The sequence below is a fragment of the Tenrec ecaudatus genome, chromosome 6 (assembly GCF_050624435.1).
Source record: "Tenrec ecaudatus isolate mTenEca1 chromosome 6, mTenEca1.hap1, whole genome shotgun sequence".
Lineage (NCBI taxonomy): Eukaryota > Metazoa > Chordata > Mammalia > Afrosoricida > Tenrecidae > Tenrec > Tenrec ecaudatus.
In genome coordinates this window covers 13,961,183-14,029,940 of record NC_134535.1, presented here as the reverse complement: position 1 = coordinate 14,029,940, position 68,758 = coordinate 13,961,183, and the positions used below count along the sequence as shown (strand labels likewise).

Sequence of the window (68,758 nt, the reverse complement as noted above, 5' to 3'; positions counted from 1 at the left end):
TCTCCAGCCTGGTTCCGCCACTACAGCGCCCGCAAAGAAGGGTGGGTGAGAAGGGCTACTGGGTCACCAACGCAGTCGTGACCAGAGAGGACACCATCCACATGCACGTTGGTGGGCACTCATGAGATTCGGAAGTTTGTCGCGAAGGAGACAGGGACACCAGATGTAGAATTCACACCAGCCGTCTCCACAAAGCCAGCTGGCTGCGCCAACGGGATCAGGAGCGTCCCAGACCACATCCGTGTGCGGTTGTCCAGGAAACGCAACGAGGATGGAGATTCCCAAAGAACCGCTGTACACGGTGACATGCCTGTCACCACTTTCAAAATCCTACAATGAATCAACGTGGATGAAAACCAGTGGCTGATGATCTAATAAAGGCTCTGAAGCTGCCTTCATGTGATTCAAGGTTCCCTTAAATACAAGCAGTGGGGCAGGAAGTAAGAAAAGACGCTGTCGTGGCTACTGCTCACGGAGCTGAGGGGGTTGGCATCGCCCCAAATACTTCTCACTCAGTCAGAGGACCAAGGCCGAGTGCCGGCTCCACCACCAGGTGGTGAGGGGCGCGGTGAAGTGGGGGCTGCCGTCCCTGCAGGGAGCTATGTTGGTGACTGAAGACTTCCTGAGAATGGCGACTTTTCATGGTGTACTCACTTTGATACCCAAGAGCGGCTGGGGAAGGCTGAGCCTTCAGGCGGATGGAGCAGGAGGAAGGAGCAGGATCCGCCCCTTCCAAGAAACGATTAACAGGTTGGACACACCTGCCTCCGTCCAGGGGACTTCTCGCCCCTCCTGGGGAGAGGTAGGGAGAAATGGGGATGGTGGGGGGGGGGTAGGGAGTGGGGATGGGGACGGGAGAATCTGAGGGTAGGCAGAGGCTCGAGACCTAGTGTGTGGTGTGGGAGACAGGAGGGTTTGGGGGGAGTGTAAGTTAAAGCCATTCCTTTACCAAGACCCCCACCATTCGGAGACTGACGAGGGCCGCACTCAGGTCCTGGAGGAAACATTGTCAGGGGAGCAGGTGGGAAGGAAGGAGAAGGGCAGGGTATGGGCTGGTGCTGCATCCCTGCCTGTCCTCACCACTCCCGGCCCGTAGCCAGTCATGCCATGGAGGCCCCATTGCCCAGCCCTTGGCTCACACCACCTGCAGACCCTCAGGTTGGCATGGGACCTGCAAAGGGTTGACCAAGTCCGCCCTTTCCCAAAGGGTCGGTCAGGGAGAGCTTTGAAAAGCAGTCACTCACTGGCCCAGGAGGCCTCAGTATGCCCCCTGGGCAGACAGGGTTCCCAGCACTGGCTGCCTAATGGCTCTGCTTGCCTGAAGCATTCCTGGAGCTGGGAGGTCTGAGACGCTGCCTGTCCTTTGGGTGGTGGCATCCCTGCCTCCTTCCCACCCTGATGCCTGCTGGGGGAATTGGGTGGCGGCCAGGCCTCCATTGTGTGCTGGTCTTCCGAGCCTGGACTCCAAGCCCAGAGAAGGAACAAGAGCCCTCTTGGGGAGGCCAGCTCAGCCGACTCGAATCAGGGCTACCTCCAGTCGGGAGACCCCCGAGACTACACTGGCCAAAAGAAGAGACGGCAAGCAGAAAGGACCCCTGCAGACACTACCTAAGCCTCTGGAGCCAGCTGGTTCTGAAAGCCAGGGACTCCCCTCTGCATGGGCCTCGGGAACCTTGGAGGGCATGTCCTGGAGACTGCTTGTGCCCATCTCTTTCAGGCCCTGGTGATTGGCTTGTGCTGTCCGTCCACCCTGAGGGCCACCAGGGTCCCTGGTGAGCGGGAGCTCAGCTGTCAGTGCCCACCAGTGAAGACTCACGTGGCCAGAACCAGATGTTTGAGACCAGACGTCTGGACTTGGGACGAGATCCTCTGAGTTTTAAGTATGGCTTCTGACTGAGTTGTAAAAACAGTGATCAGTCGTGCCCATGAGGCCAGCCTGGCCCTGCGGCCAAGGCTGCTTTTCCGGGGCCTCTGCCTGCATTTGTTGGTCCTTCTCTGGGGCGGCCCGCTGCAGCCAGCTTTTCCCCCTCTAACTGCAAGGGCCTCCAAGACCACGAGATCTCCCACAGGGTCTCCCAAGCCCTACCCTGCCTCCAGAGCGCTCTGCACCCGGGCCAGGGAACTCGCGATCCGCCGGGCCTTTGCACCTCAACTCTCTTCAACTGGCTCCCTCACGCCTTCCTGCCCTCCCACCTTCAGATTCCAGGCGCCCAGCTTCCCAGCCAGCCCTGCCCTTACAGCAGTGGTTCCCAGCCTTCCTCAGGCCGCGACCCTCTCATAGAGCTGTTCATGTGGTGGTGACCCCCAACCATAACATTATTTTCGTTGCTACCTCACAACTAATTTTGCTGCTGTAATGAATTGTCATGTAAATATCTGAAATGCGGGACGTATTTTCATTGTTACAAGTTGAACATAAATAAAACATAATGATTAATCACAAAATACGTAATTACATATTGTGAAATATCTGTGTTTTCTGATGGTCTTAAGCGACCCCTGTGAAAGGGTCATTTGACTCCTAAAGGGCTCTCAAGCCACAGGTTGAGAAACGCTTTCTTACAAAGAAAGTCCCTGCCTCCATGCTGCCCCAAAGGGGTGCTCTCCGAAGCCTCTTCAGGGCACAAATGGGGGCCAGCGGCCCAAAGTCAGGCCCTACCCTCTCTCCGTTAGTCCACAACGGTGTTGAGGGTTTGCCCACACCCCTTAACTCTCAGAGCATCTCTGGTCCCGGGGCTGCGGAGAGACACAAGCTCCCTGCCATTGAGGTGATTCAACCCCATAGGGCAGTCTCTGTCTCACTCACTTGGGACACGCTGTCAGCAAAGAGCAGTGCCTGGAGGACATTCTGCCTGGTGACGTGGAGGGGCAGCGAAGGGAAGGCCCTCCGGGAGATGGACTGACACAGCAGCTGCAGCACAGGACTCGAGCATAAGACCAAGTGCGGGGACAGTGCCGGGCCGGGGTTGACACTTCACTGCACTGTGAATAAGGTCGCTGTGAGTCAGTACTGAATCAATGGTACCTAACAGCAGCAGCAGCAACCTTCACCTTGACGGGGCAGAGCACCTCCCCTTTCTCCCTCGGTGCCCACACCATCTATCCTCTGGTCTCCGAGGGAGAAAGGGGCCCTGTCTCACTTAACCCTGGCGTGCAGGCCCCAGGGGGCAGGGCCGTCTGCTTTGCTCACCACATGGCCCAGAGGAGCCTGGGTAAAGCGCTGCAATGCCAATAAGAGGGCCAAGGGGTCAAACCCACCAACTGTTGTGCAAGGGTGAGCGGGGGACTGAGTCTCAGAACCACCACGGATCTCTCCACACTGCCCACTGGAGCGGGGCGGGGGTTTCTGGTAAGCCTGGGGTCATGCATCAAGGGGACTCCCAGCAAGTGCTGGCTACATGCCTGCTCCAAGCCGCCTGCAGACCACCGGCCCGGACTTTCTGCTCTACTTGGAGGGCCTTTGCACCCACTCCACCGCACCCAACAACGAGACCCACTGTCTACCTGTTGAGAGCCCACTGTATTCAGTCAGGACCATGGAAGTAAGGTGGGTCCCAGGGTCCCAAGACTCGGGGGACTGCTGCCATGGGCCACACACGTTAAAGAGTAGCCCAGCCCAGCCCTTTAACCTAACCGTTCACGAAAACAGAGCTTCGCCGTAGACAGGCAACCCTGGGACTGGCTGAATGGTGGGATACGTCCCAGTGGCCCACACGACGCAGACTCGAGTCAGAAGTAGCCAATCCGAGCCACCGCCCAAGTGACAGGCAGTTGTTCTGACCTTCCCCTTTGGCGACAGCCCTGGCAGTCCAAACGCACAGGAGCCTAACGACATGGTTGAGGGACAGGCTCATTTCCTGGGGGAAGGGACCTCCCTGCTCATGAAGTCTGCTCTGTACAGTCAAGCCTCTGCACTCTGACTGACAGCCTGATTGACCAGTGTCTCTTCTGTTCCCTATAGCATGTGGGGAAGAGGGACAGGACCCCCACTCCAGCTGGCCTGTAGTCCCAAGATGCCCTTCCTCCTGACTGCTCCGTGGCGACCCCATTCATACCTCATATTCAATGGCAAGGTCTGTGTGGTCATCGATGTCCACCTTGGCCATCAGGACCTTCCCATGCTGCTTTGCCACCGCCTTCTCCAGCCTCGGGCCCAGGATCTTGCAGGGGCCACACCACCTGGGGGGGAGGGGAGAGCGTGTCTGCCTCGAGCACCCCACCCCCATCTGCTGCCCCTCTGCCCTTCCCCAACTCAGCTGCCTCTTTTTCTCAGTCCAGTGTTGAAACACTGACCTGCAGGGCCTACCAACCAACTGCTTGTGCCAGGGACCGAGAAGCACGGGATCTGACAGGAAAGGGCAGAGTTCAAGGTGAGGCTCTTCTCCAGCCAGCTGCCTGTCCGGGCCACGTGTGCTCATGGGAAGGGGTGCCATGCAGCATGGGCTAAGGCAACTCAAGCCTCTGTGCTTCATACACTGTTATTTCAGGTGCCACTAGGACTGGGGACAGGGGAAGGGGCCCTAGGCCCAGGAGTGGCTAGAATGTTCGGCCTTCCCAGCAGAGCCTCAGCCCCGACTGCGACAACTATGGTGGCAACAAAACCTTATGGAGCACGGGTGGCGAAACGGTGAAGAGCCACTCCCACCAGCACCACCTGAGAAGACTCCCCATGTCCAAGTGTTCCCTCCCGTGCAGACTGTGGCCTGGGGAACCCACAGAGGCAGTTCTGCTCTGTCTTCAGAAGTGACTGGGACTCGGGGGTGCCAACAAGATCAAACCACTTGGTGTTTCGGAATTCTTCATGTGTGCCATTCAGCCACCAACCGCGCTCATTGCAATCAGCACCCTCCCCCCAACACCACCCCCCGGCCTTTTCCAACACCCTGAGCAGCAGCTCAGCGGCTCCTCAGCAGCAAGTTCCCTTATGGGTCCTCCCCCAACACCCCAGTAGCTCCCATCACCCCCCCCCCACCAGGTCTGTAAACACCTGCCTGCTCGCTCACCACTGGCGAGTCCATTCCTACTCACAGTGACCCTACAGGACAGAGCAGAACTGTCTCTGTGGGTTTCTGGGGCTGTCCATCCTTTAGAGGAGTAGAAAGCCTCACTTTTCACTCACGAGCCAGCTGGTGGTTTCGAACTGCTGACCTGTGGTTAGCACCCCCATTATGCTACCAGGGCTCCTTCTGCCTCTCCCAGCTTTCTCCTCTAAGTGGAACCATCCAATACTGTGTCAGCCCTCGAGCCTGCGTGGAAGAGAAAGGCTACTCTGCAAAGCCCAAGTCCACACAAGTTTCAAAACAGGTCCAAGGTCAGAGCTGGTGAGCAGCCTGGCTGGGATTGTGACCCGAGGTTGTATTCAAAGTCGGTCCCTTCAGCCCTTGGGCCATTCAGACCCCACATCCTGAATTCAGACCCCAGGACCTGTCCAGCTGCCCCTGGTGGGAAGCTCCTCAGGAGAGGCACTCCATTGTCATCTGTCCGCCCGTGGCACCAAAGATAGTGCCCGGTCCCAGACGAGCCAACCCACACTTGTGAGAGCCCTCATGTGGGAAGCCTGCCATACCCCAAGGACCCTGAGCACTGTCAACAACTAACCACTCATCACTGAAAAATCCCGCCTGCAAGACCTTGCCTGCCATTCCAGGGGGAAGGGGGGAGGTTCAAGGCCAACTGGCCTGCCCAAGGCAGTGGGGGAGGCAGAGAAGCTGCCCAGGATGAGCCCAGATCTGCCTGTGTCTGAGGCAGGTTCATTTCTCCAGCCGGGCCTTGGAGGTCTCTAGATGAAGGCCGGTCTATAAATCCTCAGGTCACAGGTGTTCAACCTGCTGCTGTCCAGTTGACTCAGATTCAGCGACTCTGCAGGAGAGCCCCATAGGGTTTCCAAAGGCCACCTTCTTGAAGGCAACAGAGTCATCTCTCCCTCCCGGGCTGGGTTTGAACTGCTGACCTTGACAGACAACTCAACCACTGCCTCCACAGGCATTTCAATACCCATAAAACACATGAACAAAGGAGCCCTGGTGGTAGTGGTTACGTGTTGGACTGCTGCCAGGTTAGCAGTTTGAAACCACCAGCTGCACCGAGGAAGAAAGACAAGGCTTTCTAATTCTGTCCAGAGTGAACAGTCTCACAAACTCACATGGGCAACCCTACTCTGTCCTATGGGGTCGCTATGAGTCAGAACTGACTTGATGCCAGTGAGCTCAGTTTTGAAAACATATAAATGTAGCATTGACTAGAAACACCTGCCCAACCCTGAGCTAGGACACTCCTGTGGTGTCAGGATAACTTTGTGGCAGTTTTGTCGACAAGATGTTACAATGAAACAACTTATTTAAAGGGCCAGGAACTGGCCTATGCACCTCTAGGCCAGACACTGCCCTAGTCCTCTCTTGCCGGTTTTGGGCAGGGCTGAAGAGGCCTCTAAGCCATTGGGACAGTGACACGCAAAATATCAGTCTGTCCCAGCAGGAACATCCAACCATGAACCTCACGGTTTTTACCAGTTGGCTCCCTGGGGGCAGACTTCTCATCTTCCAGCTGGAAGAACTGGCCACTGCAGCCCATACACAGCCACCTCCCACTGGCCAGCAGAGGCTGGCAGGCTGCAGGACAGGTTTCAGAGGATCTTCCAGACTAAGACGGAGTAGAAAGCAAGGCTTGGCAATCTACACCCAAAAAACGATCCCCCGAAAGAGCCCTACGGATCAGAATGGGACATCACGCTTTGCTCACTGGTAAATGGGGCTACCCTGATTAGGGGCCACCCAGACGGCCTGCTTCCTACCGGCCTGCATGTTCCCCGAGAACAGGACAATGTCTTTCCAGAAGGTCAAGGCTGGTCCTAGGACACCGGGTGTCCAGGAAACCTCTGACCAAGTGAGAGACCGGTCTTCCACGCACCGCCCCCCAGACTCACTGTGCGTGGAAATCCACCACCACGGGGGTTTCACTGTTGACGACTCGGTCTTGGAAATCAGGCCCATCCTGGACATTAAAAGTGGTGGCGCAGGCTCTGGAGGCGTGGATCGTCCGGACAGGGCTGCGTGATGCTGCTGCTGCCAGGCCACCAGGAGGGCCCTGTGCGATCTGGAGGGCCCTGGAGGTGAGAGGTGCCCACCGACCCTGAGGGGGCTTCCTGGGGATGACGGAGGCCAGGAACCTCCTCAAGAGAAGTCGCTGTGCCATCTGTGAGAGGAAGAGGATGGGAGAGCTGGGACAGTCCTCGACACAAAAAGCAAGTGGTTGGGGAAGACTGGGTCTCAGAGTCCTGCAGGGAAACACTACTGAGGAGAAGGCAGGCAGTTTCTGGAAAGGGCGGGGAGGGCTGAGAAACAAAGGCAAGGAGGGGCAAGCCAGGAAGAAAAACTGGGCTGACAATGGGGCAAAATGAGGATATAAGCACAATTACAAGAATAGGAAGGAGGGAGGAGACAGTATTAATCGGCAATTAGAACCCCCCCAGTCAAAGAAGATGCCAGAGGTCTTGCCTAGGCTTCGCAGCTTCTAACTCACACCGCACTAGCTCACCTTACGCCCTCCACTTGGACAAGCTGCGATCCTGCCCGCATCACAAATAAGGAATTCTAGGCCGGGGGGAGGTTAAGTGGCATGCCCAAAGCAACCCAACTATGAAATGACGGCTAACAGGGGAACTCAAGGCTGCTTACAAAGTCATCCTGTCGACTGTTTATTACAACGTATTTGTAACGGGACCATCTAAAGACCGGGAAAGGGAACCCGCAGCGTTTCAAGGGGGAACGAAAAGGCACAACAACGGGAGCGCGGAGGGGAACTAATTGGGTAGGGACATGTGCATGGAGGGAACAGGGTGTAAGACGCCACCTGGGATCCCACCTGGCCGTAAGGTCAGGTCCCCCACCGCCACCGCACCCGGGGCCCCTGCCCACTCGGCCGCCAGTCCGCGCAGCGGCGTGCCCGCAGCGTGCTCAGGCGCGACACCAGCCGGGCCACCCCGCCACGGGCCGCCTACCTCCCAGCAGCGCGAGCGGAGGGACGCACAGCCGGGCCCTCCCCGTGCGTCAAGGGCACTCCCGCCGTCACTTCCTCAGGGGCGGGCCTTTTGCGTCATTTCCGGGAGCGGCACGTCTCTCCGCGCCCCGAGGGACGGCCCGGATTTCCTGCTGATGGGGACGGTGGGAGAAAGTTTTGAGAGACTCAAGAGGGGCGGGTCTTTGGGGTGAGACCACAAGAGGTGAGCGGACCCGAGGGGAGAAACCGGAAGTATGGGCGGATTCAAGAGGAAGGGCCGGAAGAGGTGGACGGGCCCAAGAGGAGGGACCGGAAGTGTGGGCGGATTCAAGTGGAAGAACCGGAAGAGGTGGGCGGGTCCAAGAGGAAGAACCGGAAGAGGCTGTGAAGGAGGCGGGGCAGAGGGGAAATGTCTGTAAAAGGAGCTGGGGGTGGGCGCGTAGCGTTTCTATGGTCCGCGAGTTAGTGTGGGGGTTGAGTTCATTTTGATGGTCAGCAAGCTCCGCCCAGTTCCTCGGCCTTCTTATCTCCCAGTGACTTCTGGAAACAACCAGTTTTTTTTCCTCTCTTTTGCAAAGGAAGTTAGACGCTTCCGAATGCGCCTTAGCGAGAAAAGGAGTTTGAGTGAGGGTCAGAGGTCTGTTTGTGATCATCTTGTGTCACTCGCTTTGATGACCTTGTTTCGCTCTGCCCCTCGTGGCGCGGTGTCCCAACAAGTGACACGCATGGCTGGGCTTGTCATGCCTCGTTGGGGTTGTTGGGGTGCTGCGACCCGACAAGGCATATGGTGATGGCAAGTGAATGAGGGTGCACTGTCATGGTGATATGTTGGGCACTTGCTTTTGAGGCCCCAAGAAAGGAGTAGTCGGCTGTGAATCTGCATTGGCCATGCGCCTCCGCCCACCCCACCCCCTCTTTTTCACGTCCATTATCAGTTGTACAAAATTGTTAGGGCGGACTTTATTTGAAAAGGATTACACGGAAGGGAGGGAAAGGACGGCGAGAAGTAAGGGGAGCCAGTAGAGGAACATTGCCATAGTAGAGAAGGGGGCTGTCAGTGGGAGAGAGACCAGCTTCTTCGTGGAAACTGCATTGAGAGTCTTTTACAGCAGAGGTAGAGGGAGGGATTTCTTTTAACAAAGGACCGGAGTAAAATGCAACTCTGCCATGCTGTCACAGATGGCAAGGGATTTAAAAAAATATTTTATTGGGGGCTCTTACAGATCTTATGACAATCTATAATTCAATTGTGCCATCATCATTTCCAAAACATTTTCTTTCTACTTGAGCCTTTGGTATCAGTTCCTCGTTCCCTCTGCCTTCCCCACCCTACAGGTTGGATTTTTAACAAACTAAATTTTAAGTCATGTTATCTTTCTAGTATTTTGACTAACACAAGGGTAACTTTCATCCCTTCTCATCAGAATCTGTTTCCAATTTATCAACATATGTTGCTCCCCTGGTGCCTCCTTTCCCCAGCTTGGCCAGAGGATGCTCAAAAGAGCAAAGCAAGCCAAGCCCAGTACTATGGTTCTCTCTCCAGAAATGCCCCATGGAGCTTCTGAGCTGTTAGCTTCGCAGGAGCTGATCACCAGGGTGCTTTCTCAGAGAAGGGCTAGTAGACTCAAATCACTAACCTTTCTGTTAGCAGGTGAGGTGTAACCATTGCACTAGCAGGGCTCACTGAGATGGCTCTGATGCATGGGACCAGTGCACAACAGGATGAAACACTGCCTGGCCCTGTGCCATCCTCACTACTGCTCCGGTGCTGGGGCCATTGATGCTCAGAAAACCTAAGATCTTTCTTTGGGTGTTTAATGGAGTGGTTTGCAGTTGAGAGATCATAAGACTTGCCTGAGGTCATGAAGCAGGGGAGTGGCAGAGCTGGATTTCCATCTTCATTTCAGCCCCTGGAGCCACAGATCCAGAGATGGCTCATCCCTGCATTTTGTGGCTGCTGCTTCGTGTGACATGAAGGCTCTCCCCTCCACTCTCCATCTGGGAAAATACTGCCAGTCCTTAGATAACAGCTAGGGCATCCTCTTGGGAGATCCCTCCAGGCCTCCCGGAGAGGGGAAGATAGGCCCCTCTGCACATTTACCAATCAGCCTCCTGCATTTGAGGTGCCCGTTTCTTCCCCACGCCTCACTGTACTGAGAGATCCTGGAGGCCCTGCCTGTCTCTCCACTGCTTTCCGCAGGGCTTGGAGCACCCCAGAGGTGCTCAGTGATGAATGCGTGAATGAACAAGAGAGCAGAGAGCTCAGATAGAATCTTCAGACCCTGACCCAGCACATGACATGGCCCTATTGTCCCTCCCAAAATCACTGCCCTCATCTTGGCCACCTCATGCTATTATGTGTCCTTTTTTCAGCTTGGCAGGAACCCTTCTCTCAGGGGTGAGGAAATCCTTGGAACAGGGCCACAACCCCTGGCCACCAGCACCCGTGTCAGCCTTCTACTCAGTAAATACACCCTTGTCCATTGGCTTTCCCACCCTGCCTAACCCCTTTGCTTCAGCCCCTAGCCTGGTAGGACTGGAGCCAACAATAGCGATCCACGCAAGCTGCTGGCTGCTCCCCAGCCCCCCTGAGGTCAGCATGGCTCTGTGCAGCTGTCGCTGCTCATGCCAACCGCCATCTGGCAGGGGCACTTTTACGCTGTTCATTTTCTTGTCTGTTTTTCTGCGTCTTCAGCATTTTCTCTCCCAGAACCGCCTATTAATCCTATTCAGCGTTCCCACAGCAATTTCTGGAGAGGCAATTTCTCTGCTTACTTCAGCTCCTAAGTTACAAAGGATGGCCAGTCCTGTTTGTTCCGCAACCGTAGTTGCTTTGTGCCTGTTGGCCTCTGACATCTCATCTGAGAAATGGGGAGAAGGGTTGCCTCCTCACAGAGGGACTGTGGGGGTGAGGGTTGGCATGCCCTCTGATGAACGGACGTGTCTCCTCCTCTGCAATGAGAGAACTTGAGAGACACACAGAGAGGGCTGAGCCCAGGGCAGACTACCCAGCGGCCCCTGGGCCTGCCCAGCCACAGCTGACCTGAACTAGGGCACAGGAGCACAGAGGTGAGGAAGCTGGATGGGCAGCGTGGAATCCTGTCAAAGTTGCTGCTGCTTGTGACTGATGACTCGTTCTGAGGCCAGTGGAGCCTGAAATCAATTTAGTGGCTTGTGATTAGCTTCAGACCAACATGAGAACATTTTAGACAAGGATGTTGAAATCACCAAATGCACTAAGCCCATTTCATGACTTTGCAAGCAGTGCATGCCCACATCATACCTGTAGGAGGCCTGGTGGCCACAGCAGTGGCTCCCTGTTTGAAACCACCAGCTGCTCTGAGGGAAAAAAGCCAGGCTTTCTGCTCCCATAAAGAGCTAGCAGTCTAAGAAACCCACAGGGACAGTTCTGCCCTGTCCTGTGGCTTTGCTGTGATCGGCCTTGGCTCATGGCAGTGAAGGTTTATCTATCTATTTATTTATTTCAGGTCAGCATTGCCTCTGGAGTACATATCATATAATTCCCCAGAAACCCTAACAAAAGAAATCAAGTGAGTTTTCCTACTGTACCAATTCCTTTCTGCGGGAAGCAGAGACATTTTTTCCAAGTGGTCTCCCCCAACTATATGCCAAACTTAGCTGCTTACTGCACAAGGTAAATGACTATGCACTTGGAGGTCAGAGGTTATTCTCCCTAAGGGTCATCAGCCATCTAGAGCAAGCAGACTGTGTAGTCTGTCCCGCCCTAAGTAGGGCCCACTCCCTTCTGATAGGATAGTAGTAGATTGTTTCCCCGAAGGAGAGCCCAGGGAGGTGAAGCCCACTCAAGGTGACCAACGTTAGGCCGCCATCATGAATCTAGGGTCCACCCATCTTGTCACATATATACCCCTAGCCCCTCCCCTTCCTATCATGTGTACACCCCTAGCTCATCCCCTTCCTGTTACACTTGTGCCCATTGTATATCACCCTCCTACTGTTTGTATTGCCTATTGTACAACCCCTTCCTGTGACGTATTTCATTGCCTGTAATTAGGGTAAGGTGACCAGACGTCCCACTTTTGGTGGGACAGTCCCAATTTGTCCCACGTCCTGCAGCATTTTTAAAAAGTCCCGAATTTTGGAAAGAATGCACGACAAGCTAGGGAAAGGCGGGCGAACAGGAAGGGAATATACATAACACATAACGCCATTCAAACAGCTGCTGATTTGTTGCCTGTGGATGTGGAAAAGATTGTTATTAAAATATATTCTTATTTCTATATATACATTGTGCATGTTGAATGCTTAAAGAATTTTGTGAGACTGCGGAAGTCGAATATCAGAAACTACTTGGCTACAGTAAACCGCGCTGGTTAGCTCTTTTGCCAGCTGTTGAAGGAATTTTGAAAATATACGAGCCTTTGAAATCCTACTTTCTATCACAGGATAAATGTCCTAGAATTTTAGAAGAGTTTTTTTAAAAAGAATCTTCAAAAATTTGGCTAGAGTTTGTACACAATCAAGCAGCTCTTTTTCAAAATGCTCTAAAACTTATTGAAGGTGACAAAATTTCGGTAATCGAGGTAGCAAATGAAGTTAATCATTTAAAATTTCAGTGTCAAGAGCGGTTAGAAAATAATTTTCTTCCGTTAACTATCCATAATAGTCTAAGCCAGCTAGAAGAACAAGGTGCAATAAATCGTGCAGATATCATGAATCATGTTAAAAAGCTCTATAGTAACTGCATAGATTATTTAGAAGAGGACAGTACATTGCAATGATATTGCACATTTTCATTGGGTTACATTAAAACAAGAACTTAATTGGAATGATGTGAAAAATAATTTGATCATATTACTCAAAATTTCCCATATAGTAATATTTCTGAAAATGATCTTTTAAATGAGGTATCAATATTAAAATATATATTGATAAGGAAAATATATATTGATCAGCAAAAATCACAATAGAGAACAAATGGTTAGAAATAGTTCATCATTTTGAAACAAACCATGTTCCATCAATAATGCACTAAAAATTGTGGAATACACGCTGTTCTTACCAGGAACTAATGCTGTGACTGAATGCGTTTTTTCTACGGTAAAGTGTGGACATCAGAAAAATCACAATTAAATGCTGAGACTTTGAAAGCCATTTCATGTGTGAAATATAATTTAACAATTCTTGTGAAAAATTTCATGACCTTTTAAACGACAGCGATCTACTAAAATAATCACTCAAATGAGAAATATGCCAAAGAATAAAATAATACTATATAAAATTTTAATGTCTTATATTTGTAAATTGTACTTATGTTGAAATTTAAAATATATATTACAATACTATTTTTGCGTTCTATGACAATTTTTGTTGCTCCATATAGACCAAACTTTTAATCAAGAACACCCCCCGACCCCCTGTCAATGGTGTCACACTTTACCAATGTTAAAATCTGGTCACCTTACATTAGGGGGCATGCACGTCCCCAAAGATATATAAGTCTGGGTTAGCAATAAATCACTCTCTCCCCTCCCTTCTGCCTGCGCAGTGCGTGAACCTGGCTGTTGAGATCATGGTCATCCGGGAGGTGAGCATGCTATCACGAAATGTGTCTGACTTCTTTATTTTACTCTCTCCATCTCTCCCTATTCTCTATGACTTTATTATAATCTTTCTATATCTGAACCATACAATTGAGCCTACCAAACCCGTGATTAGTTGTGGGGGGGCTGGCTTCCCCCACACCTTTCCCTTGTTATTCTACTTCCACGAAGGAATGCTGTTCCGCAGTCTCTGAATCCAGGCAACTATCCTTTTGGGTTGGGGAAGGTGGAGATCAACGACGGAACTTAAAAAAACCCACAGGAAGCCGTCCTTATCATTTTACAATGATGACTGCTTTATCAATGCCTGCATTTGCTCTCAGCACACTGCCCCCCCCCCCCCAAACACATAGATATTGCCAACTAGACCGTGAGAGTAAACTGACAGCAACTCACGAGGAGAAGTGTGAGTGGCAGTGAGTTTGAGCCAACGGAGGGGGCAACCATTGGAGGAGGAGGGGGAGAGGAGGAGGGGGAGGAGGAGGGGGAGAGGAGGAGGGGAGGAGAGGAAGGAGGGAAAGAGGAGGGGAGGAGGGGGAGGAGGAGGAGGGGGAGGGCGAGGATGATGGTGGAACAGTGTGAAGAAGGCCTATGTGTGGAGAGTGTTGAAATGACATAAGGCTGCGTGCCTTCACCCAAAAGAAAAACAAACCACCACCATCACCACTGAAAATAATCAGTGTATTGCATGTCATGAAGAGCAAGCCATGTTTTGTGGAACATTTATTGTTGCTACATAGAGGCAGGAGGGGACTTCAAAAAGTTCATGGGAAAATTCCGTGATCTCTTCTGTTTTCCCACAGACATTTTAAAAAATCACTTTATTGGGGTCTCATACAACTCTTATCACAATCCATACATCAATTGTGTGAAGCACATTTGTATATTCTTTGCCCTCATCATTCTCAAAACATTTGTTCTCCACTTAAGCCCTTGGCATCAGCTCCTCACTTTCCCCCTTCCTCCCAACTCCTCCCTCATGAGTCCTTGATAATTTATAATTTTGTTATGTCTTACACTGTCCGATGAAAATTTATAATTTTGTTATGTCTTACACTGTCCGATGTCTCCCTTCACCCACTTTTCTGTTGTCTGTCCCCCAGGGAGGAGGTCACATGTAGATCCTTGTAATCGGTTCCCCCTCTCTACCCACCCTCCCCCCACCCTCCCAGTATCACCACTCTTGGCACTGGTCCTGAAGGGATCATGTGTTCTGTATTCCCTGTGTTTCCAGTTCCTATCTGTACCAGTGTACATCCTCTGGTCTATCCAGATTTGTAAGGTAGAATTGGGATCATGATAGTGGGGGGAGGAGAAAGCATTTAGGAACTAGAGGAAAGTTGTATGTTTCATCATTGCTACACTGGCTTGTTTCCTCCCGTGACCCTTCTGTAAGAGGATGTCCAGTTGCCTACAGATGGGTCTTGGGTCTCCAATCTGCACTCGCCCTCATTCCCAATGATTTGATTTTTTGTTCTTTGATGCCTGATAACTGATCACACAGGCTGGTGTGCTTCTTCCGTGTGGGCTTTGTTTCTTCTGAGCTACATGGCTGCTTGTTTATCTTCAAGCCTTTAAGTCCCCAGATGCTATATTTTTTGATAGCCGGGCACCAACAGCTTTCTTCACCACGTTTGCTTATGCACCGTCTTTGTCTTCAGCAATCGTGTTGGGAAGGTGAGTATCATGGAATGCCAGTTTAATAGAACCAACTGTTCTTTCATTAGGGATCCACGGGTGTTTTGAAGCACCCTGGTATGTGTCTGCACGCCCTCTGCTGTGATATAAAATGTATCTCTTACCGGGGACCCTGGTGGTGTAGGGATTGTGTTGGGTTTTGATCTGAAAGGCTGGCAGTTCAAAACCACCGGCCGCTCCAAGGGAGAAAGAGGGCGATCTCTTCCGGGAACAATTACAGCCTTGGAAGCTCACTGGGGCAGTTCTACCCAGTCCTGTAGGGTTGATAGGAGTTGCCTCTGCTGGATGGCAGTGAGGGCTGAGGTTACTAGGGGCATTGGGCAAGGAGTCTGAAGCCTACCAGCCCCCTGGCTCGGTTCTACCCCCCTAAGTGTATTACCATCCCTTTTCATCTTCATTGTGAGGCGGACACTGGTTACACCAGTACCAGCTGCTGGAAGGGGACCCCGTGGGTGCTATGGTAGACCTGGGCTCCCATAAGATTTTCAGTGGCTGGTTTCTCTGAAATAGATCGCCAGATCTTTCTTCCCAGGCACCTCCGAGTGGGCTCAACCTTTCACAGGGGAGGAAATGGAGGCACAGAGAGGCGAAATCCAGTGTCCAGTGCCACTCAGAGAGCCGAAGGTGGCGTTGGGCCAAAGACTCCGGAGCTGAAGGTGCTGCACCGCCCCTAGCCCAGGATCTTACCTGGCTGACCATGACTGTGTCTCTTCCCAGGCACTGGGAGAGGGCGGCCTCGGCTCAGCAGCTGCGAAGATGAGGACGAGCAGAGGCGCTGCATGAGGGTGGTGGGTGCCACCCCCGCAGCGGCTCAGCGAGAGGCAGGGGGTGGGCGCAGCACCCAGGCGGGGTGGGATCGACTCACTAGCCAGGTACCCGAGGCCCAGTGTGCTGTGCACGGTGTCTCCTGCGCCCCACCCGCCACAGGCAAGGTGTGGGGAAGCCCGTGGGGGGAGGGGGGAGCACTGCTGGGCACAGCTTAGCAAGTGAACACGTGATGCCCACCCACCCTCCCACGCTCACTGGGCTGATCGCAAGCAGGTGCTTTAAGTGTTTGCTGGTCACGGCGCCCTGGGGCGAAGAGCGTGTCTGAAGACCACGCTGGGAGGGGGAGGGGACGCCAAGCAAACCAATCAGGAAGACAAACAGGCCCAGAGGGGAGGGGACAGGGCAGGGCCCCCAGCCAAGCTGATGGCGCTCCTGGCAGGTCGCATCCATTTCATGACTTATTTTCCTCCACTGTGGCAGAACAATTATTTCTGCTTCACAATTGAGAAGTTGGCTTTGCGTTGGGCTGTGATTCAGGTTCTGTCCAGTATTCAGCAGCCAAGCAAGGTCTCCTCACCCCTCCTTAGGGATGTGCACAGCAGGTCCAGACCAGGGCAGGAGCCAGAGCTGCCCACTTGGACTCACTGATTCCTCCTGGGGCAGTGGGTCTGGGGGTCCTGGCTGTGACAGGGAGACACGTGCCACCAGCCTGCCTTACCCCTCGGAACTGGGCAGACACAGGCTGGGCAGCAGGGCAACTGCTGGACGGCCCACTGGTGGGGCGAGGGGACCAGATGGGACCTTCCTTCTGGCCGTTCTCTTTGCTTCCCTCCCCCTTGGGCACAGGAGGCAGCTGTGGGTAGAGAATGGAGCCCTGGGCTCAGAATGGGAACCAGTTCCTCTCCAGGCTCCCACCTGACCCCCTGGGTGACCTTGGGCAAGACGCTCGGGACATTGTTGGTGCCCGTCCCCTGACTTGCACCAAGGAACAAAACGCCACCCGGTCTCGTACCAGCCCCGGCATGGGCTGCGATCCATAAGGTTTGTGTCACTGGCAGATTTTTAGAAGTAGATCCCCAGGCCTTTTTTCCTAGCCTGTCACCGTCTAGAAGCTCTGATAAAACCCGTTCAGCATCACGGCCATTTCAAGACCTCCAGGGACTGGCGGGAGCTAGCCGCACATGGCGGGCATTGGCTAGGGACTGGGCCCAGGTCTCCTGCATGCGTTTGTTGGGGTGAGGTGTCATTGCATTGAAGTACTGGAGCAAGATCAAACAGCACCACTTTAAAAAAATTTAATCATTAGGCGCTCATACAACTCTTACCACAATCCATACATGCATCAATTGTGTAAAGCTCATTTGCACATTCATTGCCCTCATCGTTCTCAAAACATTTGCTCTCCACCTAAGCCCCTGGCACCAGCTCCTCATTTCCCTTTCTCCCTCCCTGCTCCCCACTCCCTCATAAACCCTTTGATAATTTATAAATTATTATTTTGTCATATCTTGTACCGTCTGACGTCTCCCCTCACCCACTCTTCCGTTGTCTGTCCCCCAGGGAGGAGGTTATATGTAGATCTTGTAATCAGTTCCCCCTTTCCAACCCACCCGCCCTCCACCCTCCCAGTATCGCCACTCACACCACTGGTCCTGAAGGGATCATCTGCCCTGGATTCCCACACCACTTTGAATAAAGTAAAAAGTCCTCTTTCTTACAGCTGGGCCGAGAGGTGACTAGCATCCGATTTCCTCTTGACTTTGAGCACGGGCCGCTAGGCAAGTTTTAAACTATAGTTAAAAGAGAGGGGTTGAACAACCAAACCAAAACAAAAACCAGAGAGGCTAGATTGGGAGGGGACATCTGGAGGGATCAGGAGAACCTCTGAAGGTAAATAAATCGGAGTCTGGCAGGATAGACTGCATTCCTTGCTTACCAGGGCAGACAGGACATCGGGAGGGGGAAGGGGAAGCTAGGTGCTGGCAGGATTGAAGTTAACCAAAATGGCATTTCTATCAAAATGGAGTCCTTGAAGCTAAGCTGGGTTGGAGCAACCCGATGCACAACAGAACAAAACCGCACCAGTCCTGCGTCCTCCTGGTAACCGTTCCTGTGCCTGGGCCACTGCTGCAGTCACGGTGTCCACCCATCCAGTCGAGGGCCTTCCTCTTCTGTTGCCGCCCCTCCAACTTTATTAAGCGTGATGTCCTTCTCCAGGAACTGGTCTCTCCTGACAACACGTCCGAAGTACGTGAGATGAAGTCTTGCCATCCATGCCTCTAAGGAGCAGTCAGTCGGGCCTTATTCTTCCCAGGCGGGTCTGTTTGTCCGTCAGCCGTCCATGGTACTTTCAATAGTCTCCCCAGCACCACATTCAATTACATCCATTCTTCTGCTGCCTTCCTTATGCAACGTCCACTTTCACCTGCGTGTGAGGCGATGGGGAATACCATGGCCTGGGTCAGGGGCACCTTCGTCCTCAAAGGAACATCCTTGCTTCTCAAAATTGAACAGATGCCCTGTGCAGCCGATTTACCCACTGCAGTGCCTTGCTTAATTTAATCTCGCGACTGCTGCTTCTCTGAGCACTGACTGTGGATCCGAGCTGGACAAAACCCTGGACAACTCCAATCTCTTCTCCATTGGTCACGATGTTACCTATGGGTCCCGTCGTGAGGATTTTGGTCTTCTTTACAGGTAGGTCAAGGACTCCTGCACCATCGCTGCCCTCACGGTCCCAACTTTAGGGTTGCGGTTTTCTCCTTGAGTTCACTTTCTCGGTTTATTCTCAACCAACAGCCCAAGCAACCATGCGCGGGAAGCATGTGGCTCTATGCCATCATGGAGCAGAGACCCCACGGGGGGACCAGAAGAGGATGGGGAGCACCCAGGGAACCGACTCTGTGCACATGCGTTCGAGTCAGGCAGCCTCAAGGCACATCCCAGTTCACCGGATGGGTCGTGTGACTTTGGGCCAATGCCTTTAGCTTCCCGAGTGTTCCCCTCTGTACAACAGAACAAACCCCCCCCTTGGTTCAGCACTTCCTCACAAATGTTGTCACGTCCCAGCCCACTGGGGCAGCCACTGTGTCAGTGTGTCTCATTGAGGCTCCTCCTCTGTTTTGGCTGAGTACAATTGGGCGAAGAATCATAGTTCCCAAGGGCCAAGGGTTCTTGTGCAGGATTAGATGGGATAAGACAACCTCAGTCTTGCACAGTCCTGGGCTCGTAATGAACCATGGTCTGTGAATCTGCCAAGTGCCCCCCGCAAAGAGTATCTATTCTACAGTTTGGCGTGGCAAGCTCCCGAAGTGGCCATTAGGTCATGGTGTTTGAGAGTATTATTTAGACTCTGTCTGTAATGACTCCCCCAAACCCCCTTTTTGGTCTCTCTGATCAGTTGCTGAGAGAAGCTGTGCTTGTGGCTGGATCTATTTCTCCTTTTGAGTCTGTCCTTTTTTGTCTCATTTATTTGGAAGCTCTGTTAGGCTCCTATGCATTTAGGATTGCTATGCCTTCCTGCTGCTCGGAAGGAGGTTTCATTCTGGTGTGCCCCCCTCCCCCCCCCTCTCTCTCTCTGTCTGTGTGCAGAGTGCCTCTGTCTATCTCTGGTAGTGCTCTTTTTCTTGAAGTCTACTTTACCTGACATTTAGAGAGCCACTCCAACCTTATGCCTACCATTTGTTCAATATATCTAGTTTCTGACCAGAGTCTTATCTGTGTCTTGTATGTAACTGCACTTCTTGCAGACAGCGCATAGTTGAGTCACGTTTTTTCATACCTTTGACCAGTCCTGCCTTTTTAATTGGAGTGCCTTGTCTACCAACCATTAACATAATGATTGATATGTTTTGATTTAAGGTTATCACTTTTCTTTTTCATTTCTTTTTGTTCCATGTTTGGTTCCTCTGTTTTTCCTGTCTGGCCTTTTTAGGGGGGACGAGTATTTGTTTCAGATTGAGTTTACATTTATCTATTTTAAATTTATCTGTTTTCTTGTTTTGCTGATGTTTTTGTTTTTGTCAGTGATGAGAGCCAATGTTTACTTATGGAGGTGGGGGGCGATGAAAATGTGACCCTAGCTCCCATTCCAGTTTTGTGGTTTCCCTGGACTCTCTTCTCTGGTTCTTCCATCCCACAGGACTGTGGTTGTCTAACTGTGTATGAGGGAGCCTATTAGCACAATGGTTAAGTGCCCAGCTGCCAGTGGAGAGGCCAGAGGTTCAACTCCTTCAGCTACCCTGCAGGGGAAAGAAGTGGGGGTCCACTGCTGGCAAGATTAACCTCCCATCCTGACTCACAATCACATGTAGTCTTGCCTTTCCCTTTCCCCTGGGAGCGTCTAGTGGGTTTGCACCGCAGACTGTGTGGTGAGCAGCCCAACAGGGGCAAGGAAGCCCACTGGGGGCAGCTCTATGCCATCCTATAGGACCTCGATGAATTTAGATTTGACGGCCATGGCGTTTGTGATTGGGGCACGACCCACAACTGACCACGGGGACGGTGCAGAACAGAGCGGCGTTTGATTCTGTTATTCCCTGGGATGCTGTGAGTCAGGCAGGCAGGCCAGAAGTAACATCTGAGACCTCACTGCCCTGTGTCCAGTGTCCATCCCATGGGAAACCTTCAGATACTACTGTCACCTGATACTACTGTCATCTAGTTTCTGCCTGTTTTCGGTCACTTTCCTGCATCTTCAGGTCATTAAAACACACATGTTGTCTCCCAAGTTGTTCTCTAGGGCTGGTCCGATGGGCCCTTGTGGCAGTTCCATAATCTCCTGCCAACTTGAGTGAAAGGGTGGAGCCTGTCAATCAGGTCATAGCCAGTGGTGCCTCTGTGTGGGCGTGGCTTTCTCCTGAGGATTCTAGGAATACGGTCTTCCTCCCTGGAGGTGGGACACACAAACTCTCTGCTTCACATTCCTGTTGACAAGTCACATGGAGACACGCTGATGGCAGCCAGAGCCCTGGAGCTGGAGGAGCCACATGGAGACCCATGCCAGCGCTGAGATGCTTCCACCACTACTGAATCCACTAGACTTTCTATCCACTGGCCTGTGATCTTCCTGCATTCGGCACCATCGCATGTGTTGCATAAGTCTGAAGAAGAATTTATAGACTGGTATTGGACATATGGGCTAATATCGGACTTATGGACTTGATCTGGACTGGGCCAGGATGTTTTCTCAATACACAATTACTGTATATAAAAAGCTCTTTTGTATACACATACGAGTGTCTATGAATTTGTTTCTCTAGTCTACCTAGACTAACACAGGCCTTGTCCACGTCCTTGGACCTGGAAGCAAAAGGGCTTTCAAAGGCTGCCATGATTGTGGGTGTTATTGTGAACTGCTGTCCACTCTGCCCACAGCCCATGGTGACCAACACACAATGCAACAGAATGCCGCCCAGTCCGATGCCATCCCTCGACCAGGTGAGCCCTGGAATCGACCCATCGGGTTTCCATTGGCTGATTTCCAGAAGTAACCATCCAAGCGTTCCTTCCTGGCCTGTCTTAGTCTGGAGGCTCAGCATCCTAGAAACACCCAAGCTTCCACCAAGAGGCAGGTGGTTAGCAGTGCCTGAGGTGTGCTCACCAGGATTCGAACCTGGGTCTCGTTCATGGAAGGCAAGAATTCTCCATCTGACGGCCCCGCTACCTGGAGTGTGGACTCAGCCACTGCAGGAGACCCCAATGCCCTGCTTGCTGCCTGCTGCCGGCTGGGAACGGGTGCCACGCCCATTTCTCACTTCCCGCTCTGCTTGCTCGTGACCTCTGTAACCTAGGCCCTGCCTTTCCTGAAACTCACAATCCTTCAAGCCCAGGTGGTTTCTCTCCTGGGGCTCCGCGAATGGTTTCCATATTTGGAAAAACAGTGCTTAGAGAGAAACGTTTAAAATAGCTTTTCTCTCAGGCTTTCCATCTGGATCTGGGCTGAAGCCAGTCTCTCTGCTGATCCCAAGCTGACAGACTGGTAAGGGAAGGAACAGCTTGCTGGGCACATAGTAGGCCCTTAGTAAATGGGCATCCCAGCGATCAGTAGCAGAAGACCTAAGGGAAGCACTTACAGATTAGTGGTTTATTATTTTAAATATCAATCGGGCTGATGGTAGAGAGTTTCAGGGCGACTGATTCAGAGTTTAGTGAAGTTTGGGCTCGAGGGCATATCTTTTGCCACTTTCTTGCCCTAATGCCCTGGCTCTGAGATGGTTGCCATGGCTACATGCATGCTATCCTCCCATCCAGCCTTCCCAAAGAAGAGTAAGTTTCTCCTCCCACATTGATTTGTCCCCCACCTTATTTCATTTTAATCAGGCCCTGGTGGTTTGAGCCCCCAGGCTGCGGTGTAGAAGAAAGGCCTGGTGATCTACTTCTACAAAGATGGTGGTGGTTGCTGTTGGTTGCCACCAGGTCGGCTCTGTGCACAACAGAATGAGACACTGCGCGGTCCTGCCCCGACCTCACAATTGTTCTTATGTCAGAGCCCATCGATGCAGCCACTGTGTCCGTCCACCTGGTCCAAGGCCTTCCTCTTTTTACTGAGCATGACGTCCTTTTCCAGGGACCGGTCTCTCCCGACAGCCTGTTCAAAGCTTGTGAGACAGAGTCTCGCCGTCATCGCCTCTAAGGAATATTCTGGCTGTACTTCTCAGACAGATCTGTTTGTTCTTTGGGCAGTCCATGGCACTTTCAATATTCTTCTCCAGCACCGTCATTCAGATGCATGAATTCTCCTTTGGTCTCCCTTATTCAGTGTCCGACTTCCGCAGGCAGAGGAGGCGATAGAAAATACCATGGTTGGGAACAGGGGCACCTCAGTCCTCAAAGTAACCACCTGCCTTTGTAACCCTTGAAAGACTGCGGCCAAGAAGACCCCGTGGAGCCACTTGGCTCTGTCACATCCTGGGGTTGCGGGAGCCAGGATGGATCTGAAGGTGGGGAGTTCAGAGCCGTGGTCATCTCTAACCTCACACTAGGCTAATGGGGACAGGTGGGGCCACTTAAGAGTTTATTGCTGAGAGTGGGTCTGCCTGCTGGAGCGCTTCCTGCCTGACAGTCACTAAACAAGCAGGCAAGGACAAGTGGGGGCCTGGCTGCTGGAAGGCGGTGGCTGCTGCTGCTGCTGTAACGTTTCCAAGCCCGAGTCACTCCTCTGTTTGCCGTGTCGCTACTTGATCAGTTGAGATCTGGCCAACCTGGGAGCCTTCAGTGCTGGAGGTGGGTCCTCTGCTCAAGAGAAGCAGCTGGGGGTCCAGGCGAGCATCCCTTGAGAGCGGGCGGTTTGGCCTGGGTGCATGGGCCTGTGGCGTTCCTGGAGGGAAGATAGAAACCCCCTCCCTCCGAGTTTCCAGTAGGTGTTTTCAAGCAGCCAGGTGACAGGTGCCAATGGCACCTGCAGGCCTGTGTGCTCTTGCTTTGTTTAACTTGCTCACCATCCTTTTGCTTTTAAAGGATTCTCATAGTGACCCTAGAGGACAGGGTAGAATTTCCCCTGCTTTCCAGGGCAGCAGAAAGCCTCATCTTTCTCCAGGGGAGTGGCCGGGGGCTTTGAACTGCTCTCCTCAGGGTTAGCAGCCCAACATGGAGCCCACTCTGACACCAGGGCTTGGTGCAATCCAACCAACCAAGTCGCTGCTACCTCGTGGATTCCGAGGATGTCCAGTTTTACAGGAGCAAACGGCCTCCACTTTATCTGGAGGAGTGGGTGGTGGGCATGAACTGCCGACCTTGCAGCTAGTGTCTGATGCTTACCACACAGCGCCACCAGGGTTCCTTAGGCAGTGCAATCCCGTAGCTATGTGGACGCAGTGCTCCTTGATGGGTGAACCCAGAGATGACCTTGAGACCGGGTCTCATCGGTAAGTAACAATGGCCTGTGGAAGTATCAGGCCCGTCCTGACACGTTGACCTTCACTGGGAAAACCAGTTGCTTTGGAGTTGACGCCAGCCATGTGGAGAGCAGAACTGAACCCCACGGGCTTTTCAAGGTCAAGACCTTCATTATTTTCTCCCCTCCTTGGGATCCGATCACCAGGCTTTTCTTCTGAGGCAGCGCCGGGCAGCCTTGAGCCTCCAACCTTCTGGTTAGTAGCCGAGCATGTTAATGGTTGTGCTCCGTAGGGCCTCGCCCGCTTCATGTGTGTCCCCCGGCCCCCAAGACCTGTCCCAATTACCTCCTTTATGCCTCCCACGTGTCACACAACTTTAGGGCTCAGGTATTTCAGGAAGAGTTGTGCAGTCGTCACCACCATCAATTGAAGAACACTCTCTTTTTGTGAACTCCTTATTAGCGCCCCACTTCCCTCCAACCTCCCCTGACGTACCGTCAAGGAACCGCCACTCCACCAATCTCTACCGATGGACCTAACCTGGATTTCATGAGCAGCAAGTCATGCAACACAAAAATGCGGATCGAGCAAACAAACAACAAAAGCAATGACAAGGACGGGACCATACACAGAGAAACCTCAAACCCCAAAGAGAAGCGGCGACTATGAAAAAGGGAAACAGCACTTCCTGAGTCCAGAGCGAGATCAAGAGATACGGTGTTAGGCTTTAACTGATGCCATCTCCCACAACCCCCGGCACGACGCACGTGCGAAACAAACCCACACCTCCAACCCAACCTGCTGGGCTCAGCACGCCCCTTGCCCCCGAGTCTGAGGAGACCCACTGGCTGGGAACAGCAAGGGTGGGCTCATCTCGGCTCCGCCTGCTGTCCACTCTTGGCTGGACACCGCACTTCCAAGATGGCACATGGACCTGACCGGCAAGTACTGAGCACTCAGCCGGGCACCTCAGGGCCTCTCCATGTGGGGCTCTGAGCTGAGGAGCCCCCTCTCAGGGCAGCTGGCTGGGCTTTAAGGGGCAGGGTTCCCAGAGGGGCGGTGGAAGCTGTCAGTCTCTTCAGGCCTGTGCCCCAAGACAGGCCCTGCTCCCCTCTGTCATGTTCTTTTGATCCAAACAATCCCAGAAGCCAACTGGATTTGAGGGAAAGGGCCGTAGCCCCACGTCTCGACAGAGATCGCCATAGAATGTGTGTGTGTGTGTGTGGGGGGGGGGGGGCGTCTTTCCTCTGCCGGGTGACCTCTGGTTCGTGACCTTGGCACCTCCTCTTTTCCTGATAGGCTGATTTATTTAAAACCAAAAACAGACCTGGTTCTCCGGGGGCCATTTTCCCTGCCTTTTGTAACTTTGTATCTTCAATGGCCATGGCGGGCTCTTACCTGAGCTATTCCACACGCCACCGTGTGTTTCTGTGCCTGGCACCCCTGTGCCCCCAGCTGGCTTCTCAGGACTCCCCAGACATCCGTGGGAAAACTCCCAAAGTTCGTGCAGAAGCCTGAAGGAGTTAGGAAGGAATGGTCGCTATTGCTAACGCCACCTTGTACAACGGGGACACCAAATGGGGAGTCCAGCAGGAGGAGGAGGAGGAGGGAAGGATGAACATCAGGCCTGCGCAGGTACTGGCCGCCTGTGCTAACCACCGCCCCTCGACTGCCCCCTAGGTTTCCCAGACCCCCGAACAAGGCACCCAGTGCCATGTGTGCCAGTGGCAAGGTCACTGGGCAAGGAATTGTCCTAAGCAGCGTAGGCCTCCCCATGGGCCATGCCACCGCCACAAACAAACTGGCCACTGGGCAGCACCCTGTCCTACGGGAAACAACCAGGAGGGGAGGCGCCCACAGGCTAGGGCGCAGCTGCTGAGGATTGGCCTGGCCTGGCCCTGCCAGGAAGGCTTTGGGACAGTGGCCTGAGCGGGTCCCGTCTCAAAGAGGAGGAGAAAGCAGTTGACAGACATTGGAAACTCTCACGCCGCCTCCGCGTCCTAAATCCTGGCTTGCTCCCGAAGGGCAGGCCAATCGGTCCCATTTACGGAGCACCTTGCAGGGAGCGAGACAGGATCTCCCGTTGTTTCCCTCCCTGGTTAAACCCATTTGCCACGGACTGTTGCGGATTTCAGGCCGGCTGGATGGGTCACGCCATGTGCTTGGCTTCAGTGCCCGGGCAGAGGCATCAACTTCACTTGTGGCAGACTCACATTCGGTCTGTACGCCAGATTGAGTGAGATGCGTTCACGAAGCCTGTGTGATCTGACAGACAGCCCGCCAGAACCTCCACCTCCAGCCTGAAACTCAGGAGCATGTGCAAGGCGAGGGTACAGCTGATGGTCCTTTTAAAGGAGGGACCCAGTCCTACCGTCGCTGAAGAGGGGAGGTCTCTGACTACGGCTGGCGCCTGAGACTAGATACACCCCAGGCTTCCTGGCTCCCACTGAGCCCTCCTGCCCTGCCCTGCCTGTCCCCCCGGATGCCTGGGGTGACGGCGTGAGCCCACCCACTTCTCCAGACCCCCTTCGTCATCAGCCTTTCATTCCAACAACTTCCCTGCCCTCCTCGGGAACCGCACACGTTCCTAAATTTGGGGCTGGCGTGGTCTCCTCAAGGGGCTCTAGTGACGCCGTGGTGATGTGTTAGGTAGAGATCCACACGGTCAGAAGTTCTGAACCGTCAGTGGCTCCGAAGGAGAAAGGTGAGGTTTCTTGCTCCCGTAAAGAGCTGCAGTCTCAGGAAGCCACAGAGGCGGTTCTCCCAGCCGCTCGGGTCGCCAGGCGTTGGCATCGGCTTGAAGGCAGGAAGCGAGGGTTGTGGGGAGAGTGGGATTAGTGTCGGTCACTTCTTCACCGTGTCTTACTTAGCTCTCTGTGGCTTTCTAACAAGTCACCCCCCAAAGGTGGCAGCTTAACTGCAAGGTCGACAGTTTGGACCCCCGAGGTCCTCCATGGGAGAAAGACAAGACTTTCTACTCCTGTAAAGAGTGACAGTCTCAGAAACTCACAGGGCCAGTTCTACCCTGCCCTCCAGGTGCGGTAGTTACATCATCTGGTGTCAGTTTGGGGCCTGAGAGGATGAAGACTGAAGGGGGAGGGAGTCTACTCTGTCAATCGGGTCATAGCCAACGAGGCCCCTGTGTGGGCATGGCCTTCTCCTGAGGATTCTGGTTAACTCTGGGGTCTCCTCCCAGGAGGCGGGAGACACTCTCTCTCTGCCCACTCACTTGGAGACGCACTATTGACAAGCCCCCTGGCGCTATGCTGATAGACCCCGTGGTCTGGGAACTGGAGGAGCCACATGGAGACCCCTGCCATCGCTGAGATGCTTACAACGTCACTGGATCTAAAGACTTGCTCCCCACTGGCCTGTAATCGTCCTGCATTTGGTGTCATTGCATGTTCGGTGAGAGAAGAGGACTTTATAGATTAGCATCGGATATATGGGCTGACATTGGACTTATGGGCTTGGACTGGACTGGGCTGGGATGCTTTCTATATGTACAATGACCCTCTCTTATATACATATGTGTTTCTATGGATCTGTTTCTCTAGTCTACCCGGAAGACTAACACACTAGGGTTCTCATGAGTTGGCATCAACTCGATGGCAGGGAGTAGTTGTGAGGAAAACGGTCAACACTGTGACACCCTCCACCCCCATTTCTGTGGGCAGGAAGCGGGGAGTGGCTCTGGTGGCTGCTTGTGGCTCAGGAGAGTTGGCTGGGGCTTCAGTCACCTGCAGGCTGGCCTGGCGTGGGATCTGCTCCCTCATCCCTCGGCCACATGCGGCTGCTGCCAGGTTTCAGCTGCTCACTTTCCCTTTGGGGAGAAGTCTCGAAGAATCTGTGGGCGTTGGTGTTCCAACCACTGAAGCACAGTTCTGGGCACACAGTAAAACCCACACCAAAGCAGCTGTCGGGGACCCAGGGGGACCCAAGTGGGTCCGAGCAGCACAGTGTCCCATAGGGTGGTCCACAGCTGGTGTTCTGGACAGACAGACAGTTGGTCAGCCCTTCCTGCCCAGGGACCTCTGGGCGGACTCATTTGGTAGCCGTGCATGTTAACCCTTTGCACTGCCCAGGGGCTTTGGGATGCAGGACTTCCTCGCAGCCATGGAGTCGCTTCCGCCTCGCAGCGGCCCTACAGGTCAGGGCGGAACTGCCCTGTGGGCTCCCCAGGCTGGAGCTCTTTACGGGCGGCGGGAGTAGAAGCCCGTCTTCCTCCCGTGGACCACGCTCGCCCGAGGTGCTCCGTGGAGGATTAGGTGCTAAGGGCCTGTTGGCTTAGCTGGCTAATCCACTTCTTTCTTCCCTCTTGTGGTTTGGGTGAAAGTTTACACAGCAACTAAGTGTCCCGTCCAACCGCCCAGACACATTTGGTTTCGGAACACGGGTTGCAGTTTCTTCAGCTTGGCAGGCTCTTCCTACTCCCCCCCCTCCCCCAACCGGTGTCTCTCTGTCCTCCCCACCCGTCCACCCCTTCTGGTCTCCTGAGCGTTGTCTGTTTCGGGGCGGATGCTGTTGTGAGTACCCTAGACTCACCGTGTGTTCAGAGAAACCCCCTTTTACGAGGCTAGCGCAAGGTTGGATTCTGCAATGGCGTGGCAATGACACACAGAAGACTCCCACCCAAGGAGGCGCTCTCGTGGGTCACCTCTTTGGAGGCAGGGTTCGTCCAGAGACCCGCTCAGGGGCCCTGGGGACTGCCCCACACCCCGTCTGAGCTGTACAGAGGCTGCTGGGAAGCCCCTTCCCGGGTCAGAGCATCGTCTGCCCTGACACCTGGGTGTTTCTTCTCATGGGGGGAGGGCGTGGTTCCAAAGGGACAGTGCCTGGTGGCACCTGGGCCACGTCAGCCATCAGATAGTGTCTTTGGAGCAACCTCAGCTCTGTTCATGCCAGCAGTGGCCCCCTCCCACCCCGCGTGGCGTTGGTTGTTGCTGAGAATAGACACAGCCTCACATAGAGCTGTCCAGGGATTGCTTCTTCTTTTAACTTAATTTTTGTTTATTAAATCAGCACCAGCAATCAACCAACAATCTGTTGTTGTTGCTGTCAGGGCCACTGGGTGGGTGCCAACCCATGGAACCCTTACACACAGCAGGACGCTGCCTGCTCCTGAGCTAGCCTCCCAGTGGTCCCTGGGCTAGAGCCTGTGGTTGTGGCCGCGGTGTCAATCCAGCTCCTTGACGGCCTTCCTGTTTCACGTGGCCCCTCTACTTTGCCAAGCACACGTCCTTCTCCAGGGACTGGTCTCTCCTGACTGTGCACCGGGAAGAGAGGGTATGCGGACAAATTCTTTATTCCCACAGTTAAGAAGTCTGAGAGGCCGGGGATCTGGGTGGAGGGAGGCCTTCACACTTGTGAGTTAGAGATGAGTCCCAGACACGTTCTTACAAGCAAGCTGAATCCCCACAATTTCCTCCCATAATAGTGCTACCTTAAAGCTACCTCTTAGAAGCACATGGCTGGTTGCTATCTGCCTGCAGCTTTATCTATAGAAGCAGACCTGTTGCAATGGCTCTCCCTGCTCGGCGGACATTCACTCCCCTTACCTGCGCCCGGCACTGGTGTGAGGTTATGCCCTCGGTGAATTCAGGGACCTCTCGGGTCAAGGTTAGCCCACTTTGTTACGTATGTGGTTATCTGTAATTACAGGGGCTTGCACGCCCGAGACTCTGTAAGTTGATGTAAGATTACATCTTCTCTCTCTCCAGGACCTGGTTCCTGATACCATGGAGGTGAACACCCTCAAACTTTTGTCTGTCTCTTAATTTCTTCCCTTAGGACCCATCCAGGATGGGCTGCATCCCACACCTGGCAACAGGTCCCAAGTATGTGAGACAAAGTCTGGCCATCCTTGCCTCTAAGGAGCACTCTGTCCGTACTTCTTCCCAGACAGATCTGTTTGTCATTTTGGCTGTCCATGGTACTTTCAACCTTTTTACCAGCACCATAATTCAAAGGCATTAATTTGTCGGCCTTCCTTGTTCAATATCCAACTTTCACAGGCATCTGAGGCAACTTAAAACACCATGGCTTGGGTCGGGGACACCTTAGTCCTCCAAGTAACGATTCCTGCAGGGCAGTTTGGTGGCAGTGTTCACATCTTGAGTTGTGCCACCACCCTCGCTTCCTTTCCTGAGTGGAGCTTGCTCCAGTATCAGCCTCATGGCTCCCTAAGGTTCCTGTCCCATCTTTGATTTGCTGTTGTCCCTTTGGTCTCTTCTGGGTAGTTCTTAAGGGACCACAATGTGGGTGCCGGGTGGGAGGGGATAAATGAGGAGCTGGTACCAAGGGCTCAAGTAGAGAGCAAATGTTATTGAGAATGACGATGGCAACAAATGGGCAAATGTGCTTGACAAAAAAAAAAAAAGAACATAATGGTCAAGGAAGAGGCATTTTGTTGTTGTTTTTTAAACTAGTCGTGCCAAACCATTGTTTGGTTTTAAGAAGCCAGTATCAAGGCGTAGTTTTGGTTTCAGAGCATAGCGTCGGGTGTTCATCAACCCTTCCTGGCTCCCTGGATTACATTTTCTCCCCTTTTGATCAGGATTCTTCTGCAGAATCTCTGATCAGAATATTCAATAATGGCAGCTGTCCCCCAGCAGTTTTCAGTGTCAAACACAGGTGGTTATTTGCATAAAATAAATGCATTTATTTCTCTAGAGGATCTAGACCAGTGGTTCTCAACCTTCCTAATGCTGTGACCCTTTAATACAGTTCCTCAGTTCCCCCAACCACAAAATTATTTTTGTTGCTACTTAAGTGTAATTTTGCCACTGTTATGGATCGGGCGACCCCTGTGAAAGGGTCTTTCGACCCCTCCCCCCCGGTTGAGAAACACTGAGCTAGACAAAGGGGGAGGGGGGAGGAAAGGCCACAGTAGCAGCCAAGCCCACACCCTTGGTTCAACCACTGCTGACACTGAGCGACACTTCCCCATTTCCCTGTTCTGTTCACGGTTCTCTTTTCTGACTCTCTATGAACATCATGACAGACGTATTTGCACTGCACGGTCCTCTCCCCACCAGTTACCAGCGCTGCCCTGTATTCCAAGAGGCGAATGGACCAAAGCCTATTGAACTCTTCCTCAGCTGTCACTGTGTTTCCTGCGAAGGTGTCATCTTTCTTTTTAGTAACCAAATTCCCTTTCATGAGCAGATTCAGGAGAACATCATCCAAATCCTTGCTCAGGAATTTAACTGAGGTCCTACAATTTCCCCCTTTTATTTGACTTGATTCTTTATGTCATAAAGATATCAACTCCGTGCATTGTTTGTTGTAGTTACTGGACTGGGCTCTGGTTCTTCTGCCTTCAATCTCAAGCACACACCTCAGTCACATTCTTCACATCGATCAGGGGGATCACTGGTGTGTACCTGGACGTGGTCACACTGTCCCTCCGGGGGGAAAGGCTCAATTACTTCCACACTTGGAAGGCCCTTCTTTTTCTCCTGGGGCCTCTTCTCCCTTCTGGTGTCTATGACTTTTTAAAAACCCACTTGGGATTGCTTTTGAAGAATGGTATGAAACTCCACAAATCCACTGCCATGCAGTCCATGCAGACTCATGGAGACCCTTGGAAGTCTGGGAAGAGGATTCTGTTCCACAATTAATAGTGACAGGCCCATAAGCGGGTGACACAGTGGGTAAGCATACGGCTGCTCACCAGGAGGACAGCGGTTCAAGCCCACCAGCTGCTCAATGGGAGAAAGATGAGGCTGTCTGCTTCAGTAAAGGTGATCGCCTAGCCCGCCCCATGGGGGCAGCTCTACTCTGTCCTTCAAGCTCCCTAAGGAATTGACTCTATGGCAGCTGGCTCTCGGCCCGACCTGATCTGGCCGGCTGCCGTTTTTTCCATGGTTTGTGATTCCTTTTAAAACCACCTCCTTTTTCGGTGGAACAGGCCTGCTGCAGGCTTCCTGCCTCGGGGCTGGCTGTGTCAAGTCAGAGGAGCCCCGGGGTGTCGTAGTTAAGCAGTGGCTGCTGGCTGGGAAGTCCGGGGTTGCGTCCCCCCCCCCCCACAGTGGTGCTGAGGGGTCCAGCCAAACAATCTGGAGCTTGGCAAACTATGAAGGAGTTACTGCCAGTTGGAATAGACTCAAGGGCACCCAGTCACTTTATGTCAGAAATGCAGGGAATCTTGAGGTCGGTCCTCGGCGAGAGGAGGAACTCAGTCCAGCTGCAAACGATGAGAACGGCCACGGCCGGACATCACAAAAGGAACTCGGCCTCGGAGCAGAAACCGTGACTCGCTACAACCCAGTTGGCAGAGGGCGCCTCACTCCCAGGGACTGGTGTGTGTGTGGAGAGGAGGGCAGTGTGCCAGGGGCAGCTCAGTAGGAAGGCCGGCAGAGGCAGCAAGGGGCCTCCAGAGAGAAAAAGGCTGGAAGCCTGCTGTGTGGTGACCAAACAAAACTGGACCACCCGGCAACCCCCAGAAAAGACATCTCTAAGCAGCCGGCCCCAAACGAAGTCAAGTCTCCTTAAGGAGAACCAAGGCAGGCTGGCACCTTGATTGAAGCAATTGTTCGGCAGATGCCACATATTTAGGCGTCAGCAAGCTCACGGGAACAAGGGACGGAGCCAGTCTTCCATGATGGCGTCGGCGGGCTGTGGGGAACAGGGCCGAGCAGTATGGGCACAAGCCGGATGAAAACATTTTATTTTAAAACGAAGACTTTGGCGAAAGGAGTGAGTGAATGAGTGAGTGAGTGAGTGAGTGAGTGAGTGAGTGAGTGAGTGTGAGTGTGTGTGTGTGTGTGTGTGTGTCGAGGGCAGTGGGGATGGATATGGTTTGGGTTTGCCTGTCATCGGTCGGAGACACTGAATCCAAAGTCCCGGGACCTTGGAGTTTCAACTTTGCAAACGGTCTCAAGCACAGTGGCGCCTTCCCGACGGGGTAAGGGCAGTGGGTCTCCCTGGGGATGCACTGTAGTGCCCAGGAGGCCAGCTGTGGTGAAGAGCTTAGGGCCTAGCCCAGACGGGACAGGGAGCCATGTCCCCAGGAAAGAACTGGTTTGGAGAGTCAGCTCATCGGGGGCCTCCTCGGTGGTGCAAAGACTAAGCGCTTGCCTGGCGGCCGAAAGGCTGGAGGTTCGAATCCAGACGCCCTGGCCCTCTGAGAGGTCACTGTCTGGAGACCCTCTGGAGCAGCTGTGCCCCGCACACGTGGAGGGACTCCCACAGGCAGAAGGCACTGAGCGCAGCATGGCCGGCTCTGGACAGACCCAGAGCTTGCTTTCTGCACACACGGTTTCCAATGGCTTTCTGGTCACGAGGCTGAAACCCTGAGGGGGAGGGTGTTGAGGGCTGACGACCAGGGCCGTAAGTGGCTGAGCAGGCACTGGTGGCTTGCCCATGGAGTGTGTCCGGGTGGGCTGGGGGCAGGTGGGAGGCGAGGGGCAGAGAGGAGAATGGAGGTTGGTCAGCAGCTGAGGGGAGCAGCTGCTCAGGTGAGCTGGGTTTGCCCAGAGCAGGCCTCCTGGACCACAGACCCCTCCCTGGTCTCAGTCTTGCTGGCCCCCAGGGGTCCCAGAGCCCAGTCGGATGCTGCTGTTCACAGCAGGAGGGGTGAGGGGCATCGTGGACCCCTCTGGTGTCTTCACTCGCAGACCACAACCCCTTCCACTTCCCCCCAAGGCTGTGGAGAAAACCTCGGGCCAGGAGGTGCTGTGCTGGGTGCTGAGATGGGGTGCCCCGCTGGGTGCTGAGATGGCCTCAGAGTGTGGCGGGTGAGCCACCAGCTGTGAGGGGCCCCTGCCCTGGCCCTACGCCTGACACCCCGGCTCTGACCCAGCAGGCGGCATGGCTGCACCTCAGCCCTGCACGGCCTGGGCTCACTTGGGGATGGTCTGCATGTCTTTGGTGATCTCACCCCGAGGGGAGTGAGGGGTGGGGAGAGAGGGTCCCTGACTGGGGCTGCATGGGGGGGCACTCAGAGCTCCAGCTTCTTGCTGTCAAGAGGGTGGACTGCAGGCCCGGCAAGCGGGGGCTGCCTGGCTGGGCCCTGGGGGTTGGGGGGCTGGCCTGTGGCCGCGTAGTCCCGCAGGAGCCCGCTCTCCACGCCCTGCCTCCGGAGGTGCTCGGTCCCCAGGAGTCCCCGCTGTCTCAGGTAGCCCTGCTGGCAGGAGGGTGGCAGCTTCTGGCGCGTCAGGGCGAACCGGAAACAGGACTCTGCACAAAGACCACAGCGCGGACAGTGAGCAGACGGCCAGGGGCCCTGGCTGGTATTCTCGGGCTTCCCCCGAGGTGCCAAGATCAGGCGGCTGCTTGGGCATTCTGGAAGAACAAGGCCTCGGAAGGTGAGGAGCCACAGATTGACTCAGAGAGCCGGGTTGGGGTGAAGGGACCCTCAGCCCGCCCACCTGTGGCTGGGACCCAGCAGAGAGTCCGAGCGTGTCTGCCGGGACCCGGCAGTGCTCTGAGCGAGGGGGGGTCGGGCGTGTGTCTCCATCACAGCAACATTATACAACATGTACAGTATAGCACCCCGACAGATGGGCGGGAGTGTGTGTGCTCCTGACACCTGGAGAACAGCGAGGCTTCCGTAGGGAGGGGCTCTAATGTCCCATCCCGGTGTATATGACAGCAGGGATGGTCTGGAGAACCCTCGGAGTCTGCAGTTGCTCAGCTCGGGCTCGACGTACAAATGAACGCAGAGCATGCACGGATCGTGATGGATTCCTTTAGAGGACTGTCTGCAGCGGTCTCCCGGCGGAGCCCCTTCTAGCAACTCCTTTGGAGCACGTTTTTCTTCCTATCGCACCCACTGGGGTCCGGGCTTTATTTGAGGGTCTCTGCACAGACCTCCTCACCTCCCTGCCATCGAGTGGACGCCAACTTAGAGAGACCCCCTGAGACAGGTAGCACGGCCCCTGTGGGTTCTGAGACGGTCACTCTTTACAGGAGTAGAGGCCTCCTCTTTCTCCTGGGCAGTGGCTGGTGGGTTTGAACTTCTGCGGTCCCTAGCCTCACTCGTACCACCACGGCATCAGGGCCTTCGGGCTCAGCCTCCGGACACGGCATCAGGAAAGGCCAGCCCCTGGAGAAGGACACTATGCTTGGCAAAGTGGAGGAAGGCCCTGGAGATGGACGGACCCAGAGGCTGCAGTAGTGGGCTCAACTGCCCCTGGGAGCGGGGAGAGGGCTGGGTGGTGTTCCGTTCTGTTGCACCTGGGTCGACCCGGCAGCACCTGAACACCACGACAACCAGCTCTCCCCCTGAGCTCCGGCCTCAGCATCCTGCCGGCCCCAGCACTGGTCTGTCAGGACCTCGCTCAAGCCCCTGACGGCCAGCAGACAGGGGAGGCCCAGGAGTTGGGCTTGTTCCCTCACAACACGGGGCCTGCCTACCACCCTGCAGCAGACAGCAGCCCCGGGTTTGCGTCTCTCCCTGGGGTCCCAAGAGCCCCTGTGTGCCCGGGCACTCCTGTGATGTTACCTGCGTAGAAGTGGCGTAGGTCGGTGGCCAGGCAGTTCTCCAGGAAGCGCCTCAGGGGCAGGATGTGTCCGACTGGGGCGGTCCAGTCTGTCAGGAAGTCCTCCACGACGTGGTGGATGGCGTCGGGCCGTGGCAGCAGCCAGTCTGCAGGGCGGAACCTCACCTCCTGCTCTGTGAGGCACAAGGAGAGTCATGTTGGGGTGGGAGGCTGGGGAGCCCACCCTAAGTGACCCCTTGTTCGTGCTTGGCTTTCCTGATCCACTTCGGTACAGCCCCCGCGGGCTTGTTCCACGGCTGTCTGCAGAGATTTAGAAGATCGATCCGCTGAAGAGGACAAAACTGTTCCCTGGCAAGTGTCGGCGATCTGACCTCTGCAGTCAGAGACCTGACCCCTGAAGTCAGAGACCCGTCCCCTGCAGTCAGAGACCTGTCCCCTGCACTCAGAGACCTGTCCCGGCAGTCAGAGACCTGTCCCGGCAGCCAGAGACCTGTCCTGTGCAGTCAGAGACCTGTCCCCTACAGTCAGAGACCCGTCCCCCTGCACTCAGAGACCTGTCCCCTGTAGTCAGAGACCTGTCCGCTGCACTCAGAGACCTGTCCTCTGCAGTCAGAGACCCGTCCCCTGCACTCAGAGACCCGTCCCCTGTAGTCAGAGACCTGTCCCCCTGCAGTCAGAGACCTGTCCCCCTGCAGTCAGAGACCTGTCCCCCTGTAGTCAGAGATCTGTCCCCTGCAGCCAGAGACTTGACCCCTGTAGTCAGAGACCTGACCCCTGCAGTCAGAGATCTGTCCTGGCAGTCAGAGACCTCACCCCTGCAGTGAGAGGGTGGAACACAGGGCGATGACTTGGTCCTTTGTAAAGACTCACGTGAACTGAAGGCCCGTGTGGATGCTTTAGCGCTGCGCTGGCTGGGTAGCTCAGAGGCCCTGCACTGCAGTAAGGACCTTGTAGTCAGCTGCCCACCTGGTGTGGGAGCTACAACTCGACCATCTTGGGCTGGGGAACCAGCAGGCAAGCCACCCCGCCGTGGGGCTCTTCTACCGGGCTCCTCACACTGGACATAGCCTTCCCTGCCCATTAGAACACTCATCTGTGGGTCCCCTGCCCCCCACGTCAGCAGTCACGAAGCCGGAGCTCAGTCAGTGGGAGCTTCTCTGGGCTGGGCGCCACACTGTCGGCCCTACCAGGTGGGCCTATCGTTGTCCTGTTTGATAGATAAGGCTCAGGGAGGGGACAGTCCCAGGGGACATAGTGAGGAAAGGCCGGAGCCAAACTCACTGTCAACTCACAGCGCCCCTACAGGACAGGGTGGAACTGCCCCTGTGGGTTTCGGAGACTGTAGCTCTTTGTGGGAGTAGAAAGTCCTGTCTTTCTCCTGTAGAGGGGCTGGTGGTTTTGAACTGCTGACCTCACAGCTAGCATCCCAGTCCCAAAGCATCACCAGGGGCAAGGCATGGACAGACCGGATGTTTGCCCAGGCTTTGCTGCACTCCAGCTTTGAAAGCCCTGTTCCTGGTCCTCTCTCCACTTTTTCTAACACTCAGCCTCCAGAGTCCACTCCGCCTCGCCCCCTCCCCGCCACCCCAAGGGCAGTCTCCTTTGAATCCACTCAGATTAGAAACCAAACTCCCTGCCTGCAAACGACTTCCAGCAGAACTGCCCAGAGGACCGTGCCCCAAACTGTGACTCTTTCCGGGAGCAGACAGCCTCATCTTTGTCCTGCGGAACTGCTGACCTTGTGCTTAGCATTAGCAGCCCCGTGTGTAACCACTATGCCACCAGGGCTCCTTGCACAGCACCACAAAGCCCCTCTTACTGGGGGGAACATGGGGGAGGCGATGCACTCCTGGAGTGGCCTTCTGGGGCCACGGGATGTTCCAGAAGATGGGGAACATCAAAGAATGTCCTCTGACCTTCTTGTTGTATGAGGGCCTGATGGGGCCCCCTGGGGACCTGGGGTCTGAAGGCTGGCTCACCGGTGGGGAGGTGTCTGTAGTAGTAGACGACGGGGTGGAGGAAGTTGGACTGCCAGGCGTCTCTCATGTGTCCCACTGAGCGGTCGTGGAAGAAGACGTCCTTGTCGGGGCCTGAGAAGTTCTTGCCGTACTCCAGGTTGATGACGAAGAGCCCATGCCTCGCCTGCCGCCCTGTGAGGGTCTCCAGCTGGGCCAGCATCTGCATGGGGAACTCCTCCAGGTACTCGAAGGACGTGGCATTCCTGGGCACACGGGAGCCAAGACCCTTAGTCCTGGGGCGGAGGGAGGGGGGGTCCGAGGGCAGGCGCATCTCCCCTGAGCCAGCAGAGCTGGCTGCACGTGCCTCACCGTACCACACCGCTGTGACAGCCGAGTGCTGATTTCCACAGAAGCCAGAAACCCCGGGGACCCTGAAAGGCAGCTGGGTCAGTGAGAACCAGGCGAGCCAGGCTGGAGGACTCAAGGCCAGGGAGCGGCCGAGGATGGACGGAGCGAACCAGGATGGAGCAGGGGTGGGCCAGGTCATGGGGGCTCTAGGTGATGCTGGAGATATTAGGGTGCCTGGCATGCTCCAGGGCGCCCTTGGCTGTTCTGTGCAGCGCAGACTGTGAGGCAAAGGGGAAGCCTGGACAGGTGGGAGTGGCAGTGGTTGGGTCTAGGTCCCATCTGAAGGCAGGGCAGGCAGGGCTCGCCTTGCTCTGATTTCGGGGCGTGTGAATGTGTGTGTGTGGACTACTCACTCCTTCAGCAGGATGATGTCAGCCAACACACTGAACATCTGGTAGAGCCCAGAGGCCTCGTTCACACGCCGGAGGATGGAGTTGGTCAACTGGGTGATGGGGAACTCGGTGAAGGGCCAGGCGACGCCGTGGTGGCGCTGTTCCAGGAGCCGGTGGACAGCACGTACTGACACGCATGGAGAGAGAGGGACAGGTAGCTTTCCAGATCTTATCTCTTGACCCCAGGAGGGAAGGGGGATCTGAGCCACATCTGTGAACTCAGGGCTTGGTACAAATGTGTGGGTGGTGAGAAAGTAGGAGGGAGAGGCAGAAGAGGGCCAGTGACTGTGGTCTTGGGGGGGTGGATGGGGAGCACAGCACGTCTGCTGCAGCTGTTGGACTTTGGCCTTGACTTGAGACAGCAGCCAGTGGGGTTCGGCAGCATCATCTCTGCTACTTCACATGGGACATCAGACCAGACACAGGGACATGGAGAAGCACGTCAAGTGGTGTGTGTGTGTGTGTGTGTTTCTGAGCTGATACCAAGGGCTCAAGTAGAAAGAAAATGTTTTGAAAATGATGATGGCAACATAAGTACAAATGTACTTGACACAATGGGTGGATGAATGGATGGTGATAAGAGCTAATAAGAGCCCCAAATAAAATGTTTGTTTAAAAAAGAGAGAGAGCGAGCGAGAGAGAGAGAGTGAGCAGTCCCAGGAAAAGGACATGTGCTTGGTCAAACAGACAGCCAGGAGAAAGAGGGAGACCCAGCACCCCGACATCATGCATTTGAATTAAGCTGCTGGCAGGGAATAGCAACAGGCCCGTGGACCGCCAAAAGGACAAACAAGCCCGTCTTGGAGGAAGTACAGCCAGAGCGCTCCTCAGAGGCAAGGGTGGCTAGATGAGCCTCACACACTTCAGACAGGGTGTCAGGAAGAGGCCAGGCCCTGGAGAAGGCCAGCGTGCTTGGGAAAGTGGAGGGGCTGTGAACAAGAGGAAGGCCCTTAGTGAGATGGACGGACACGGCGGCTGCCACACTGGGCTGGGACCTCACAACTGTGAGTGAGGAGGAGGGTGCAGGGCCGTGCGGCGTTTCCTTCTGTTGTCCAGGCCCCGTGGGAGTCAGAGCCGACTGGACAGCAGGTAACAACCACCGAATCCGGGTCGCCATCCTAACGGCTCCGCCTGTGGCGATCACCCCGAGTGGGCTGTCTGTGACGTGAACGAGGCGGGCTGGGGCCAGGGTGTGTCTGGAGCCCAGCTCTTCTGAGACAGAAAAGAGATGGGAGCAGCCAAAGAGCAAAGGTGGTGGCGGTGGGCGGGGGGTAACACCAAGGCCCCTGGAGTTCTCCAAGGATCCTTCAGGAGGGCATGCGTGGGGCAGGGCCATGTCCTAAGAACTGAACATTCTTAGATTGGAGCTAGAATTAAGTGCGAGCCAAAACCCATTCCCAAAACTGTTTTCTGTCTGCCTCTGACTCATCTTAGAGACATCTTTGTTATTTTATGGTGGAGAACTGGGCCGATCTCCTCCCTGGAGCATGAGGACGGTCCTCCTGTTGAGAGTTATTGGTTTAGCCCACGGCAATGTATTCAAGGCACAGTTGAGAAAGGGACACCAAACAAGTGCACGCTAACTACAAATCGCAATACATGAAGGAAACGTGGAAGATCTGGGTGGTGCTGCACAGTGCGGTGAGGAAGTTTAGGTGATGCCTGGCTATCAGAGAGATCAGCATCTCGGATCGTAAAGGCTTGTTTTCAAACCAGCAGCCATCTAAGGGAGCCATCCACTAAGCCCACCTGGAAGAGGCACACGAACACCTGTGACCCAAGGATTGCAAGTTATAGAATCCAAGTCAGGAGGAGGGGATGGTTTGCAGAAAGTCTGGTGTGCAGAAAGCTACGGGTGACAGTGGAAGCCCAAAATACATATATGCAGGATCTAAGCCCCCAGTGACCTCTCTCTGAGTCTGAGGGATGAGAAACGACCTCGCTATCCGACAGAGAGTATGGTAGACACGATTATAGGAGATTAAAATGATAAATTTGACTCAAATGGTTAAACCCTTGTCATTTGATTTCCCTTTGGATACATTTTGAGCTTGATCTGTTTTAGAATATTTTCGATTTTTGTTTTTCATATCGGGGTTTACCTCTCTTGGGTTTTGTTATTGTTGGTAGCCTTCTTGACTCTCTGTCATGCATTTTTCCATTTTTTTTTGGCTTATAAAACCCAGGCTGGGTGAATCTACGGGGACAATAACTAGATAAGGGTTCCTGGGGGGTATGGCGGGGGAAAGGGGAGCTGCTATTGAGGAGTACAAGAAGGAAGAAATGTTTTGAAAATGATTGTGGTAGCGACTGTACAACATCGATTGATATGACTAATGTACTGAATGGTATGTGGTCTGGATTATGTCCTAATGAAATGGCTTGGGAAAATCCTGGTGTTGCATTCTTCCCCATAAAATCCAGCTTCTTGGGCAATTATCTGCTCAGCACACAGACTGATTAAGTCTGGGGCAAGGCTACAACGCTGATGCCCGCCATTCCCGATGTTAAGTCAGGCAGCATTCCCTTGTTCTGTTCGAAGGACGGCCTCTTGGCCCATGTACAGGTTCCTCATGGGCACAGGAAGGGTTCGAGAATTCCCATTCGCACGGCCACCCATAGCTTGTGATGATCTACACATCATCCAGAAAACACAAGCAAACACCTTTCTGGTATCCTTGGCTTTCCGCCCTGATCCATCTGACCTCAGCGATGATAGGCCTTCCTCCACGGCCTGTTCTGAATCCAGCCTGGGCCTCTGGCAGGGAGCTCCCTGTCTGCGCGCCTGTTGTTGGGTGATCTGCACCATAACTTTGCTTGCATGTGTTACCAGGGATGCTCTTCGAGAATGTCTACATTCCGACGGGCTCATCTTTCTTTGGAATGTCTAACAAATATATGGATCTCCTCCAGCGGGTTAGCCAAGCAGTGGTCTTTCTTGGCTTAGACGAGTGAGCGCTTCCAGTGCGTCATGGGCTTGCGGAAGCGTTCCCACTGGCATCCCACCAATCTCTGGAGCCTGGATTTTTGATCCTGCCTTCAGCACAGCTTGGACTTGTTCCTTCCGTGCAACTGGTTCTCGATCAGATGTTACCTCTGGAAACAGATGGATATCAACCAGTTCTTTGGTCACCGTGACTCCATCACCTTCGGAGGCTCCCTGCATGACTCAATGCTCTGCCCTAGAATCTTTCAATATTACAGCACGAGGCTTGGTTTGTTTTCCCTTCAGTTCTTTCAGCTTGATCTGTGCTGAGCGTGTCCCTTTTGGTTTCCCAACTTTGCTCTCCGCACATTTTGTTCTAGTGATGCTTCACTTTGGCTTCTCGACCTGCCCTGTGAAAATGTCCGTTCCGCCTCTTTGCTCCATGGTTTCGCCCGCTGGCTTCAGGGGCTCTGGCATCAAGGGCACGTTCCAGAGTCTCTCCTGACATTCCCTCTGGTCTTTCCTTGCTTTCCTGCAGGTAAGTAACCGGCATCCCTCATGGATAACGCTTCCGATGTCGTCCCACAGCCTGTCAGGTCTTCTGTCGATAGTGTTCAATGGGTCAAGTTTATTCTTGAGATGTGCTAGAAATTCGGGTGGGACAGACCTAAGTTCGTAGGTTGGCTCTCATGGACTTGTGGTAACTTTCTTCAACTTCAACCTGAACTTAGATAAGAGCAATTGATGGTAGGTTCCATCCAGTCAGCTCCTGGCCTTGTTTTGGCTGCTGACATTGAGCTTCTCGCTCATCTTGCCCCACGGAGGTAGTCAGCTCGATTCCTGTGTGTCCCATCTGGTGAATTCCCCATGTATATTGCTGTTTATGCTACTGGAAAATGTTATTTGCAATGAAGAAGTCATTGGTTTTGTAAAATTCTATCATGTGATTTCCACTTTCGTTTCTATAACTAAAGTCTTAGTTTCCAACTACTGTTCCTTCCTCTTTGTTTCCGACTTTCACATCCCATCAACAGTCATTATCCAAGCATCTTCTCTGCATATTTGCTCAACTTCAGACCGAAGAAGTTAGTAGAATTCTTGAATTTCTTCACCACCAGCTTTAGTGGTTGGTGTGTAACTGAGAATAATAGTTTAGCTGTCTTTCCTTGTATGTGCATAGATATTTATCTTTCAGTGTTCTGAATGTATTAAAAAGAGCTGTACTATCACCACCACAATCAGGTTGAGGGGATTTCCTTCGTTCCCGTGCCCGTCATTCCTAGCTCCCTATTATCGCACAACCCCCCTTGCTGTAACTCTAAGGAACTACTAATCTAGTTAGGGTCTCCATGGATTTACTGACCCTGAATTTCACATCAAGGAAATCATAAAACAAGCCTTAACCATAACAACAGAAAAACCTCAATCCAAAAGAAAGCAGAAAACAGAAACTAGAATAAATTTAAAATGAGTCAAAATGGTAATGTTCCATTTTAACCTTACTATATCTGCAAGGACTCCAGGTGACACAGTGGTTAAGCACTGGGCTGCGATCTGCAAGGTAGGCAGTTCGAAACCACCAGCAGCCCCGCAGGAGAAAGACCGGGCTCTCTGCTCCCCGTCTTGGAAACCCACACGGGGTCACTGTGAGTCAGCGTTGACTTGATGACCCTGAGTTTTTGGCTTTATAGCTGCAGTCATGGACTCTGTTGGAGGGCAAGATCATGCACATCCCTGGTCAATGGTCTGAGGGAGTTCAATGGAGGTGGGGAGGCTCGGCAAACAGATTGTGGCTTTCACTGTCATCCATAGCCTTCTGCAAACCAGGTGCTCAGAATTTAAGCCCTAGTACAATTCCCGCTTTGATCGTGGAGTTTATTATTTACAATTCCCGGATCACATGGGTTGGTGTGCCCCTTCGGTGTGGGCTTACCTGACACCTCACTGAAACGGTTGTGTGCACGTGGACATGGCCCTACCATAGACAGCACCGTGCTTCCAGATTGATCTGGAAATGCTCTTTTACAGTAGGTAGGCTAAACTCGTGTTTAGTGTTAAGAAGATTTCAGGGGATTTTTTGGTTTAAGTGTTAAAGGTTATCTCAGGGAAACAAGTTTCAGGAGCTCATTCGCTCTCCATGGCTTCATTCAGAAAGTCCAGCGTCCATGAGAGTCTGAACATCTCTTTTTCATTTGCCCGCAAATGTTCAGTAATCCTAGTTGGGTGCCATCCTGGTCTAGTGGGAAAAGAGACAACTAGGCAGCGTCGGCTACATCCTTTTTCTGCTCCTTGCTCTCCTTCTTCCTCGTTGCCCCAGGTGAATGGGGACCAACTGCCATGACTTGGAGGGTGAATCGCAAGCTTTTAAGACCGCCAAGTACGGTGCCACAGTCAGGCACTCGGCACACTACCCAGCTAACTCTGGTGACTGGGCTGAGCATGCAACCGTAACCCTAACCGTCCAGACTAAAAAACCAAATCACAGGAAGTGGTTGGTGGTACAGAAGCAGCCTCAGTTTTTTTTTTTTTGGTGGTGGGTGAGTGAGAGTAGCTGCCCAACTCAGAGCATGTCCTCCATGTTCCTGGGCGGTATCTGCAGGAACTGCTGAGCTGGCATACGCTCTGCTCGGTGTGTTCCCCACGTTAACAACAGTAAAAAAATCCCTTCAATGCTTCTGAAAACCCACCGCGTGCATCTCGCCCTCGGGCACACTCACCTGTGTATCGGAAGCCGTGGATGAAGCCCCCCGCGGACTTCCGGTAGTCCACTGAGTGACTGGCTGTGCCCAGGACAAAGAGGCCCCGGCTTCCTTTGGACTCGTAGCTGGCCTTGATCAGTGGGTACTTCTTGCTGAACGCACCCCCCGAGGCGAGTCTGAGGGAGCTGTGAGCGAAAGAGAGCTTAGGTTAAAAGAGCCACTGGCTGGGAAGGGAGGAGCCCTGGGGCCCAGCTGGCTAAGGGCTGGGAGGCCAGCTTGCAAGGTCCGAGGCTCAGAGCCATGTGAGGCTCTGGGCGAGCAAGAATCAGGCCACTTGCTTCTGCCGAGATTTTCAGCTCTGGAAACCTTGTGGGGCCAGTTCTAGTCTGCCCTGGAGGGTCGCTAGGAGTTGAAATGGACTTAGCAGCAGCGGGGTTTGGGGCATCTGAAGACCCTCTTCGGTGCCTGGCCTAGAACCCAGCACTGACCTTCTTGTTTCCCATCTCATCCCCGTCTCAACCCTGGGAGGTGACAGCTACTTCCATTGAACAGATGAAGGGACTGGGGATTTGCTGGGTTAAGTGTTTGGCGGGTCAAGGACAGAGGGAGGATTCAAGCCCAGGGCTCTGGGCTCAGACCAGGTCCTGCTGAGCCCAGAGGGAAAGGTGGGCTTGATCCAGCTGGCCCCTGACCCTCTGGTGTCTTGGTAGGAAGACAAGTGAGAGGCTGGGTGGATGGATTCTTGGGTTGCCCACCCGGGTAGGGGGCAGTAGTGTCTAATAACGGTCACCGTGGGCTGTAGAGTGGGTTCTGGCCCCCAAGGATCGCCACGTGATGGAGGGCGCTCAGCTACAGAGTTTACGATGGCAGATTGCCAGGCGAGTCTCTGTGGGTGCCACGGGGTGGGGGGACCCGCCAACGCTTTGGTGAGTGGCCGGGAGCTTAGTCACTGCACCGCCAGGCTCCCTGCTGCCAAACTACACAGAGCCTCACGAGAGAAGCTGAAGATCTATTTACCTGCAGCTGACGCCCTATTGGGCACAGCCCAGCGCGTCTGCCGAGTGTCTTTCTACCCTCACCTTCTGAGAAAGAAACTAGGGGGCCACTTGTCCAGCTGGAGGAACGGGGACACGGAGGGCTTAAACAATGTTCTCAGAGCTGTGAGCAGCAACTTTTGGTGTGGTCAGGGGGTCACGGAGTTGATTCTGACCCACAGCGACCCCCGTGCACAGCAGGATGACACGCTGCCCGGCCCCGTCCCAACCTCACAATTGTCCCGATGCCCGAGCCCCTGCCGGCAGCCCCGGTGTCAGTCCCTCCCCTTGAGGACTTTTCTTTTCTTCTCTGCCCTTCTCCCTTACCAAACGCTATGTCCTTCTCCGGGGACTGGTCTCTGGAGAGGTCGCTAGAATAATAACTTTCACTTCAATAGCAGCTAAAACGCTACTGAGCAGCTTATCCAAGTGACGTCCTGCCTTGAGACTCACGGTCGCTCTACGAGAATGGAACCATGACCCCACTTAAGAGATGAGTCGTCGGGGGGCAGTGGGGTTCTCTGGTGGAATCCTTGCTGTCCAGTCAGGCTTGATTTGAGGCCGATGCACTCACACGGAGCCTCGCTGGCCTGTCTATGGAGGCCTGAGTGAGAGGCTGCTGCTGAACCGTTTCCGCAGCACTTCCAGACTCACATGGACTAGGAAGAACAGCCTGGTGATCGGCTTCTAGAAATCAGCACTCATGCTATCGAGCACAACTCCTGGATCCATCATTGGGGCTGTGAGGGTGGCCCTGGACGGGCTGTGAGGGTGGTTCTGGACGGGCAGTGGTCGTCCTGCTGTACACAGTATCCCCAGGAGTGGGGCTGACTGGACGGCAGCCAACAATAGCCACGTAAACAGGGGGCAGAATCTTCCCAGAGATTCCCAGCCGACACCAGAGCCCAGGGGCTCGGCTACTGGACCACACTGCCCCTCTGATTCTGAGCCTGCTCTCCCGTCTATCTGAGGCAGGCCTGCTGTGGCTCCAGAGTCAGGGGGCCTCGGGGCACCAGGTGCCTGCAGTGGACAGAGCCTGGCTGGGGAGCTGATGGTGGGGCAGCCCCATGGTGGATGGCTTCCACTGTCTGGAAAGGTTGTCCCTGGCCACTGAGTAGGTAACTCTGCGCCCAGGCGGGGCCAGGGAGGTGGCTGATAGGAACTCCCTGCGTTCCTCCCACCCCCCCGCCCCCCAGCCTTGGGGACTCACCTGTTGAAGATGGAGAAGTTGAAGTTCCAGCCCAGGCAGCCGATGACGCGGTCGTAGGCCACGCGCAGGGCGAAGTTGTCGTTGTCATCCTCTGGGAGCGTGAGGGCCTCGGGGCTCTGGTCGGGGTCCTCCAGCAGGAACTTGAGGGTGACGTGCAGCTTGCCCTGCTGGTCCTTCACGATGGCCAGGTCCTCCAGTTCCGACTCGAGCAGCCCGTCCAGGGACTTGAGCTGGTAGGTGTCCAGGAGGCCGTTGTTGATGGCTCTGGGGGCCCAAAGGGGACGGTCAGGGTGGGGTGGAGAGTGACCCAGGGGACGGCCCCATGGCGTCTCCCTCAGAGCTGCCGGGGTGTGAGGGGTTTGGTTGCAGCAAGGGCGACATCAGGGTCCTGCCTCTAGGGCTCCTAAAAAGATCAACCCAAACTCATTGCCATCTGGTCAATTCTGCCTCACAGCCACCCGGGACGGAGCAGAACTGCCCTGGGGGGCTTCCGACGCTGGAAGCCAGCCCCACCTTTATCCAGAGTCACCACTGGTGGTTTCTCACTGCCAGCTGTGGTTGGCAGCCCAACTCGGGAGCCACTGTGCCACCTGGGCTCCTCCTGTGTACCCATCCATCCCATCCGAATCTACCCAGGGCCTGCCCCTGGACTGCTGCAGGCTCAGAAGTTCCTCTGGTCTCCTTCGGGCCTGACCCCCTTGCCTGCTGTCTTCAGGCCACTGCAGGACCCCAGCTCTGCACCCTCTGCAGCTGGTGTGTCCTACCGATCTGTAGCCTGCCCCCAAGGGCCACCCCTCTTCTGAGCTCTGCAGGCCTTCCCCTTTTGCACCCCCAGGAAACCCTGCACTGCTTCTTTATAGAACCGAGCGGTTACACTTTGGGCAGCAGTTTGAAACCACCAGCTGCTCCTTGGGAGAAAGACAATGCTTTCTACTCCTGTAAAGAGTGACAGTCTTAGAAGCCCACAGGGGACGTTCTCCCCGGACCTATAAGGTCGCCATGGGCTCGGGGGCAATGAGTGGGGGGTTTCTTGGTTATTGCCTTTCCAGTGGGGGCTCTGGTGGTGCTGACCAGTTAGCGTCGGTTCACTAACTGCAAGCCTGGTGGTTCAAACCCACCAGCTGCCCTGTGGGAGGACAGCCAGGCTGCCTGCTCCCAAGGAGATTTACAGCCTTGGGAAGGTTAGTCTGAGATAAAACCCCATAGCAGCGGGGTTTTATGCTCCCAGTGACTTGACTCTGGTTCCCATCCTTGTCACTGTTTCCAGGCTGTCCCTGGCAGCATGTGGATTGACACAATGGCTGCAGTCAGGGACTCACATGTGGCCATGGTCCTGAGGCCAGCTAGTGAGGGGTTGAGGTGGTGGAAGCCGACCACGGCGCTAACAGGGACAGAGCGGAGAAGCCGGCGGGCCGCCATGTACCTGAGGTCGCCCACATAGTGGGTGGCCCAGGAAAGCCGGACCCGGGAGCGGCTCAGCATGTGGACGAAGTTGGTGACTCCCAAGATGTTCTCTGCGGTCTCGAAGGCCGAGTTCCCGCGGCCCAGGATCAGCACGTTCTGGCCCTCAAAGTCCGCGGGGTCGATGGACACCGAGTCGTATCCCTCCACGTATTCGGAGCCCGGGAAGTCCACCTGGTTGGGGACTGACAAACCAGTGGCGACAAGAAGGACGCTGCAAGTGGGGGACAGAGGAAAGATGGCTTAGTCCCTGCACCCCACGACCACGGGGTGAACCTGAACCTGCCTGGCTGGCTTGCCTCCCTCCCTCAGACAGCTGGGTCCTAAAAGGAGGCGACTGTTTCTTCATTCACTGAGCCGCTTACTAACCCATCAGCTGTCCAGGGGACCTGGCCGTCCCTGCTTGGTCCCTCACGGAGGTCCCTGTGTTGTTGTGTGCCGCCCACTCAATTCCAACCTGCAGGGACCCCATGGGAGCCCGCAGAATTGCCCCGCAGGGCTTCCATGGCTGTAACCTATGGGGAATCCTTGTGGCTCAATTGGCAATTGCTTGGTCGGAGGCTCAACCCACCAGCTCTGTGGGGGAACGATGCGGCCCTGTGCCTTCCATAAAGATTGACAGCCTCAGGAGCCCTAGGGGGTAGCTCTGCTTATCCTACAGGGTTGTTATGCAAACAGCTTGTCATGGAAACAGCTGGTAGCCTTTTTATTTTTTTTTCTTCTTCTAAACTTGGGATCGTGAATTAAGGAGGCCTGGTTGCGTCGTGGTTACATGTTGAGCCGCTCACGGCAAAGTCAGCAGTTTGAAGCCAGCAGCTGCTCCGAGGGAGAAAGATGGGCTTTCTACTTCCATGAAGTCACCATCTCAGAACCTCCCAGGGGCAGTTCTGGCCCGTCCCCTGGGGCCGCCAGGAGCCGGCATGGACGGGACGGCAGCGAGCTTGGTTTGGTCGTGTTGTGGCTTACATGGTGGCCGGGCAGAGCTGATCACAGTTGACCATTCAACGGTTCATGCACATGCTACTTCAACTCAGCTGTCCCTTCAACGGCCACCGCCCCCCCTCCTGCCTGCAGTCCCTGCTCCGAGCTTTGTGCTGGGTCAGCGCTGCCTGTGGACTGGGAATATGGTTGATGAGACTCCGTGTGGGAGTGCGTTCAGTTCTGGACCTGAAGGTTAAAGGCCATCGGGGTCCCCCAGACAGCCTGGCGGGTTTTAACTTTACAGGAGAGATGGAGATCACCTGGCCTTTCCTCCAAGGAGCCACTGGTGGGTCCGTTTCCCTGTGCTGTGATCCCACCAGGGAAAAAGAGAACGGGATGCCTCACTGTCCCCCCTGCAGGCATGGATGCGAGATTAGATGTTCTGTTCCCTTTCTGACATGCCTGGTGGCTTCGGCCCCATGCCGAGCAGTTAGCTGAGCAGGCCCAGCACTGTGTGTTTGCCATGTGCGTCTTATGACTCCTGGAAGGGGCTTTATTGTTTCACAGATGAGGGAACATGGGCCTCGAGGCACAGGGCTCCTAAGAGCATCTGCGCAGAATCTGAGCACCCAGAGCTGCACCCCAGCTCCTGCTCTTTCTGTTGCTGGGGTCATCGGCCGGTCAGGGGCAGTAGTTGGCGTGTGTGCCCTGCTGGCCCACAGAGGAGTGAGTGGTGGATGAGGCTGGAAAAGCGACCCAGGAGGCCCTTGGGAGGGCTATGAGCAGTCCTCAGGGACCCCGGTCCCTAATCTTTGTCCGTGTTGCTCGCTTCTGTGCCTCTGCTACACACCTGCTCCAGAAGCCAAGAGTCCTAGAGGACCTGGTCCTTCTTCCCCTGGGAATGGCGTGGAAAGATGAGCACGTGGAAAGATGAGCTCTGCACGAAGCCGTGCCTGGAGCCAGGCCCGAGGAGGCTGGTGGCCAGGAAGGGAGGGCATTGTGGTGCAGTGGGAAGAACACGGGCTTTGGAGGCAGGGAGACAGGCCCTTGTTCGAGGTGTGATATGGCAGACTCCACTCCACGTCTCAGAGGCGCAGCTCTTCATCTGGAAAATGGGGCGGCTCGCCTCTCCCACCCCGCCGGCCCTGGTGGGATGTTAGCTGAGATCTCCCCAGGCAAACAAAGGTGCTCCACCCCCCAGCCCCTCCCCCCCACACTGAGTGTCAGCCTGGAGAGCTGTCTCTGGGGCCTCCCACCACCGGTCCTTCAGTTCAGATTCCCACAGAAAGAGCGCGCACCGGATAGGCATCTGATCGGTACCTCCTGGGAGTGTGTTTTGGGCACCAGCTCCAGGGACCACTCTCCGGGCAGAAAGGTTTCCGTGGGGCCACAGCTTACGCAGGGCTGGCCTCCGGAGCCAACATACGGTGTGTCACTGTGACTGGAGCCATCAGTTGGTTCTGACTCACAGAGACCCCAGACCAGTGGTTTTCAACCCTTCTCATGCTGCGACCCTTTCATACAGTTCCTCATGTGGTGGTGACCCCAACCATAACATTATTTTCGTTGCTACTTCATCACTGTCATTTTGCTACTATTAGGAATTGGGCGACCCCCCAAAGGGGTCGCGACCCACAGGTTGAGAACCCCTGCCCTAGCAGATGAGGCAGAATGGCACTTGTGGGTTTCTGAGACTGCAACTCTTTACAGGAGTTGGAAAGCCTCATCTTTCTCCCCAGGAGCGGTTGGCGGTTCCAATTAGCCGACCCAGCAGATCACAGCCCAATGCCTAACCATGACATCCCCAGGGCTCCTCTTGAAGTCATCAAAGACTGGTCACTCCCAAGGGTGTGACCACAAGACCACTTTTCTGGGCATACCAGGAATGGGGTGACGAGCCTTTCAGCATTGCATTTCTGGGACTGAGGAGTGGCAGGCACAACCCTGGGCTCCTGAGGCTCTCACACCTTACTGGTAACAGGTCTTTCCTTCTAGGAAGGTCAGCTCCGGGCAGGCTTCCTTACCTGCACCGGTGGGCCTGGCCCCTCTGGTCCGTCAGCACGAAGTAGTGGCCATTCCAGGCCTGCCTGTCCTTGTCCAGCGTGACGTGGGTAACGGTCGTGTTGTACAGCACGCTGAGCCGCAGCCGGTCGGCGAAGTCGCTCAGGTAGCGCATCATGTCGCTGGCGTCGGGGAAGTAGGCGCGGGAGTAGTGCTTGAAGAGCAGCTGGGGGTCGTGGCTGAGCAGCGAGTTCCAGTCGTGGCGCAGGTTGAACTCGGCGTTGGCCTTGCCCGTGTGCCTCTTGTTGATGCTGATGAGCTTGCGGTGGCGCGGGTAGCGAGCGAAGAAGCTGCCCGGGCCCGCGTGGCGCTCGAACACCACGTAGTTGCGCCCGGCCCGCTGCAGGAAGTAGGCCATCTGCAGGCCCGCCGGCCCGGCGCCCAGCACGCAGTAGTCCCGGTGCAGGCCGAGAGTGGGGTGTAGGACGAGCGCCATCAGCAGCCCCGGGGTGGCCCAGAGCGGGGTGGCAGTGGAGAGGCCCATCCTGCGGCAGACCAGAGGGGAGGCGGCATCACCAATGGCCCAGCGAGACCAGGAGCAATGCTGTCCTCTCTCAGAGGTGGCCCAGAGAGGCAGGGCTCACCAGGGGCCACACACAGCACTGCGGGGGACACAGGGCCTCTGAGTTTACTAGTTTCAACTCCATCTTTCCCCCTTGGGCCCTGAGGTGCCCCTCCAGGAGTCTGGTGCCTCTCCATCTCCTGGGCTTCCTTTCCTGAGGGTACCGGCCCTCTTCTTATTGCCATAGCAACCTTCAGGATGCTCCAATCCTGGGAGGGGAGTCCTCCCAAATTCTCCCAATTTGAGGGGCTCCCCAACACCCCTTTGAGGCCCTCCCCAAGCTAGTCCCTCAAGGGGCACAATTCTCTATCCTGGCTCTACTCTGCAGGAGGTGTGGCCTGTAGGGCCCCGCCCCGATACAGGTGGTGGGTGCCCACCCTCTGCGGCCACGTGACGAGGATGCCCCGCACACCTGTCGCTATGCCAAGCGAGGCCGCAGCGCCACCCCTGCACGTTCTCCCAGCACCGCTCCGCGCGCGTGCGCAGTGCCTGCGCCCCCAGCTCTCGACCCCCCCGCCCCGCCCCCCAGCGGAGAGTTCGAACCTCGCAGCCGCTCCGGAGGCAGCCCGCCGTCAATGGTGAAGCTGGGCTCTGCTAGCTCGCGCGCCGCCACGGCAGCCCCGCCCGCGGCCCCGCCCCTCCGGCGCCGGCCAATGGCAGGGGGCGTGGTCACGTGCGCGGCGCGCGGCACGCCGGGATGGGCCGCTGGCCGGGGCTCCAACTGGGGTGCCGAGAGGCGCGCACGTGGTGCTCGTTTGCGCGGCGGGGCTGGCACCTGCGGAGATGAGCGGGGCGGGAGAACGGTGAGGAACAGGGCATTCGGTTCTCCAAACTCGCCACGCGTGACACCAGCTCTTGCATCCCACCAGGGTAGCCAAACGCCAGGCTCCTTGGCCTCTCCAAATTTATGAACTGGAAACCAGGGGCAGATAAACCCATGAGCAATTATTAGCTATGACAGAAGCTCTGGTGGCAGTGGGATGTGCACTGGGCTGCAATTCCCCAGATTGACAGTTCAAAACCAGTAGCTGCTGCTGCGGGGGGGAAAGACGGGGCTTTCTACTCTGTAAAGTAGTGGTTCTCACACTTCCTCAAGCGGGACCCTTTCATACAGTTCCTCATGTGGTGGTGATCCCCCAACCATAACATTATGTTCGTTGCTACTTTATAACTGCAATTTTGCTACTGTGATGAATCAGGCGATTCCTGTGAAAGGGTGGTTCGACCCCAGGTTGAGAACCACTGCTCTAAAGGAACTCCAGTGGCCATTCTACTCTCACCTATGTTAAGGTTGTCGAGTTAAAACGGACTTGGTGGCAGTGGGTTTCATTTTATTATTTTTGATACGATAGTTGGGTTTGTTTGCTAAGCAGCATAGAGGAGCTTTGGTGGCACAGTGCCTAGTAAACTGCAGGGTCATCGGTTCAAACACTCCCAACTTCTGGTGAGAAAAATGAGACTTACCTTTCCCTTAAAGATTCTGTCTCAGAAACCTGACGTCACTAGGGGTTAGGATTGACAGGTGTTTTTTTACCCTGAAGAAAACCTGACGTGGTCTTTTGCCAACAGGAGAGGTGCCATTTTGCACACACTGGCCAAATGGAGATTAAATGATCTGCTTAGGGCAGCACAATTAAGTGGATATTAGAATTTAAAAAGAATGCCCTTTTTACACCAATTGTGAACTTTCAGGTTTATATTCCAAGAATATAATCACATTTTGTGTGCTTGGTAACGTTTAAGCAAAGCCAATATAAAGTCAAACTAACCTGTTAACACACTGGACAGTTGGTGTGGAAGGGATGGAGGCATTGCAGAAAAGTTGGGAGACTTCTGTGAGGGGACCCTGCGTGAGATGTACAGGAACCTTTAAGGGGATGACACTAAGTAGCCCAGTGAACTGGCACTTGTTAGAACTCTATGGTTTGCCTTCCAGCTTTGCATGGTTTGTCATGAAGTGTAACGTGAGCCTCCCCTGGTCTCAGGCCAGAGTACCTCACTAGGCACCTCTGGGCACCTGTTTTCTTCCTGGTAGGCACCAAGACTCTTGAAGCCCAGGGGAGCGGGAGAATGACATTCCGTGAGCTCTGCTCCTAGTACTACACATACGTGTAGGAGGCTCCTTGCTACCGTTTGGTGGAACCAGACAGAAACCTTTCACCGGCCATGTAGGGATGACTGCTTTGTGGTGTGCACATGGACCCTGCTAACCCTGACCTAAAACGGCCACACTGGTGTCCTCCACGTGCCTGACTGGGCGGTTTTGCTGCTGTGCACCAGGTCTCTGTGGGGCAGGACCGACTCCATGGCACCACACACCAGTGGTGGGGCGTTAGCAGGGCCTGCCTGGACTTGAGGCACTCCAAACTTCTCGGCCCATTAACTGTGGGCAGTCACTGAAGGTGAGTGACCACAGGGTGGCATTTAGTAATCAACTCAGCCCCAAGCAGGCCAGTCAGGGGTAGAGCAGATGTGAAGCCTGTGCCAGAGGGAAAACACGTTTTTCTTCTTTTAAATAGAGGACAAGCCTACAATCAACCTCCACCTGCCCTCTTGTGGTGGTGTGGACTGGGTTTGCTGAGGCTGAATTGTCGCTTGGAACCCACAGCATTAAATGCCACGTGAGAACACCTCCCCCAGCACCTTCTATGCTTGAATGCTGACAAAGCAACTAAGACTGGGCCTCTTTTCTCACCTCTACATGGGACCCCACCTGTCGTCAGTCCCTGAGGCTCAGATGAGTCTGGAAGGACAAACCACTTCTTGTTGGATGCAAAAGCGTTTTTCCCCAGGTTGTTTCCCCCAAATACATGCCAAACCTTAGACACTGCTTACTTCACATGGTAAATGACTGTACACTTCAGAGGTCAATGCAAGCTGCTTGGAGGTTAACCTCCTGGAGTGTTATCAGTCATCTAGAGCATTCACTGTACTGTCCCACCCTGGAGAGCCCAGACAAGGTTGACCAAGGTTAGGCTGCCATCTTGTCTAGGGTCCTCATTTTGTCATGGGTGTACCCCTAGTACCTCCCCATTATGTGTACACTCTCAGCTACTCCCCTTACTGGATGTATGTGGTTACCTGGTAACCAGGGTGCTTACACAACCATAAGTACATATAGGCCTTGGTCAGAAATCGAGATGCTCTCTCCTCCTCCTGCTCTCTGCACAGACCTGGCTGCTGAGATCATGGCCGCCCGAAGGTGAGCATGCTACCATGAAATGTGTCTGACTCCTTTAGACATTCTCTCCTACCCCTCTTTCCTTCCATGACTTTACTATGATCTTTACATATTATAACCGATCAGTGGCGCCTACGGACCTGCAACATTGTCAGGGACTGGCTACTCTGACACTTACTCATCAGGGGAGCCCCAGGTTCCGAACACTGAAAGCTCCGATATTGAACACACTGCTTCGTGGGTGCTGGCTTGTGATTCTGTCACCAGCCCAAGCAGAGTGTGGGAACAATGTACAAACCACCCTCCACTAGAATGTCAGCCAATCTGAGACCATCTCCTTCAGGAGCAGTGAGCTCATGTCCATGCCAATCACCGTGCCCAGCATGGTCTTTTACTGGTCACCGTGCCCCTCACATTGCGAGATGGCCAAGGGCAGCAACTGGTTTGTGGAAATGGATTCCTTGTGGGTCCAAGCACCAACACTCCAGGGCAGTCACCCTTACCAGGAGTGTGGAGCCCCTCAAGTCCAGCGCATGCCCAGGCTTCAGGGCCAGGTGCCAGAGAGGGATGGAGAAGACGCAGTCAGCCGAGAACCTCGGTGTATAACGAAGGAAAGAGATTCAACAGACGGACACTTTATTCCTTCCAGCAAACTTCAGAGAGCACAGCTGGGCCCATATCCCTCTGAGCATCAGAGGCCCTTCCTGGCGTGGCAGGGCGGCAGCTCGGGGCCCATGTCACTGTCTGGTTCAAGTTTCTTCCTCTGGAAGAGACAAAAGGCAGCCTGAGCAACGGGACACTGGGTGCGCGGCCTTTCTGAACCTCTGCTGAGTGGCTTTGTTCCAGGACTCCACTCCAGCTGGTGACATGGCAGACAGCTTTGATGCATTCACTGAAGCTGACCAACCGGGGGGTGGTGGGGGGGTGGGGGGGGGTGGTGGGCGGGCGGGCGGGGAGCGTGTTCCTCCCTCAGACACCCCCCCAGCCCCCACGTGCTGACGAGGGTTGAAGGCGCTCTTCCAGCGCCCAGGGAGCACCACTCGAAGCACGCTAAGCCAGCGCTAGAGGTGACGGTGGCTCAGAGCCAGCCCACATCTCCACAGGCTCACTACTAACCTTCTTCCTCCTCTTCCTCCTCCTCTTCCTCATCATCCTCGTCCGAGCTGAAGGTGCCGTCCGGCAGGCTGTAGACCCGGATGACCTGCTTGTTGGGGTCCTTGAGGATGAGGTACTTGCCCTCGTCCAGCTTCATGCAGATGTCGATGACGCAGCGCAGGATGCCCCAGGCGTTCTCCACGCTCAGGTTGATCTGGCTGGCAAACTCGTTGGGCTTGAACTGCTGGGTCCCCAGGATGACGTGGCGTGAGGAGTCTTTCACGTGGTACCGGGACACGTAGCTAGTGAGGACGGGGGGGCAGTTAGTGTGTGGGGTGGTGGTGGTGGGGAGAGCAGGGCGGCACCTAGAGACAGCCAGGCCTGAAGCCTAATGCCAGTGCTGGTGACCCATGGTCCAATGCTTTGCTGAAGGGACGGCCCACCTCCACCCGCACCCAGTGCTGGCCCGAGGCCTCACCCGAGCTTGAGGTATTCGGAGCCAGCCAGCAGAGCGCAGCAGGTCCAGCGGGCCAGCTTGTAGCTATTGTTCTTCAGCTCTGTGGCAATCACCGCCCCCCGCTGGGAGTCCAGTTTCTGACGCCAGTCCACGCCGTTACAGTGCTGTGGGAGGAGGCCCGTTAGCAGCACAGCTGACCTGAGGGCAGCCACTCACCGGCCGACAAGAACAGGCCCGGGCCAGAGCCAAGATGCTACTGTGACACCCACACAATCACCCCCCACCGACCCCAAACTAAGGAAAACAACAGTGCCCCGGACGGGTAAGGCCAGAGCTGGGTGAGGGCAGGTTTCAGAGGCAGAGCTGGGCAGAGGCTGCAGATGGAAAGAGATGCCATGGGTGACCAGCAAGACTGATTGAGGACCATGCGGCAGAGGGTCACCAGCTATTTTTGGGCTCTCGGCACTCCTAAATGTCAACCCAACTAATTGCCAGCAAATCAAATCTGGCAGTAAAACTGTCCTTTATGGGCTTCTGATGCTGTACATCAGAGCAGAAAGTCTCATCTTTCTCTCAAGGAGTGGCTGATGGCTTTAAACAACCGACCTTGTGGATAATGGCCCAGCACGTAACCCACTATGCCACCAGGGCTCCCTGGGCCAGGAAAAGTTCCCCAGTGTCCCTTTCCACAAGTAGCCAGGACACACAGCTTAAGACCGATGTTCTGAAACTGCTGCTCATGTGTGCCGCAGGATAACCCCAACCCAACCCGACGGAGTCCATCCTCTCTGCGACCCGGTGAGCGTTTTGGAGGCTGTCATTAAGGGAGCAGGCAGTCTCACCTTTCTTCCTGGGTGCTACTTGTGGGTTTGAACCGCTGACCTTGTGGCTCAGCAGCCCAAAGCCTAAACTACAGTGCTACCAGCAGAGGGGTTTGGGACAGTGGGCATGGTAAGTGGAGTGCAGGGAAGGGTACGCTTAGTGGTGTGAGTCATTGAGGAGGGCAGCAGCCACACAGCAGAGGGTTCTACACGAGGGAGAGGGCACCCAGTGAACCCAAGACTGAGTCAGGCAGCAAAAGGGCTTGTGCAGGCAGGGGGCGCCAGACATGGCTTTGTGCTCAGGTGGCAGGGCTGAGGACCCATGGCCTCAGATGTAGCGGAGTGTCCATCAACGGAATACACGACAGGGAGACTACCCAGGTGGGCCTGACCTAACCATGAAGCAGAAGCAGGCAGTGCTGCAGATGGGAGGGGGGGGGGAGGGTGTCCTAGAACTGGGCGGTGGGGAGGTGGCACGGGAATGGGGCCCTCAGCCCATGGCAGGGAACCAAATGCTATACCAGCCAGAAAGGGTTTGGAAACCAATCTTGCCCCAAAGCCTCCAGATAAGTGTTGTCAATAACCTTGACGTCAGTACATGACCCTCGGAGCAGAGACCAGCCATGCTGGGCTGGACTCCTGAGCACAGAACCAAGAGCCCGCGCAGGGCTGGTGACATCCCCCCACTCACGATCCCCCCTGCCTGGGGAACTGATAAGGAATTCCAGCAAGCTCTGCTAGAAGCACCAGGGATTCTCATCTTAAGTTAACTTTAGCTTGCTGCTGCTGCCGTATTTTTTGCAACCCCCACATCCAGGTACTTGAACCCCTGCGGGTTCATGACTCTGTTTGATGAGCGCTGAGCTAGGGTACAGATATGACTGAGCCACTCGCACATGTTACAGAGCAGAAGAGAACGAACGCAGGACAGAGATGTAGTTTCGGCAGAGGGTGAAAGGAGAGGGCAGGCGTGGGGAGCTCGTCACGTTAACATGAGGCAGAGCCACACCGACCAGCACTGCTGGTGCCGCCGGGCCCAGAGACCTGGGCCCAACTGCCCACCAGCGTGTGCTGTCAGCAGCTTGGGCAGGAGCACGGAACAAGGAGAGGGGGCTGCCACCTGAACCCCCCACCCCATCTCTTCAGAGGCTGCTTCTGGGAGCTCTGCCATCACTTGACACTGAGCCCAGACACCAGGCAGCCCCAGGAAGTCACAGCCTGACACTCCTTCCTGGGGGCGCCAGGGTGAGGGGGTGGGTGGGGAAGCACCTCTCATTCAGGGCCTTCTGGGAGCCAGCTCTTTGAGCTCAGGAAGTGCAGAGGGAACCAGAGGGAGGGAGGGAGAAGGCAGAGGCCGCAACAAAGCAGAGAACAACTGACAGGGAAGGGGTGCCACCCTGCCAGCCCAGGCAAGAGCAGAGAGTAAAAGCAGAGGCTGCTGAGAGCAGAAGCCAGCCGGAGGGCAGAAAGTTCTGGAAGAAGATCATTACAGCTCCTCTGGGTAAAGTAAGAAAAATTCTCAAGATCTTATTGGTGTTTTTTTTTTTTCTTTCTCTCTCTCTCTCTCCCCCCCTCCCTGGGATAGGTGGGAAATCTAGACAGCTCTGTAAGTAGTGCAGCAGCAGGGGACAGAGGAGACCAGGTGTGTTGAGGAGACGGGGCGATGGCTGGCTCACCCTGGAGTCCCACTCGTTGAGGGTCTTGATGTTGAGGAAGGACACTTCCCCGTTGGCGCCGGTCATGACGCCGTCGTGCTCACAGCGGACGATGAGGTCGATGTCATCGCCGAGCTTCCACCGGCGGTAGCTGCGAAGGAAAGCGTCGCCGGTCTAGAGACCCTGCGTCTCAGATGTGCCACCCCCACCTGGTCACCAGCCCCTGCCAGAGGGCACGTACCGGTATGCCACCGAGGCGATCTCGCTCTTATCCATGTCGTCCTCCACAAACGGGTTTGGGTTGGGGAAGTTGTAACGTTCCTTCCCCTGAAAGAAACACCAGGTGTCCCAGACCCTCCTCGCCTTGTCACCAGGGTCAATGAGCCACACGGAGCCACGCGCTAGCCCAGTGGTTCTCAACCTGGGGGTCTCGACCCCCTTGGGAGTTGAGCGACCCTTCCACAGGGGTTGCCCGATTCGTAACAGCAGCAAAATGACAGTGATGAAGGAGCAACGAAACTAATTTTACGGTTGGGGGGTGGGAGGGATCACCACCACACGAGGAACTGCATTAAAGGGTCACGGCGTGAGGAACTGCTGCTCTGGCCCTTCCCCCGCTGAGTGCTGAGGCCTCACAACAGACCCAACAGCCAGGATTTACTGACAGTCCCTTCCTGCCCCCTCCACTACAATGACGTGTCACCGGAGCAGGAACTTTTGTTCACAGCTGTACCCCCAGCACCTAAAACCTTGTGTTAAACAACCGAAACAATTGTTATTTCTAGTCTAGTGTCACAGACAAAAACCCGGACAGAGTCACAGAATCATCGGTGGTTCAGAGCCAGAGTGTGATCTCCAAGTCCCAGCCTGGACCGCATGTCCACCCCCATCCCAGGACCCCAGCGCTCGACCCAAATAAAGGTAAACCCGCCGGCCCTGTGGTCCGCTCACCATCCTCAAGCACTGCTGGGAGAAATTGTGGTTGATGTAGGTGGCTTCCATGGCCAGGTTGCGGGGCGAGTTGAAGGAGTTGCCTTCATCCTGAGGGGGCTCGTTGGCCGTCTCGCTCACAGTCAGGAGGTCTGTAAGAGCGGTGGGTGGCAAGGTCACTTATGCAGTCAGGGCCCTGATCGCCGATGCTGACGTGCCTGGGGTTAGCACGGCCAAATTCCCAGCCCCGTGTCACGGGCCCCATTGGCCGAGGCATTCCTGGGTAACGCGAGCCACCAACCAGCGCCAGGCAACACTGGGTCCCAAGATGAAAGATTCCTTCTGTAACCTTTCTAGCTCCCGCAAAAACAGGAAATGTTTGCTTGTTTCTGTCCCATCTTTAGAGGCAATGTCTGCCAGCCCTTCCTACTGGAGAAAGCCAGAGAAGGCCGCAGGCTTGGCATGTAATGGTTTGCTTTCCCCGGCTGCTACTTTTCTGGGCAAGCTGGCTCTTCCATGGCGTACGTGAGCACTGACCGGGACAGCCCACTGTGCCCACTCAGTGCCAAGCCACGACGGGGCCTATAGGACAGAGGAGAACCTGCACGACAGCCCCCCCTCCCCCTGGCTGTCCATGGCCTTGGGGACAGACGGCCACAGCTTCTGAGGACTGACTGGAATGCAGTCGAGTGCCTCACCTGGGCCACCAGGGCTCGCATTGAACCGCGGCCCCTGGGGGCCCAGCACTTCCGCTGCCTCTGCCTCCAATGCCTACAACTTTCCTTCGTCCCCCCAACCCCCAGCACTTCCAAGGGAAACATACTCGCATGCACTTCATGCTCTGGTGTAAACCCGGGAAGTACGGCCGGAGCCGAGTGGCAGGGAGCGGTGAGGAACCAACCAGGAAGCCCAGGTTGGGAGGAGACTCTGCAGGGTCACACCGCTCCTCTCCATGTCAGGGAGGAGCAGCAGACACTGCTGTCCAGGCTGGGAGCGGGGAGCGGACAGAGCAGCCCAAAGGTCCGAGCGAGTTCTTGGACAGACTGCTCACCGAAGTCAGAGTTGTCCCTCTTGTCAAAGAAGAGCTTGGAGCCGACTCTCTGCACGACGATGTCCCAGGAATACACCGAACGGGTGCAGCTCATCAGCGTGGCCAGGATGGCGTCCGTGGCAAACACGTTGCCCTGCGTTTTTGCCAGCTGCAAGGATGAGAGGGAGGCAGGGCTGATGGCAGCGGTGAGCTGCCGGTGCGAACGGACGCCTGTGCGTGCCAGGAGCCCCCTGCAACACACGCAGACCTCTGCCGGCAGCAAAGGGCCCCGGAGTCCAGTGGCTGGGTGTGCACGGATCACCCCCCAAGTGGCCCTGCGGGCGACACCCTTATAGGGAGGGAGGGGCAGGCACCTTTCTGATGACGGGGTCGTCCGTGGTGGTGACCGTGTGGAAGATGCGCTTGATGCTCCGCAGCGGCTTCTCATTGCGCGTGGTGATGCGGTCGAAGGCCTTGTCGTAGTGCTCCAGCGCCCCGCAGCACTCGCTGAGGGCAGAGAGGGCCCTCACAGGCCACCACCCTTCTCAGCCGCCCCGCCCCCACCTCTCTGATTTAGGTCACCAAGGCACAACTCCCACGCGAAAGGCAGACCTGACTGTGGAAGAAGGAACTGTCTGTGGCCTGAGACAGCCTCAGGGTGGCCCCACAGTACCTGGCCCCGGCCATGGCCCCTATGATGGGGCTGCTGAATGTGCACAAAAAAACTCTCGATTGTTTCGTTTTCCTACATTTTGAAGGCCTCTCATTTAAACCCAACTCAATTCTGCTTCTCTTGGGCTCAGGAAGCCAGGCAGCTGCCTTTGCTGCGGTGATCTGACCCAGCGGTTCCTCTGTCTTTGGATTATGTGGTTTTAAACCTTGTTGGAAGCAGCAGGTTCACTCTGTATTGTAGACCAGCCAGCGGCAGGCACGGGGAGGCATTCAAAGGCTGTGCAGGGGCACTTACATGTCCTGTGGATCGGAGACCTCTAAGTAGCGCATCTTCATCAGCTGCGGGAAGTCCATTTCCTCTTTCACCTCCCAGTCACTGCGCACCTCGACTGAGGAGTCTCGGGGTTTCTGCAGGGAAATCATTGGAGGGGCAACACTACCGTCAGGGGGATCTCCGCAATGACGGCCGTGTGAGGGGCTGCAAGACAGGTTGGTGGCATGGAGAAGGCTTCCGGGCTTTTCCTGCAGCAAATGCTGCCTGAGCACTGACTACCTGCTGGCTGTGCCGTGGATGAGCCCTGGGGACTTTGTGGGCTACGCCGGAGCTATGAACCATGGCACAGCTGTTAACACTTTGAACTCACCTGCTGTTCTACAGAAGCAAGATGAGTCTGCTACCGCTGTAAAGGCTTGAAGTCCCAGAACCCCAACGGGCCATTCTACTCTGCCCTACAGGCTCGCTAGGAGTCCAAGTGGCTGCCATGGCAGTGGACTCTTTAAAGTTATGACTAAAAACCTGAAGGGACCCAGAGTTAAAAAATGACTAGCGTTCCCTCCCTTGGTACAGGCCCAGGGGAAACAGAAAGATACGCCAGCAGAAGGGTGTCTGCAATGATCTGCTGGTGTCAGGTGCTGACACCCATCCAACGAGATGTAAGCCCATGCAAGAGGCAGCTTGTTCGTGGACCTTCTACTCCAAGCATCGACGATCTCTCCTGATGCTCGTTCAAAGTACGAGACGCAGTCACACCACCCTCCCTCTGAAGGAGCATTCTGGCTGTCCTTCTCCCAGCACAGATCTGGGCCCACTACCCCCGCCAGCCACGGACTGCGTCATTGACTTCTGGGCTGTTTGCATGGGTGCTGGCTGTGGACACCAGTCAAAGGGAATCCTCGACGGCTTCGACCTTTTCTCAGGATATTCGTTGCACTTTGAACAAGTCGTGAGGACTGAAAAAAGACAAGTTTATGCGGAGTCGTATGTAATTCACACTGAAGGCTGAGTCTTTGACCTTCACCAGTCAGCGGTTCTTCGCCCATTTAAGCCCCTCTCACAAAGCAATCAAGTGTGTCATCGGCACACTGCAGGTTGTTACCAGCCTGCCAGTCCCGACATAGCGCTGTTCGCTCTTCCAGCCACTGACTCTATGCAACCTGACACACACGTCTCCGGATTCCACACCACTCAACATGTCCATGTGCTACACCTGCTGGTCCAGGTCCCACATGAGCACATGGACTTCTGGATCCCCACTCCTCACAAAGTTCCACTCAGCTTGTTAAGCGGCTTGCAGTCAATAGAACCCAGGAAGGCATCTCTCTGGTATCCTCTGCTTCCGGCCCGGATCCACTGGATGCCAGCAACGACAGCCCTGGTTCCACGTCCTCTTCTGAATCCGGCTCGAATCTCTGGCAGCCCCGCCGATCTCCATCGTCTTCAGCGTAACTCTGCTTGCATGTGACATAACGCTACCGCTCTACGATTCCCACTTCGTGGGACGACCTTTCTTCAGAGCGGCACGGCTGATATCAGCCTCAAGGTGAAGACTACGCAAGCACTCAGCCACAAATAAAAACAAGTCCTGATGGGTGCGATGCGCCAGGGAACGTGACAGCAGCAGTCAGGACGGCCACTCACAGGAAAGATCTCAACAAGCCAGTCGTGGTGACAAAGCAAAGCAGTGACTGCCCGGGGGGGGGGGTCAGGGGAAGGATGCTGGGTGACTGCTCGAGGCGACGGGTTCCTTCTGGGATGAGGAGAATGGTCAGCGATGGACTGTGGGAACGGTCATCCGACCCCGAGACTGGATGAAAACCAGCGGGTTGTTCACTTTAACTGGTAAACGGCATGTGAATGACCAAGGGATTCCCAGACAGCTCTGCTCTAGGTAATGTTACCTACCTGTGACTTTTGGTCCCATTTTTGCCTCACTCCAAACTGCTTCTGGAATTTCTTCTGCAGCCGTATGCGCTCTCTGGAAAACAGACACCTGATCTCACCTGGAGGCTTCTTCAAAAAGCAGAGGCAGTTTAATTATATACCGCAACTGGCAGTGCACAGGCAGGTTTCAGGTAAGTCCGTCTGTCCTACCATCACAAACCGCCGCAGAGGCGGCCTTCTCCTCAGCACTGCTCAAGCCCACGCTGTCCTCGCTGAACTAGAGGAAACGGGGCCCAGTGCGGAGGAGAGACCGAGCGTGCAGTGCACACCTGATGCCGATGAGGCAGCCCCGTCAGACGCCAAGCACCTCAACGTGCCGACTGCCCAGTGGCATCCCTCAGCTGAGCCGCGGCCGAGCCACCTCACAGCCCCACAGGACAGTGCGACCCGGCTCCTCAGGAGCGGTGCCAGAGGCTGCCCAGGTGGCCTCGCTCTCCTTTAGTGCCCAGGGCCAGGAGCAAGCGGTCTTTCTCCATCGGCCACACACTGGCCTGGCCTTCAGGCAACCAACTTTCTTCTTTTTTTTTTTTTCCCAGGCAACCAACTTTCAAAAGGAAAACAGCCCCTCTGCCCTCCCCGCTCCCTGAGGTAGGAGAGCGGGATCCCAACCGGGAAGGAGAACCCGGGTGGCAGCCTGGCCAGGACGCACCTCTCTTTCTGCTTGGCGCTCTTGGGCAGGGTCTGCAGGTTGAACTGCAGCATGTTCCGGCGGTCTTTGTCTCTGCGGAGGTTACGCTGGGAGCCGGGGGAGAAACAAACACACCTTGGTTGGAAGGTGGCAGGAGGGGCTTACCCCAGGTGCAGGCGGCGCTAACGGGAAGTGCAGGATGCCAAGTGCCCATGTCCTGCATGGTGCTCTGGGCTGGGGGTTCCAGAGGGGCAAGCACTCGGCACGAGCTTGTACTTCTATTCCCATGGGAGGAAGTGCCCCGAGTCTTTAACGAGAGCTACCGAGTTGGCCTCTTTATGCAATAAAAATGCGGCCCGACTGGACCATCTACCCAGTAAAGCTGGTGGGAGCAACGGAATGAGGCCCCAGGCACAGAGGCCCTTCTATGCAGACAGCTGGTGGGACAAACCACCTTCCCTGGCACAGGTCACGTACGGTCCTAGGGACCGGCTAAGAATGGGAACACTGCTGAGCCCAGGCTGTAGGCCACGTCCTGCACAGCCTCTCAGGCCACCAGGCTCCCCTCTCGGGCACCATGAGCAGCACGTGACAGCCCACGGTCAGCACCCCGGTAAGGATGGGTGGCGAGCCCCGGGCCTACCTGGGCGAACCTCATCCGGTTGCGCTGGTAGGCGGTCTTCTGCGTGCGCGCTGTGTCCACCAGCTGGAAGCTGGTCTCATCCTCCTCGTGGAAGTAAGCATACTGACTGCCGCCACCAAACTGCGAGGAGTACTTATCTGGGGAAAGAGGTGCAGGCAGGTCACCACCAGCTACTGGCTGGCCCTTCAGCCGCCTCACTGTGGGAAGTGTGGCTGTGGGACCCTCGGTCCTGGCTGGGAGCCTGTTAGGCATGCAGACTCCCAAGCCCCACCTGGGACTCGTTGGGCCAGGACCAGCATTTTAACAGGATGCTCTCCTCTCTGTGACTCACATGCAGAATCAGGGGTGAAGACTCTGGTGCCACTTATTCATTACGTGCCAAATGGACCCCAACACACTCTGTCGCCAAGCCCAGCCTCAGGGAATCTTAAACATCCAGTGGTCCCGAGCCTGGGGCTTAGGAAGCTCAGGAAAACCCCAAGTGATGAAACACAAAATGGGAACGCATTCGATGGTTCTTTAAAGGGGTCCAAGGTCCCCAAGAGTGGGAGAAACCCTCCCTCGCTCTTCTGGAAGAGGCCACAAAAGCACGTGGAAAATGAAATGAAAAAAATGGAACTATGTCCGTGACCAAGTCTCCTCCCCACACCACAGTCCAAACCGCTTCTATTTCCACAGGAGCTCTCCGAATGGAGTCTGAGTGTGGGGCCAGCTCCAAGCCCGTGCTCAGTGTGCACGCCCTGGAAAACTAGGAAGCACCATTGCTTCCTAGAGAGCTTTCAGGCGGAGGGTCAGGAACAAGTAGCCACCGCCCCCAGGCCCGACGTGGGCAGTCAGTGTTGGGACACTTACTGGTGTACCGCTTATCCTGGTACGTGGCACCCGTCCAGTCGGCCACCTGGTAAGAACAAGGGAAGACGAGAAGGCCCAGGTCAACCCGGCAAGTGTCTGCAGACCCAGAAACCCCAGGGAGAGCTCAAAGAGGACCAGGGCGATAAAGCGTCAGAAGATGTGGATCGCAACGCCATTGTCTGCGCCAGCGAGGTCAGAACCTTTCCCCACAGGACCCCCAAAGGAACAGAAGGGCCACGCTTCTGAGACAACAAAGCGCAAATGGGAGCTCCCGGGGGTGGGGGATATCTAGCCCGGCCTGAAGGCTGCAGAGGCCTGCTGAGAGGCTCTGAAGGCTGCAGAGGCCTGCTGAGAGGCTCGTACCTTCCCAAGCCGGTCTCCCTTGCTGAAGGGCTGGTAGGGCATGTCCCGGAACTGCTCAGGCACCGCACAGGGCCCCCAGCCCGAGGGGTTATCCTGGATCACGGGCGTCATGAACTTCGCCATCGTCTAGAACCCTAGAGACAAGCCGTGTCAGTAACCATTCAGTAGTTATCCACGAGGAACACTCCGCACAAAACTCCCCCCAGAGGGACCACAAAACCTCACAGCCCTCGAGTCAGGTCCGGCTCATTGCATCCCTATAGGGCAGGACAGAACTGCCCCTATGGGTTTCCAAGGCTGTGACCGGGTATAGGAGAGGAGAAAGTCTCGTCTTTCTTCCGTGGAGTGGCTAGTGGTTTCAAACTGCTGATCTTGTGATTAGTAGCCCAATGTGTAACCTACAGCACTATCAGGACTCTCCACTCCAGGGAAGTCACGACACAATAAAAATCCAAAGTCTGTCTGTCTGTCGGTCGGTCTCTCTCTCTCTCACACACACCCACCCACCTCCAAGCTATTTTCTACTCAATCATGCGTCTTAAAACTACCGATCTGGTGGAATCTGGTAACCTTTTCCAAAGGCAATAAGCAGACATCTCAGGAGTCCTCCTGGACGCTATGGGTTGGTTGGATGGCTAACAGGAAGGTCGGTGGTTTCCTGGGTGCTAACAGGAAACGGCTTCCTCTATGAAAGGCCACAGAACGAACACCCAGACTTGCAAAATACATGGATGCACCTCCAAGTGGCGAGGAAACGAGATTATGTCAGTACACCCAGGAGCTTGCTGTCTTTTCCCGCGCTTTCAATTTCCCACCACCACTGCAGAACCTACACTTGCACAGCAAGTGCTAGAGTAGAGGCAGGTCAGAGGCCTGCCAGAGGCCAAGGTCACCATCAACTTCAGGCCCAGAGTGACCACACATCAACAAGCCATCAGTCACAGACAGCATGGGCATTCTCACTGCCATGGGGCCAGTGCTGACTCAGAGCGTCCCCTGTGGGTTTCCAAGGCTGTTTACAGGAGCGGAGACCATGTAAGGCACGATTTTTATGGAGCGTTGATGGCGTAGTGAACTACACAATGGGATGCTCACCAGAAAGGTCAGATGCTTCAACTCGTCAGCTGCGCTGAGGAAGAAGGCTTGTAGCTGCTTGTAGCGATGAGTCAGAATTGACTCCACGGCAGTGAGGTGAGGCACTGAGTTTAAGGGGGTGTTGTGGGCTAACATTCGAAAGGTCAGACATTCGAATCCACCAGCTGCTCCGAGGTAGACAGATGAGGCTGTCTGCTGCCAGCAAGATTGAGTCTCGGAAACCAACAGGGCAGGGGCAGTTCTACTTTGTCCTTTGGGGTCGCTAGGAGTCGGTCCGACACGGTGGCAGTGAGTTTGGTGTCTTGCTTGAGGCATTGATTATAGTTAGTGCCAAAGAGCACGGAATTCATGAAACGCTCCCAACAATCATGCAAAGTGGGGTCTACTATTAGTTTCAACTTGAAACAAGAAAACCAGGCAGAGTGACATCAAGTCCTGAAGCCAGTAGACATAAGAACCTGAAACAGGGCAGTCTGCCTCTAGAGCAGCGGTTGTCATCCTGTGGGTCGAGACCCCCTTGGGGGTCAAACGACCCTTTCACAGGGGTCGCCAGATTCATAACAGTAGCAAAATGACAGTGATGAAATAGCAACGAAAATAATTTTATGGTTGGGGGGGGTCACCATCACGAGGAACTGTGTTAAAGGCTAGCGGCATTAGGAAGGTTGAGAACCACTGCTGTAGAGCCCCACCTGCACAATGCCATCACCCCTCTCATGAACCTACACACCTTACCAGCGTTTCTAAAGTGGACAAGGACACCTGCCTGCCCGACAGCTGACATGGACCTATATCTCTACCACCCATGGCAAACTCTCAGAGTGCTCAGAATCTTAGTGTCCAGAGAAAACATCACCACACCTGCATTTCCTTAAACCTGGAGAGCAAATGAAAGCACACAGAGATGCAATGAACTTGCCAAGTTCTCTCCCCGTTGTCCCAAACCGGGAGATGGAGGCTCCCTACGGAGAGGACACGGGTGACAGCAACTTCCTCCACCCCGGAGCCACAGCCACGCGATTGGAAGAAGACAGGGTTAGAGGCTGTGGTCTCAACAACTCACGTTGAATAAACATCTATGAGCGACGTGAATGCGCCATCCTGAGACACTCGGCCCCCACTTCCGCCCCGAGACCCAAATGTGAAGCGCAGCCAAACCAGGTCTTTGCCCTGCCCAGAATTTCCAAGCTAAATGGAGTCCCTCGGTGGTCCGCCACAAAGCCAATTTCTTTTCTTTCTATCGGGAATCGGCGCTTCTTAAACCAAAGGCATCTCCGAACACATGGTCCTTTCAGAAGCAGACGGGCCCCAGGCTTGACGGGCACTTTCCCCGCCTCGCAGCCAGAGTGCCGTACGGACAGAGCCTTGAGGTCATCTCAGACCATAGCAGAGCTTGACTGCCCTCCGTCCTAAGCCCCCATTTCAGAGAAAAGGAAACACGGCCCAGTAGCGCTTAGCTCAGCACCCCGACACCGCACTCGAGGAAGTCGGGAAGTCTCCAAACCACCTTAAGTAGGAGACGAGGCCCAGCGAGTGAAGTAACCCCCACACACGCCCAAAATGTGGTCACCGAGCGGAGCTGGAAGTCAGAGACTTCACCCACTCCCTGGTCCGGACCCCGCAGGGTGCCGGGCTTGGCGCCCCCACTTCCCCCCGAGTTAATTTCTGCTCCGGCCAGCTAGGATCAGCGGCAGCCGCGGACCCACAGGACGGCTCTCCTGGGAGACCCCCAAAGGTCGGATCCAGCCCGGAAGAACTCCGGACGCCCGCAGGATCCGGTGCAACCAGCTGCTCACCTGCAGCGGCCTCGGCCGTCCCCGATGGCGGGAGATAGTCGGGCCAGGAGAGCCGACCCACCAGCTTCACTCCAAGGCACCGGGAAAAGAGAGAAGATGCGCGCGCAGCGGCCGGCGCCGCAAACACGCCCGGCGCTGTCGTAAAGTGTGCTCCAGCCTCGGCCGAGTCCGGCGGAAGGACGCGCGAGCCGTAAAACTGAAGTAAACCGGAAGTCGTCACCTCTCTTGTTGAGACGCGAGCATAAGCCTGGGAGACGCCAAGACGCAAGTGGTGTAATTACAATTACGTCAGGCCGCATTGAAACGTGGCGGCCGGGCCAGTGATCGGGAGGGGTGGGGGCTGGGGGCGGTTCACAGCT

The 68,758-nt window shown here is 55.1% G+C and overlaps 3 protein-coding genes across 5 annotated transcripts in view; all 3 read right to left on the bottom strand.

Moving 5' to 3' along the window:
- The window catches only part of TXN2 (thioredoxin 2), a 10,806-nt gene extending 2,596 nt beyond the window's left edge, over positions 1-8,210 (bottom strand). The window contains exons 1-3 of one of the 3 annotated variants that reach the window (XM_075550989.1): positions 7,997-8,210; positions 6,923-7,191; positions 4,056-4,179 (exon numbers count right to left, since the gene is read on the bottom strand). In XM_075550989.1, the coding sequence (XP_075407104.1) occupies positions 4,056-4,179; positions 6,923-7,191 (393 nt within the window). In that variant the 5' untranslated portion in view covers positions 7,997-8,210. Of the gene's footprint in view, positions 1-4,055; positions 4,180-6,922; positions 7,192-7,848 lie in introns of all 3 variants that reach the window. The other 2 variants (XM_075550990.1, XM_075550991.1) reach the window with 2 other exon arrangements.
- A 24,325-nt stretch (positions 8,211-32,535) lies between these two features.
- Positions 32,536-51,602, bottom strand: FOXRED2 (FAD dependent oxidoreductase domain containing 2). The gene is made up of 9 exons (XM_075550988.1): positions 51,504-51,602; positions 50,362-50,883; positions 47,379-47,630; positions 45,956-46,219; positions 43,730-43,896; positions 38,048-38,213; positions 37,308-37,549; positions 35,331-35,501; positions 32,536-34,063 (listed from the first exon to the last, which is right to left on the bottom strand). Exons 2-9 carry the CDS (start codon positions 50,880-50,882, stop codon positions 33,825-33,827), a joined length of 2,022 nt encoding a protein of 673 aa, XP_075407103.1. The 5' UTR covers position 50,883; positions 51,504-51,602; the 3' UTR covers positions 32,536-33,824.
- A 3,158-nt stretch (positions 51,603-54,760) lies between these two features.
- Positions 54,761-68,556, bottom strand: EIF3D (eukaryotic translation initiation factor 3 subunit D). The gene is made up of 15 exons (XM_075550986.1): positions 68,400-68,556; positions 65,509-65,642; positions 65,146-65,191; positions 64,294-64,430; positions 63,672-63,757; positions 62,984-63,056; positions 61,097-61,209; positions 60,504-60,636; positions 60,151-60,298; positions 59,121-59,251; positions 58,411-58,496; positions 58,191-58,320; positions 55,715-55,857; positions 55,258-55,538; positions 54,761-54,904 (listed from the first exon to the last, which is right to left on the bottom strand). The coding sequence occupies exons 2-15, from the start codon at positions 65,629-65,631 to the stop codon at positions 54,891-54,893; spliced, it is 1,644 nt and encodes a 547-aa protein (XP_075407101.1). The 5' UTR covers positions 65,632-65,642; positions 68,400-68,556; the 3' UTR covers positions 54,761-54,890.
- Positions 68,557-68,758: the final 202 nt, after the last annotated feature.

Coding starts and splice junctions, on each gene's coding strand:
- FOXRED2 (XM_075550988.1), bottom strand. CDS start 50,882: ATGGGCCTCTCCACTGCCACCCCGCTCTGGGCCACCCCGGGGCTGCTG. Junction 38,214..43,729: donor CCACGGCTTCCGATACACAG/GTGAGTGTGCCC, acceptor CATGCGTGTCAG/TACGTGCTGTCCACCGGCTC. Junction 37,550..38,047: donor GACATCATCCTGCTGAAGGA/GTGAGTAGTCCA, acceptor CCGTGTGCCCAG/GAATGCCACGTCCTTCGAGT.
- EIF3D (XM_075550986.1), bottom strand. CDS start 65,631: ATGGCGAAGTTCATGACGCCCGTGATCCAGGATAACCCCTCGGGCTGG. Junction 65,192..65,508: donor AGGGAGACCGGCTTGGGAAG/GTACGAGCCTCT, acceptor TGTTCTTACCAG/GTGGCCGACTGGACGGGTGC. Junction 58,321..58,410: donor ATCGCCTCGGTGGCATACCG/GTACGTGCCCTC, acceptor TTTCCTTCGCAG/CTACCGCCGGTGGAAGCTCG.